The 72,089-nt window shown below is 44.3% G+C and overlaps 2 protein-coding genes and 1 non-coding gene across 3 annotated transcripts; all 3 read right to left on the bottom strand.

Annotated features, from left to right (window-relative positions):
* Positions 1-15,138: 15,138 nt before the first annotated feature.
* LOC125507297 (receptor-like protein EIX1) lies at positions 15,139-18,804 on the bottom strand. The gene has a single exon (XM_048671922.1). The coding sequence runs from the start codon at positions 18,735-18,737 to the stop codon at positions 15,786-15,788; it is 2,952 nt and encodes a 983-aa protein (XP_048527879.1). The 5' UTR covers positions 18,738-18,804; the 3' UTR covers positions 15,139-15,785.
* A 22,742-nt stretch (positions 18,805-41,546) lies between these two features.
* On the bottom strand, positions 41,547-41,617 carry TRNAG-GCC. Its single transcript has one exon. It is a non-coding gene; the product is annotated as a tRNA-Gly (tRNA).
* Positions 41,618-47,980: 6,363 nt separating this feature from the next.
* Positions 47,981-50,663, bottom strand: LOC125507289 (cation/calcium exchanger 1-like). The gene has a single exon (XM_048671917.1). It carries the CDS (start codon positions 50,073-50,075, stop codon positions 48,375-48,377), a length of 1,701 nt encoding a protein of 566 aa, XP_048527874.1. The 5' UTR covers positions 50,076-50,663; the 3' UTR covers positions 47,981-48,374.
* Positions 50,664-72,089: the final 21,426 nt, after the last annotated feature.

Raw genomic sequence — 72,089 nt, 5'->3', positions numbered from 1 at the left:
TTGTGTTGAAGTTTGAGATTCCCGTAGCATGCACGTATGGTGAACCGTTATGTAACGAAGTCGTAGCATGAGGTGTTTATTGATTGTCCTTCTTATGAGTGGCGGTCGGGGATGAGCGATGGTCTTTTCCTACCAATCTATCCCCATAGGAGCATGCGCGTAGTACTTTGTTTCGATAACTAATAGACTTTTGCAATAAGTATATGAGTTCTTTATGACTAATGTTGAGTCCATGGATTATACGCACGCTCACCCTTCCACCTTTGCTAGCCTCTCTAATACCGCGCACCTTTCGCCGGTATCATACACCTACCATATACCTTCCTCAAAACAGCCACCATACCTACCTATTATGGCATTTCCATAGTCATTCCGAGATATATTGCCATGCAACTTTCCACCATCCAGTTTATCATGACACATTCATCATTGTCATATTGCTTAGCATGATCATGTAGTTGACATAGTATTTGTGGCAAAGCCACCGTTCATAATTATTTCATACATGTCACTCTTGATTCATTGCACATCCCGGTACACCGCCGGAGGCATTCATATAGAGTCATACTTTGTTCTAGTATCGAGTTGTAATCATTGAGTTGTAAATAAATAGAAGTGTGATGATCATCATTAATAGAGCATTGTCCCAAAAAAAGGGAGAAAGGCCATAAAAAAAGAAAGGCCAAATAAAAAAAATAAAAAGGGGCAATGCTACTATCCTTTTTCCACACTTGTGCTTCAAAGTAGCACCATGATCTTCATGATAGAGAGTCTCCTATGTTGTCACTTTCACATACTAGTGGGAATCTTTCATTATAGAACTTGGCTTGTATATTCCAATGATGGGCTTCCTCAAAATGCCCAAGGTCTTCGTGAGCAAGCAAGTTGGATGCACACCCACTAGTTTCTTTTGTTGAGCTTTCATACATTTATAGCTCTAGTGCATCCGTTGCATGGCAATCCCTACTCACTCACATTGATATCTATTGATGGGCATCTCCATAGCCCGTTGATACGCCTAGTTGATGTGAGACCATATTGTCCCTTTTTGTCTTCTCCACAACCACCATTCTATTCCACCTATAGTGCTATGTCCATGGCTCACGCTCATGTATTGCGTGAAGATTGAAAAAGTTTGAGAAGATCAAAAGTATGAAACAATTGCTTGGCTTGTCATCGGGGTTGTGCATGATTTAAATATTTTGTGTGGTGAAGATGGAGCATAGCCAGACTATATGCTTTTGTAGGGATAGCTTTCTTTGGCCATGTTATTTTGAGAAGACATGATTGCTTTGTTAGTATGCTTGAAGTATTATTATTTTTATGTCAATATTAAAATTTTGTCTTGAATCTTATGGATCTGAATATTCATGCCACAATTAAGAAGAATTACATTGAAATTATGCCAACTAGCATTCCACATCAAAAATTATCTTTTTATCATTTACCTACTCGAGGATGAGCAGGAATTAAGCTTGGGGATGCTTGATACGTCTCCAGCGTATTTATAATTTTTGATTGCTGCATGCTATATTATCTACTGTTTTGGGAAATATTGGGCTTTATTATCCACTTTTATATTATTTTTGGGACTAACCTATTAACCGGAGGCCCAGCCCAGATTTGCTGTTTTATGCCTATTTCAGTGTTTTGAAGAAAAGGAATATCAGACGGAATCGAAACGGAACGAAATCAACTGGAGAAGTTAGTTTTGGAAGGAAACACATCTGATGGACTTGGACCCCACGTCAAGGAAGGAACGAGGTGCTCACGAGGATGGGCGCGCCCCCTGTCTCGTGGGGCCCTCGTGGCTCCCCTGACGTACCTCCTGCACCCATATATACCTACGTGACCTAAAACTTCCAGAACGGAAGATAGATTGGGATTTCCACCGCCAGAAGCCTCCGTAGCCACCGAAAGTCAATCGGGACCCTGTTCTGGCACCCTGCTGGAGGGGGGAACCCTCACCGGTGGCCATCTTCATCATCCCGGTGCTCTCCATGACGAGGAGGGAGTAGTTCTCCCTCGGGGCTGAGGGTATGTACCAGTAGCTATGTGTTTGATCTCTCTCTCTCTCATGTTCTTGATTTGACACGATCTTGATGTATCGCGAGCTTTGCTATTATAGTTGGATCTTATGTTTCTCCTCCCCCTCTTCTCTCTTGTAATGGATTGAGTTTTTCCCTTTGAAGTAATCTTATCGGATTGAGTCTTTAAAGACTTGAGAACACTTGATGTATGTCTTGCCGTGGATATTTGTGGTGACAATGGGATACCACGTGCCACTTGATGTATGTCTTGGTGATCAACTTGTGGGTTTTGTGACATTGGGAACCTATGCATAGGGGTTGGCACACGTTTTCGTCGTGATTCTCCGGTAGAAACTTTGGGGCACTCTTTGAGGTCCTTTGTGTTGGTTGAATAGATGAATCTGAGATTGTGTGATGCATATCGTATAATCATACCCACGGATACTTGAGGTGACATTGGAGTATCTAGGTGACATTAGGGTTTTGATTGATTTGTGTCTTAAGGTGTTATTCTAGTACGAACTCTAGGGCTGTTTGTGACACTTATAGGAATAGCCCAACAGATTGATTGGAAAGAATAACTTTGAGGTGGTTTCGTACCCTACCATAATCTCTTCGTTTGTTCTCCGCTATTAGTGACTTTGGAGTGACTCTTTGTTGCATGTTTAGGGATAGTTTTATGATCCAATTATGTTAGTATTGTTGAGGGAACTTACACTAGTGAAAGTATGAACCCTAGGCCTTGTTTCCTATCATTGCAATACCGTTTACGCTCACCTTTATCATTCGTTACCTTGCTGTTTTTATTATTTCAGATTACAAATACCTTTATCTACTATCCATATACCACTTGTTTCACCATCTCTTCGCCGAACTAGTGCACCTATACAATTTACCATTGTATTGGGTGTGTTGGGGACCAAGAGACTCTTTGTTATTTGGTTGCAGGGTTGCTTGAGAGAGACCATCTTCATCCTACGCCTCCTACGGATTGATAAACCTTAGGTCATCCACTTGAGGGAAATTTGCTACTGTCCTACAAACCTCTGCACTTGGAGGCCCAACAACGTCTACAAGAAGCAGGTTGTGTAGTAGACATCAAATATCTATCTTCCCTTTTTGGCGTGTACTTACAAACGCAATGCACTCCACAAAAATTGACATGTTTATAGGAGACATTTTCATCATAACTAGTGCAATCATCATTAGATCATGGATATTCAAAGAATTCGTACTAACAACATTGCAATCATGCTCATCATTCACATATTTTATGCCAAGCATTCTATGTAATTCTTTTTCTAGTATTTGAGCACAATTTTCCTTTCCATCATACTCACGAAATATATTAAAAAGATGAAGCATATGAGGCAAACTCAATTCCATTTTTTTGTAGTTTTCTTTTATAAACTAAACTAGTGCTAAAACAAGAAACAAAAAGATTCGATTGCAAGATCTAAAGATATAACTTCAAGCGCTAACCTCCCCGGCAACGGCGCCAGAAAAGAGCTTGATGTCTACTACACAACCTTCTTCTTGTAGACGTTGTTGGGCCTCCAAGTGCAGAGGTTTGTAGGACAGTAGAAAATTTCCCTCAAGTGGATGACCTAAGGTTTATCAATCCGTAGGAGGCGTAGGATGAAGATGGTCTCTCTCAAGCAACCCTGCAACCAAATAACAAAGAGTCTCTTGTGTCCCCAACACACCCATACAATGGTAAATTGTATAGGTGCACTAGTTCGGCGAAGAGATGGTGAAACAAGTGGTATATGGATAGTAGATAAAGGTATTTGTAATCTGAAATAATAAAAACAGCAAGGTAACGAATGATAAAAGTGAGCATAAACGGTATTGCAATGCTAGGAAACAAGGCCTAGGGTTCATACTTTCACTACTGTAAGTCCTCTCAACAATAATAACATAATTGGATCACATAACTATCCCTCAACATGCAACAAAGAGTCACTCCAAAGTCACTAATAGCGGAGAATGAACGAAGAGATTATGGTAGGGTACGAAACCACCTCAAAGTTATTCTTTCCAATCAATTCGTTGGGCTATTCCTATAGGTGTCACAAACAGCCCTAGAGTTCATACTAGAATAACACCTTAAGACACAAATCAACCAAAACCCTAATGTCACCTAGATACTCCAATGTCACCTCAAGTATCCGTGGGCATGATTATACGATATGCATCACACAATCTCAGATTCATCTATTCAACCAACACATAGAACCTCAAAGAGTGCCCCAAAGTTCCTACCAGAGAATCATGAAGAAAACATGTGCCAACCCCAATGCATAGGTTCCCAATGTCACGAAACCCACAAGTTGATCACCAAAACATACATCAAGTGAATCACGTGATATCCCATTGTCACCACAGATACGCACGACAAGACATACATCAAGTGTTCTCAAATCTTTAAAGACTCAATCTGATAAGATAACTTCAAAGGGGAAACTCAATCCATTACAAGAGAGTAGAGGGGGGAGAAACATCATAAGATCCAACTATAATAGCAAAGCTCGCGATACATCAAGATCGTACCACCTCAAGAACACGAGAGAGAGAGAGAGAGAGATCAAACACATAGCTACTGGTACATACCCTCAGCCCTGAGGGAGAACTACTCCCTCCTCGTCATGGAGAGCACCGGGATGATGAAGATGGCCAGCGGAGAGGGATTCCCCCTCCGGCAGGGTGCCAGAATGGGTCTAGATTAGCTTTCGGTGGCTACGGAGGCTTCTGGCGGCGGAACTCACGATCTATTGTGCTCCCGGATGTTTTTAGGGTATATGGAGATATATAGGCAGAAGAGGTACGTCAGGGGGGCCACGAGGGTGGAGGGCGCGCCCAGGGGGGTGGGCGCGCCCCCCTGCCTCGTGGCCTCCTCGTTGATCCCCTGACGTGCACTCCAAGTCTTCTGGGCTTCTTCTGATCCAAAAGTAAGTTCCGTGAAGTTTCAGGTCAATTGGGCTGCGTTTGATTTTCCTTTTCTGCGATATTCTAAAAAAGGAAAAAACAGAAACTGGCACTGGGTTCTGGGTTAATAGGTTAGTCCCAAAAATCATATAAAATTGCATATAAATGCATATAAAACATCCAAGGTTGATAATATAATAGCATGGAACAATCAAAAATTATAGATACGTTGGAGACGTATCAAGGTACGAGGGACTTGCATGCAGCCTCCTACTGGATTGATACCTTGGTTCTCAAAAACTGAGGGAAATACTTACGCTACTTTGCTGCATCATCCTTTCCTCCTCGGGGAAATCCAATGCAGTGCTCAAGAGGTAGCAAGAAGAATTTCTAGCGCTGTTGCCGGGGAGGTTCGCGCAAGTCAAGATTTGACTCCCTACAACGAGCCATTTCTGGCGCCGTTGCCGGGGAGTCTACGCAAAAGCCAACATAACAAGTACCCATCACAACCCTTATCTCCCGCATTACATTATTTGCCATTTTATTCGCCCTCTCTCTCTCTCTATCCTCCCTCTCTTTCTCTATTTGCCTCTTCTTGCCCGCTTGCTTTTTGTTTGCTTGTGTGTTGGATTGCTTGCTTGTCGTTATGGCTAGTCCCGTATCTTCTCCGTTGTCTCCCGAAAATGAAGTTCTAAATTTTAAGCAAAGGGAGGGAGAAAATCTAAAAGACGCTTGGTATAGAATTTGCAATGCTCAAAATAGATCTACCAGGAAGCAATCTACTTCCGTTCTTCTTCGCAATTTTTATGTAGGCGTCACTCCTTGGCACAGATATATCCTTGATACTATTACCGGAGGGAACTTCTTGGATAGACATACTTTTGATTCTTACAATGCTATGATAGATTTGTTTGGCTCACCACCTCTTTTGGTTAATGGAACTATGTTCACTTTGGAGCATGTAATGCAAAGACTTGAAATTATTGAAAATAAGGTTGCTACTGTAGAGTTAATTGAAAATTTGGATAAAAAGATCCACAACCAAATCACTCAATATGGATCTAAAGTAGGAGTCACTTTGAAAAATATTAAAGAAAAGGAACCTATAGTTAATGAGAAAATAAATCAGAATTCTACTAGAATTGATAAACTTGAGGGTATTATTACCAACTTGGGAACCGCTTTTTATTCCGTAAAGAATACTCCAAGTCCTCCTACTAAAATTTCCAAGGTTATGTATGTTCCTAAAAATAAGGGTGAATCCTCTAGTAAGGAAACTGCGGATCTCAAATCTATAAGTATTCATCCCAATCTTTTTGCTATCATTAAGGAACCATTTGTTACAAATGAATTTTTTGATCTTGTGGCTAAAAGTTTGATAATCAATAAAGAGAAAGAAATTCCTAAGGACGGTAGATGCCTCATTGAAGAATTACCTACCAAAGATGGCAATACCTAGATCTATCCTCGCTTTTTATGCCTAGCTAGGGGCGTTAAACGATAGCGCTTGTTGGGAGGCAGCCCAATTTTATTTTTATTCCTTGCTTTTTTCTCCTGTTTAGTAATAAATAATTTACCTAGCCTCTGTTTTGTTTGTGTTTTGTTTGTGTTTAATTAGTGTTTGTGCCAAGTAGAACCGTTGGGAAGACTTGGGGAAAGTCTTGATATCTTGCTGTAAAAAACAGAAACTTTAGCGCTCACGAGAACTGCTGCCATTTTTATTTGGAAAGAGATATTTAGTTAATTATTTTTGCAGATAATTAATAGATAAATTCCTCACGTCCAGCAATTTATTTTAGAATTTTTGGGGTTCCAGATCTTGCTCTAGCTACAGATTACTACAGACTGTTCTGTTTTTGACAGATTCTGTTTTTCGTGTGTTGTTTGCTTATTTTGATGAATCTATGGCTAGTAAAATAGTTTATAAAACATAGAGAAGTTGGAATACATTAGGTTTAACACCAATATAAATAAAAAATGAGTTCATTACAGTACCTTGAAGTGGTCTTTTGTTTTCTTTCGCTAACGGAGCTCACAAGATTTTCTACTTTAAGTTTTGTGTTGTGAAGTTTTCAAGTTTTGGGTAAAGATTTGATGGATTATGGAAGAAGGAGTGGCAAGAGCCTAAGCTTGGGGATGCCCATGGCACCCCAAGATAATCTAAGGACACCTAAAAGCCAAAGCTTGGGGATGCCCCGGAAGGCATCCCCTCTTTCGTCTACTTCTATCAGTAACTTTACTTGGAGCTATATTTTTATTCACCACATGATATGTGTTTTTCTTGGAGCGTCTTGTATGATTTGAGTATTTGATATTTAGTTTACCACAATCATCCTTACTGTACACACCTTTTGAGAGAGCCATACATGATTTGGAATTTGTTAGAATACTCTATGTGCTTCGCTTATATCTTTTGAGTTATATAGTTTTGCTCTAGTACTTCATTTATATCTTTTAGAGAACGGTGGTGGATTTGTTTTATAGAAACTATTGATCTCTCATGCTTCACTTAGATTATTTTGAGAGTCTTAAATAGCATGGTAATTTGCTTAAATAATCCTAATATGCTAGGTATTCAAGATTAGTAAAAAATCTTCCTATGAGTGTTTTGAATACTAAGAGAAGTTTGATGCTTGATGATTGTTTTGAGATATGGAGGTAATAATATCAAAGTCGTGCTAGTTGAGTAGTTGTGAATTTGAGAAATGCTTGTGTTGAAGTTTGCAAGTCCCGCAGCATGCACGTATGGTAAACGTTATGTAACAAATTTGAAACATGAGGTGTTCTTTGATTGTCCTCCTTATGAGTGGCGGTCGGGGACGAGCGATGGTCTTTTCCTACCAATCTATCCCCCTAGGAGCATGCGCGTAGTGCTTGGTTTTTGATGACTTGTAGATTTTTGCAATAAGTATGTGAGTTCTTTATGACTAATGTTGAGTCCATGGATTATACGCACTCTCACCCTTCCATCATTGCTAGCCTCTTCGGTACCGTGTATTGCCCTTTCTCACATTGAGAGTTGGTGCAAACTTCGCCGGTGCATCCAAACCCCGTGATATGATACGCCCTTTCACAGATAAACCTCCTTATATCTTCCTCAAAACAGCCACCATACCTACCTATTATGGCATTTCCATAGCCATTCCGAGATATATTGCCATGCAACTTTCCACCATTCTGTTTATCATGACACATTCATCATTGTCATATTGCTTAGCATGATCATGTAGTTGACATAGTATTTGTGGCAAAGCCACCGTTCATAATTCTTTCATACATGTCACTCTTGGTTCATTGCATATCCCGGTACACCACCGAAGGCATTCATATAGAGTTATCTTTTGTTCTAGCATTGAGTTGTAATCATTGAGTTGTTAATAAATAGAAGTGTGATGATCATCATTTTCTAGAGCATTGTCCCAAGTGAGGAAAAAAAGGCCATAAAAAAAGAGAAGGCCCCCCAAAAAAATGAGAGAAAAAGGTAGAAGGGACAATGCTACTATCCTTTGCCACACTTGTACTTCAAAGTAGCACCATAATCTTCATGATAGAGAGTCTTTTGTTTTGTCACTTTCATATACTAGTGGGAATTTTCATTATAGAACTTGGCTTGTATATTCCAACAATGGGCCTCCTCAAGTGCCCTAGGTCTTCGTGAGCAAGCAAGTTGGATGCACACCCAGTTAGTTTATTTTGTTGAGATTTCATACATTTATAGCTCTAGTGCATCCGTTGCATGGCAATCCCTACTCCTTGCATTAACATCAATCGATGGGCATCTCCATAGCCCATTGATTAGCCTCGTTGATGTGAGACTTTCTCCTTTTTTGTCTTCTCCACATAACCCCCATCATCATATTCTATTCCACCCATAGTGCTATGTCCATGGCTCGCGCTCATATATTGCGTGAAAGTTTATAGGTTTGAGATTACTAAAGTATGAAACAATTGCTTGGCTTGTCATCGGGGTTGTGCATGATGAGAGCATTCTTGGGTGACGAAAATGGAGCATGACTAAACTATATGATTTTGTAGGGATGAACTTTCTTTGGCCATGTTATTTTGAGAAGACATAATTGATTAGTTAATATGCTTTGGGTTCAATCTTGCGGTGTCCTTTCCCAGTGACAGTAGGGGCAGCAAGGCACGTATTGTATTGTTGCCATCGAGGATACCAAGATGTTTTTTTATCATATTGCATGAATTTATCCCTCTACATCATGTCATCTTGCTTAAGGCGTTACTCTGTTTTCATGAACTTAATACTCTAGATGCATGCTGGATAGCGGTCGATGAGTGGAGTAATAGTAGTAGATGCAGGCAGGAGTCGGTCTACTTGTCTCGGACGTGATGCCTATATACATGATCATACCTAGATATTCTCAAAACTATGCTCAATTATGTCAATTGCTCAACAGTAATTCGTTCACCCACCGTAAAATACTTATGCTCTTGAGAGAAGCCACTAGTGAAACCTATGGCCCCCGGGTCTATCTTCATCATGTTAATCTTCCAATACTTAGTTATTTCCTTTGCTTTTTACTTTGCTTCTATTTTACTTTGCATCTTTATCATAAAAATACCAAAAATATTATCTTATCATATCTATCAGATCTCACTCTCGTAAGTGACCGAGAAGGGATTGACAACCCCTTATCGCGTTGGTTGCGAGGAGTTATTTGTTTTGTGCAGGTACGAGGGACTTGCGTGCAGCCTCCTACTGGATTGATACCTTGGTTCTCAAAAACAGAGGGAAATACTTACGCTACTTTGCTGCATCATCCTTTCCTCTTCGGAGAAATCCAACGCAGTGCTCAAGAGGTAGCAGATACCCATATTGGCTCCCACATGTTCCACGATGATCTCATCAGATGAACCACGATGTCAGGGATTCAATCAATCCCATATACAATTCCCTTTGTCCATCGGTATGTTACTTGCCCGAGATTCGATCGTCGGTATCCCCATACCTCGTTCAATCTCGTTACTGACAAGTCTCTTTACTCGTTCCGTAACACATGATCCCGTGGCTAACTCCTTAGTCACATTGAGCTCATTATGATGATGCATTACCGAGTGGGCCCAGAGATACCTCTCCGTCATACAGAGTGACAAATCCTAGTCTCGGTTCGTGCCAACCCAACAGACATTTTCGGAGATACATGTAGTGCACCTTTATAGCCACCCAGTTACATTGTGACGTTTGATACATCCAAAGCATTCCTATGGTATCCGGGAGTTGCACAATCTCATGGTCTAAGGAAATGATACTTGACATTAGAAAAGCTCTAGCAAATGAACTACACGATCTTGTGCTATGCTTAGGATTGGGTCTTGTCCATCACATCATTTTCCTAATGATGTGATCCCGTTATCAACGACATCCAATGTCCATGGTAAGGAAACCATAACCATCTATTGATCAACGAGCTAGTCAACTAGAGGCTTACTAGGGACATGTTGTGGTCTATGTATTCACACATGTATTATGGTTTCCGATTAACACAATTATAGCATGAACAATAGACAATTACCATGAACAAGGAAATATAATAATAACCATTTTATTATTGCCTCTAGGGCATATTTCCAACAGTCTCCCACTTGCACTAGAGTCAATAATCTAGTTCACCATCGCCATGTGATTAACACTCATAGTTCACATCACCATGTGACTAACAACCAAAGAGTTTACTAGAGTCAATAATTTAGTTCACATCGCCATGTGATTAATGAAGGAAATATGCCTTAGAGGCAATAATAAAGTTGTTATTTATATTTCCTTATATCATGATAAATGTTTATTATTCACGCTAGAATTGTATTAACCGGAAACTTAGTACATGTGTGAATACATAGACAAACAGTGTCCCTAGTATGCCTCTACTTGACTAGCTCGTTAATCAAAGAGTGTCCCTAGTCATTGTTGTCATTTGATGAACGAGATCACATCATTAGAGAATGATGTGATGGACAAGACCCATCCGTTATCTTAGCATTATGATCGTTTAGTTTTATTGCTATTGCTTTCTTCATGACTTATACATATTCCTCTGACTATGAGATTATGCAATTCCCGAATACCAGAGGAACACCTTGTGTGCTATCAAACGTCACAACATAACTGGGTGATTATAAACATGCTCTACATGTGTCTCCAATGATGTTTGGTGAGTTGGCATAGATCAAGATTAGGATTTATCATTCCGAGTATCGGAGAGGTATCTCTGGGCCCTCTCGGTAATGCACATCACTATAAGCCTTGCAAGCAATGTGACTAATGAGTTAGTTAAGGGATGATGCATTATGGAACGAGTAAAGAGACTTGCTGGTAACGAGATTGAACTAGGTATGATGATACTGACGATCGAATCTCGGGCAAGTAACATACCGACGACAAAGGGAATAACGTATGTTGTTATGCGGTTTGACCGATAAAGATCTTCGTAGAATATGTAGGAGCCAATATGAGCATCCAGGTTCCGCTATTGGTTGTTGACCGGAGATGTGTCTTAGTCATGTCTACATAGTTCTCGAACCCGTAGGGTCCGCACGCTTAACGTTCGATGATGATTTGTATTATGAGTTATGTGATTTGATGACCTAAGTTTGTTCGGAGTCCCGGATGAGATCACGAACATGAAGAGGAGTCTCGAAATGGTCGAGAGGTGAAGATTGATATATTGGAAGGTTATATACGGACATCGGAATGGTTCTGATAAGGTTCAGAGATTTTTCGAAGTACCGGGAGGCTACCGGAACCCCCCGGGAAAGTTATTGGGCCTAATGGGCCATAGTGGAGGAGAGGAGACAGGCCCCAATCCGAATTGGACAAGGGGAGAGGGTGAGAACCCCCTGTTTCCTTCTCCCTCTCTCTCCCTTCCCCTTTCCCTCTCTCCATTGGAAGGAAAGTGGGGGCCGAATCCTACTAGGAACGGAGTCCTAGTAGGACTCCCCCATGGCGTGCCCCCCTTGGCCGGCCACCTCCTCCCCCCTTTATATACGGAGGCAGGGGGCACCCCAAAGGCACAACCGACAATCTCTTGGCCGTGTGCAGTGCCCCCCTCCACATTTTAACACCTCGGTCATATCGTCATAGTGCTTAGGCGAAGCCCTGCGCCGGTAACTTCATCATCACCGTTGTCACGCCGTTGTGCCGACGGAACTCTCCCTCGTCCTCAAGAGCTCGAGGGACGTCATCGTGCTTAACGTGTGCTGAACACGGAGGTGTCGTACGTTCGGTACTTGGATCGTTTGGATCGTGAAGACGTTCGACTACATCAACCGCGTTACTAAACGCTTCCGTTTTCGGTCTACGAGGGTACGTGGACACACTCTCCCCTCTCATTGCTATGCATATCCTAGTTAGATCTTGCGTGATCGTAGGAAATTTTTTGAATTACTACGTTCCCCAACAGAAGGTTCCAACATCCAAACAGGATGATCACTCCTAGAAGATAGAGTGAATTTTTTAACAATGTCAGTTAGATGGAGCCATCTATTCATACTAGATGCATCAGCACACCTTCTAAAAGTAAGATATAAATTAACCCCATCCCAAAATTGTACAAGAATAGCATCTTGTTGTTGGCAAATTCCAAACAGATCCCAAAATAAGGTCTTAAGAGAGCAGTCCCCAATCCCAACATCATGTCAGAAGGCCACATTTTGTCCATGCATGTCCAGAACTCCATCCGTAGAAATTCTTTGCAGGAGAAAAAACCCATGAAATACTCTTTCAGAGAGGAGAACCTCCCCTAGGTTAAGCCCAAAAAATGTCAACTTTGAGCTCTTATCCTTTTACTTTGGTGATGGATGAGGTCACAAGGGATATACAAGGAGATATCCCATGGATGGTGTGGTGCTAGTCGCGGATAGCCGGACGGGGGTTAATAGGAAGTTAGAGCTATGGAGACAAACCTTAATCGAAAGGTTTTAGACTTAGTATAACTAAAACCGAGTACATGAGGTGCGATTTCAGTAGTACTAGACATGAGGAGGAGGTTAGCCTTGATGGATAGATGGTGCCTCAGAAGGACACCTTTCGATATTTGGGGTCAATGCTACAGAAGGATGGGGATATCGATGAAGATGTGAACCATCGGATCAAAGTCGGATGGATTAAGTGGCGCCAAGTTTCAGGTGTTTTCTATGACGAGAGTGCCACAAAAGTTAAAAGGTAGGTTCTATAGGATGGTGATTCGGCCCACAATGTTGTATGATGATGAGTGTTGGTCGACTAAAAGGCGACATGTTCAGCAGTTAGGTGTGGCGGAGATGCGCATGTTGAGATGGATCGGTGACAACAAAAGGAAGGACCGCATCCGGAATGATGATATACGAGATAGAGTTGAGGTAGCACCGATTGAAGAGAAGTTTGTCCAAGAGATGGTTTTGGCTTATTCAGTACAGGCCCTCAGAAGCTCCAATGCATAACGGATGGCTAAAGTGTGCTGATAATGTCAAGAGAGGTCATGGTAGACCAAACTTGACATGACAGGCAGTGGCGTAGGCAGGGCTGGCCTACGCCTCAGGCCAGCCCTTGTATCTACATTACCTACAAAGGCTACAGTGCCAAAAATACCTACAGTATACAAAGGATCATAGAGCCACGCCCCAGGCCATGGCCATAGTAGCCTGGGGCCTAGCTACGCCACTGATGACAGGAATACATCAAAAGGGATCTGAAGGACTAGATTATCATCAAAGAACCATGAGTTGGTTGCGAGATTTTTATGGGTTTCAGCTTTAGCCTGCACAAACTGTTTGGAAAGGCTTTGTTATTGTTGTTCATCTTCTCATATACGCATGATTCTATCGGTCCAGCAAGCCCAGCCAATAAGACCAACAGATAAGGTGTAGGCTGGCTCGCTGGACCAGTTCGCGCTGGTGGTGTTTTCCCGTCGAACGTTTTCGTTCGTGTGGGGGGATCACCAATAGCGAACGAACCGTTCGCTACATGACAGTCTAAGATCTGATGTTCGGTCAAATATTAGGGTCCAACTTTTATGAGACACGCATCAAGTTGATGAAACCAGTTCTATTCCGTGAGCAGGCTCTCTTTTCTCTATCTCTAATTCTCTATGTATGGCGAAGTGAACTTTTCATCAGATAAATCAAAGCGGATGAACACATTTGGATGTGGCAAATTAACCATCCAGTAAATAGCACCCCGCACATGAGCCGGAGTGAGCATTTAAAAAAATATAAACATCTTCTAAAATGTGATGAACATTTTTTTTAAACACGTGAACATCTTTAGAATGCCACATACAGTTTTTTGAATGCCATCAACGTTTTGTTGAATTGCACAAATATGTTTTCATGTTGTATAAATATATTTTTTAAATGCCACAAACATTTTTTTGAAACACTTGAGCGTTTGTAAAAAGTCACATACATTTTTTTAATGCGACCAACATTTATTTTTAATTATGCAAACACTCTTTTAGCTGTCTATAAGTATTATTTCAACTCGTGATGAATTTTTGTTAAAATTCAAGACAAATAATTTTCTATTTTAGAATTGTATGTATAAGAAATAAAACAAAAATTATGTACCCTAGAGAGCCAGCGCTCCTCCCGCGCTTGACTGGCCCATTTAGGCCATGTTCGTTTAATCCCCTCACCACAGGGATTGAAGGGGATTGGGGAGGTTTGAGGGAGATTTTGACTTGCAAGGGATTTAATCCCTTTCAAACCCCTCCAATCCATGCCTAACCGAACAAGGCCTTAGGGGGCACCTGAGGCCAGGCTACAAGCGGGTGTATAGTTAGATCATGTAGTTCTAAAAAAAAAAGCTGGATCATGTACCCCTCATAAAAAAAAGTTGGATCATGTTTGACCCCCTAAAAAAAGTTAGATCATGTTTGAAATGCCTTTTTTCGAAAACATCATCTGGGCAATACCCTAAACATAAAGTTTGCTCAACTCAGATAGCATAGTGAGCAGCTTCACAACTTGGGCTTTGGAGTACGTAAACGTTATGCAAGCAAGCCGCATAAAAACGGAACATAATCCAAGCCAAGAGTTCACAAGAGCTCAAACCCAATAGTATATACCTAGTGCCTGGCTCTCCCGTTTATATAGATGCTCAGATTTGTAGCAGTTCGCTGAAGATAAGTTTGCAATCAATAAATTTCAGATATTCTTAGAGAAGAAGGTGGTCAGGATCAAAATGTTGTAAAAGGATCAATGACCTGATCACAAACACAAAGGTATCATCGCTTCAAAATCTGCAGCCTCTGAGATTGCATGTACATCAAAATAGCAGACAATAGAAACATTCAGCAAACTGCAATACCCACACGATCGAAAGCTGACACGGTCGACGGGTTCTTGTGCTACGACCCCGACACCATCTGCCTCATGCTAAGGAGAGAGCAACGGCGTCTCATCATCGGCGTCCACGCTGACAACGAAAGGATCTGGATGATATAGGTGGACACGAGGAAGAAGGCGCTGCGATCCTTCGCCCGATATGCCAGCCAGGGCAACAAGGACGGCACGCCCATGACTGGTCACTTTAACCTGATTGGCTTCTTGCCTAGTGAGGTCTCCAAGTACCTGCCTACCTGCTGAACCAGCACGTATTACATCAAGCAACATTATTTAAGCGACTAGATTCTGTATTAGTCCATACCCACACGTCTTACAATACAAGTACTTTGCCCCCTCAAACCACCCGAAGTGTTTATCATGAAAAGAACTTATCATGGATATATTTATGCTAATACATACTACATGCAATAATTATCATACTTGCTTCTTCTATGATGTCACCGCCGGATCATCACATGGCATTCTCCATGGACGGCACGCGACATGTCAGAGCCCCACCACAAGTCCCAGCACAAGGCCGAAATAAAAGGTTAGTGGAACAAGCTCTTGCTTGCTGCTTCCGACGTCACCATGAATGATGGAAGAATTATTTCCTGAACAACTTCTGCTGAGAGGAGGCCCACAAAGCCCGCTGTTGCCGATGTATATGTTGTCCGAGATGAGGGTGTCAAGTTGCGGGCCAGAAGGTATCCTTCCGGACAAATTGTTGTAGGACAGGTTAAGGGCGGACAAATACGTCAGGCTTGACAAGCTCCATGGGATTTCACCAGAGAGCTTGTTCTCAGAGACGTCGAGCGATTCCAGTGACCGCATGGCCCCGATCATGTTTGGGATTTGTCCGCTCAATTTGTTCGATGACAGGTTCAAATTCATGAGCTCGGCAAGGGAAGTGATGTCTGTAGGGATTTCACCGGTCAAGGAGTTGTCTGATAGATCGATGCTCACAACATAAACAATTGCTCCACCATATAAAAGTTGATGTCCTTTTGTTACTACTGGCAATATTTCTCCCAGGTGACCAGCTCCCATCTCGCCAATGCGCGCGGATGCATTATATGTGTCATATATACCCATGAATTCCTTTTGTATCCTTCTCATAAATGTCAGGTTTGATAGATGCCAAGGTATTGCACCAGAGAAATTATTGGCTGATAGATCCAAGTATTGAAGATTCCTGAGCCTTGTTACTTCGACCGGAATATTATCACAAAATGCATTGTGGCACAGTAGTACAAATCTTAATTTCCCCAGATCTCCTATCCATGTAGGCAATCTTCCAGACAACTTATTCCATGCAAGGTCCAAAAACACCATAGCAGTGTTGTTCTGCAAAAATGTTGGGAATTTTCCTGATAAACTGTTGTTACTGAGCAGAAGAAACTGTAGTTTTTTTATGTCAAAACATTGAGGAATTTCACCCTCCAAAAAATTGTTTGACAAATCCAGGTACACTAACTGTTGCAGTTTGCAAATAGATTCGGGAATGTACCCACCAATTCGATTTGAATAGACAATCAAGATTTGAAGTCGGGAGGCTTCAAAATTGGATGGTATTACTCCTGAAAAGTTATTATTGGAGATGTCTAACCAAGTAATATTTGCCGGCAACGAAGGCATTGACCCGGTGAGCCGGTTTGAACCTAGGTGCAGTTTTTCCAAAGCCATGCCATCCAGATGTGCTGGCAAGGTGCCACTTATTTGGTTGTTAGAGATGTCGAGATCAGTTGCCCGTGAAAATGTATACCAGAACCAATCAGGAAATTTGTCCACTAAACCAGTGTTTGAAATGTTAAGTGAATCGATTCCCCGCAGCTGCTGAAGCCAAGCTGGAAATAAAGGCCCTATTTGGCAAGATGCAAAATCTCCAGACTGTAGCCTAAAGGGAGAAAGCCAATCTGAATCCAGTGCAATCTTCAAATTATTGGAAGACAAGTCTATTTTCTTTAAACTTTTTAAATTTGCAAAGTGTCCTTCTGTGATTGCACCACCAAGTCTGTTGTTGCTTAGTCTCAGAGAAACCAGATTCTTCAGAGAAGAAATTTCAGTTGGTACGTTCCCGTTGAGTTGATTCCAGCTGAGATCAAGGATGGCTAGACGGGTCAAATTCCAAAGCCCTGGCGGTATAGGTCCAGCAAGGTTGTTTCTGGACAGGTCAAGCATGCTCAAGCTGCTGAATTCCCCTATAAAATTTGGCAAGGTCCCGATGAAATTGTTTTCACTGAAATGCAGCTCTAGCAACTTTTCCTGTGCGCATTCCGGCAACCCCTCCATCACCGCCACTATATTTCCATTCATAACATTTTTAGAGAGGTCGAGGATTTCCAAGCAGCAAAGGTTTTTAAGAAGACTTTGAAGGTTTTCAGTCTTATTCAGATTGTTGAATGCCAAATCAAGTACCTTGAGTGACGTCATGTTTCCTAGTGCATCCGGAAATTTTCCAAATAACTGAGTCGCATGAAGGCTGAGATATTTGAGGCTCGTCACTTTCCAAAACCAACTTGATGCAATTGAGTGGCCTAGATTATTCGAGGACAAATCAAGCTTCTCAAGTTTTGTGAGGTTAAGGTAGGGAAGCGATTGACTTGCAGTATCAAGTGAGCATCCAGCAAGATTGATAACTCTTAGTGATGGAATCATATTCAAAGGACGAGGCCAGTCAGCTATCCTTGAGAGATTTATTGTGCTCATACTAAGATACTGCAGCAAGGGTAGCTTTGTTAACCATGTGATGTCCGCTGAGTACATCCCGGAATAACCCTCGCCAAGGTCAAGATGTTGCAACTTAGACAAGTTACCAAGCTGAGAAGGAACTCCACCGATAAATGGAATGCCAGAGAGGTTAAGGTATCTCAAGTTATCCATGGATCCCAAAAACTGAGGAATATGGCTATTTGGCCCTAGCAAACAGTTCATGCTAAGATCCATGTGCTCTAGATTCTTCAAGGAAAGCAGAGAGGGACTTATCTTGCCGAACAATGAATTGGCATCATCACACCCATTGTAGTTATAGGCGTCACGGCCTGGAAACGTATTGCGAAGGTGAAGCTTGATGACATGGCCTGTTCGGTTGCTGCAGCTGATGCCCCTCCACCGACAGCAATCATACCCTTCCCACGAGGCGAGGATATCAGCGCCGTCACTTGTGATCCCCTTCTGGAAGGCAAGCAAGGCGGCCCTCTCGGCAGGGATGCAGCCACCGCCATGGGCATACTGGGGTTGTAGTGCTAGTGCATGCACCACTTGTGAAAATGAAGTGATGCTTAGGATGATGAGGGTGACCAAGAGATTGGTTGTGCGATACATCTTGGATGAACAAGAACTAGATATCTGGGGAAGCATATGCACTAGAGTTATACTACCAGAGATCTTTAAGCCAACCCCATGTAGTCTATGGTCAAAGTCCCAGTCCCAGTCTTTCAGGGTTTCAAGAAGACCCATTCAATGAAGTCTGCTCATACAATTCTGTGGCCACACTGTGATGGGAGTTACCAGCCACAAGACTAGTTGACTGTCAAAGTCACTCAATTATGCTCAAAGATTCCTGGAAGAAAAGTCCTGCTAGCGACACACATCAGAAGAACCAGGTTGACAATAAATCTACAGAGAGAAAGGAGGAACAGGGGGTTTACTATGCCCCTTGTATGAACTTTCAGGCATAACCCCCCTTTCTCATCACCGATCCTTAGTAAAAAAATTATAGTTGTATGAGATGTGAGCATAAAAATCTACTCCCTCCGTATCAAAATATAAGACGTTTTTGTAGTTCAAATTGAACTGCAAAAACATCTTATATTTTGGTACAGAGGTAGTATAAAGGATTACACCCATTTTCCATCTACCGGTGAATACCCTATGCATACGAGCATGTGGACTGCCATATCAAAACAAATTATGTTAAAGCAATGATTAGTGAAGTCTAGACATGATTGGAAGTAATATATATTTGCCTACAGTCATGTTTGTTTGTGATATAAGCACGGCCGAGTCCATTTTCTACTCATACACACTAGATCTGTATGTTACTAGTAGTATTTAGCTATGTACCTGAGCCATACTACCAGAGATGTTTGGCCATACTACTAGCCCCGCGGAGTCTACCGTCAAAGTCCCAGTCCATCAGGGGTTCAAGGAGACCCACTCAAACAAGTCTGATTCATACAAATTTGTGGCCAGACTGTGATGGGAGTTAGGCAGCCACTAGACTAGTTGCCTGCCTGCCTGCAACCACACGGTACAGTCGAAGCCACTTGGTTCTGCTGTATATGCACGGTGCACTCTGTACCAGAGCAGGCGTAAACATTCCAGCCGGCTGGTTAGTATTCAACCAAATTCCTTTTTGACAATGTGCTGAAACTCTGGAGATTTCAGTTTCAAACAACATATGACAGCAAAATTTGTAAATAGCTAAAGACCGTGGCAGGATGAGCCAGGTTGAGTTTACAAAAATGAAAGTAGGCACCAAAGTAAAAAAAAAAACAAAAGAAATAGGTGATTTATCTTCTGGAACAGAAGCTTCATAAGAGTATTTTCTAATTATGGAAATAAGCTGCAGTTTGGTTATACTCATACTACCTATACCCTGCAAAGTGTTGCCGAATTAAAACTGAAGCAATATTCCTACAAATGCTTCATACCTTTATGCGGTATGCTATTGCAAAGCAGGCCCATTCAATTCAATCAAGTCTGCGTCATACAATTTTGTGGCCAGACTGGGAGAGTGGGAGTCACCACCGGCCACTGGACTAGTTGCCTGCCTGCAATGCAATCACACGCTACTGTCAAAGTCACTCAATTATACAATATTGGATATGCATGGTGCACTCTCCACATTCCAGACGGCTGGTTAGTGGTTAGTACTTCACCAGATTCTCTGTCTATTCGCATCGTCAATCCTTCCACTTTCCCAAACAAATCTGCTCCGCAGCCCCGACCTCGGCTCTGTCAGTGACTCGGTGTTCAGGTCGGACGAAAACCGGAGATACTTTGCCCGCGGGTCGGTGAGGGAGAGTGGCGGCCGTCCGCGTGGATGTGGGTGTCGGCCGTCGGTAGGAGAGGGGCGGCCAAGTGCCTCGGGGCCGCATCTGAAAACGGGAGCGGGCGACGCGTCTGGTGGAGGAGGGGCAGGGACGGAGCCAGGATTTTGACATAGGGGGGTTGAGAGTTCGCTTTCAGTGCGTAAACTTATAATAAGATCATGGACAGACACAGTAGCCTATTTATTTTAATGAGACAATAGCCTATTTTGATGAACCATATGTCCATCCTAATAATCAAGCAAAGAAAATTGGCGCGAGATATGAGTAAATTCAATTTCAATCAAAAGTTTTCATAAAGCAAATTCTGAAAGCAATTCGGATGTAACTAAATCATTCAACTACAGGAACGGATAACCAATGCAAAACCATGTCTCACGGTTAATATTTTTTTTTTTTGTAGTTTATACAGATCAAATCTTGTACTCCTACTTCGTTTCTACTTCTAAAGGCACAAGTTAATCTAATCTCAAAACATCAGCCATCGACTAAGTAATTGAGAAGAAGAGAAAGTAATCTAACCATGTTTCCATGCCTAGTTGCCCGGCTCTGCGGCCGGCCGGCCGATCGGCCTGTGCATGGTCTTAATTTCCCCTTCAGCAATTCTGGACTAAAGATTGGAAGCTCCATGTCGATGGATCATGAACTACTCTAGACGGTTCCCCAATAGCAGCAGAGGAGGTTGCGGGCGACCGGGGATCAGGCGTCGATCCCGTAGCTACCACCAACGTAGCCACAATCTGACCTAGGCGTGCGTGCGTTCAGACCTGGCCCCATTGCCTTCTACAATGGGCTTCCCCTTCTACAATAGCCTACTTTTTTGTCTGACGTATATGGGCTGGGCCTTCACGTTGCATTATAGAAAGAGGGACAGGGCCACAGGGGGGGCGAAACGAGACAGACACTACGTGCAGTTAACCAAAATCAAGGAAAATCTAGTCGCTATTAACAGAAAACGCTATCGTCAGGGGGGGTCTCGCCCCCCCTCGTCCCCCCTTGAATCCGTCCCTGAGGAGGGGAGGCCGGCGACGAAGAGGCAGGCCGACCAGCGGGGAGGAGGCCGACGATGAAAATAAGGAGCACCGGGGTCGGTGGCGAGGTGAGGGGGAGAGGCGGCCGTGGCAGCGAGGTCGCCGAACTGTCAGTTTGGGGGACGATTTGAGGAAGGCGGTGAATTTTGCCGCTGTTAGTGCTCTGTTCGTTGGTGTTGTCGGGCGGTATTTTCTCTTACCGCTGTTGCACATAAAAAGTGTGCACATAAAAACTTCTTCCAAGTTTTACCAAACGAACACGAGATCCGTCGTACATCCGAGACAAACCTCCACATGTCATTCGATGATGTTAGAAACACCATCGAGTCTTCCAAGTGGCATGGGGCTCACCCCTCCTAGTTAGTGGACCTCCCTCCATCTCCATGAGGCAGCCCTCTCTGCTGGCGCTGAGCACCAACTTCGTCCGTCCTCCCTGTACGTCGATCTAGGCCACCACCACCATCCATGCCATCAAATCAAACACCGTGCGCCGTGGTTGTTGTCTTCCTTCCTCCTCGCCTCCAGCCGCAAGAGATCCGTCCCCGCCGCCGATCATATCCGGACGGAATATATAGCTCCCCGTCACCGTCACATTCTCTCCTCTCGCGATAACCGTTAATACTTATAATATATTTCCCGGCCTTTGGACGGCGCCTCGGACCCTCCCGCATCGCCCCGACACATGGCCGACTTCGACGTCACCCGAAAGAAGCCCACCGTCTATCTCAGCAGCCGCCTTTATCTCGCCGACCTTCAATTAATGCTCGCCTCCGCGAGGCCAGTGAGATCAATGACCGGCCGGGATGGAGGGTGGTTGTGGTGAAGAGTTGGTGTGTCTTCGAGGGGAAAGGGACTCGGGGGACAAAATTACTGTTCTGACCCATTGTGCAAAGAAAATCCTGATTTGACCTCGTTCCAAAAAAATTTCGTTTCTGACCTTTTTCGGTGACACCAAGGTCCATGGCGTCTGGGTTACGAAGCAAACGCCAGGTACCCTGGCGTCTGGCCCCTGGCCCGCACTGCCCGCGTGCCCGTTGACCTGCTGACGTGGCAAAGGGGCCAGACGCCAGGGACCGTGGCGTCTGGCCCCGGTAAGTGGATAACGCCGCGGGGCCAGCCCACCCATCCCAATCTCATCTTCTCTGGCGTCTGGTTCGACGAACAGGGGGCAGTTCGTCGCCCCTTCTCTCCCTCCCACCACCACCCCCCTTGATCTACTCCATCAACCCCTCAAACTCACAGATCTGACCCCCCCAAGCTTCTTTGAGGTATTCTCCCCCATTCCCTCCAATTTGTTTTTGTTTTCCCCTCTTTGGTTGGATGCATTATTCAACACTAGGTGATGTTAGATGAGTAGATGGTTTCTTTTTTTAGGAAATTTTTTGTAGTTGATAGATGATTAGGTAGGCAGTAGATGATGTGTAGTTGAACATGTAGGTAAAATCAATTCCGTTTTGTGTATATGTTGTCCATAGGATTATTTTTTTGAATTAAGAGGGGTGGTGAATATATGATTTGTGTATGTAAAATAGACTTTGGCATACTATATTTGGTTTGATAGATGATGTGTGTATGTGTAGATAATCCTATTGTTGGCATACTATATTTGCAAAAGATATGGTGAAATTTGGTACTCTAGATGATATGTATTTGCATATGTGACACCATATTATTTGACAAATTTATTTGATTGAGATGATGTTGGTATGTTTGAGAATAATTATGTGTGCATATGAAGAAGATAAAAATGTGAAGTGGTATGACAATATAGTTGAATATATAGATGGCAAAAAAATTTATGCAAAAGAGATGATGAAATTTGATTATTGTGTGTGACATGATTTGTTCAATAGAATGGCGGATGATGATTATGAAATTTATTTGATGGTGAAATTTGGTACTCTAGATGATATGTGTGCATATGTAGAAGAAAGAAATGATGTGGTTATGTTTGAGAAGAATGGTGTTTTCATATGGCATAAACTTGGAGAAGGAAATTGTTTGATATTGTTCATGTATTCATAGATGTTTGTGATTTGTTTTGTAGGATGGCGGATGGTGATGGTCCTTGGTATGACGGATTAATCGATGAGTGGGATAAGGAGCATCGTGCTCGTGCCATTGAGAATGGACAGGTAAGAAGCAAGACTGGGTCAATTTTCGTTGTTTCTCATTTGTGTTCTTGTATTGATTATTAAAACATCACTTTATTTGCAGCAAGTAGTTGCTATGCGCATGAGGGGTCATTCCGCTGATGACTTTGATTACGACCCGCGGTATGAGGCTTACATTCGAAGATTGGGTCTTCTCCCATTCGTGTTGCAGTTTAAGCGACGCGCTCCGCCGGTGAACCACGCGGCGCTGACCGCACTTGTGGATCGTTGGAGGCCGGAGACTCACTCGTTCCACCTTCCATGTGGGGAGATGACGATGACCCTACAGGACATGGCTATGATAAGCGGCCTTCCTATCAACGGACAAGCTGTTACTGGTCGTGTGAGCGTGGGTAATTGGCGAGAACGGACTGCCGATTTAATTGGCGTTCAGCCCGAGGGCCCTCAGGAAGGCAAGGCCGATACCGCGAAAGTGAGGCATTCTTGGCTAAAAATGGTCAGAGGAAACACCAATCCGTGCCCTCAGGATGCCAATGACGTGGTTGTGCAGCAGTACGCGCGGGCCTATCTTTGGTATGTACTAACCAAGGTAGTCTTCTTAGATGCAACCGGGAACTCAGCCCTCTGGATGTTCTTGGAGCTACTCAATAACTGGGATACCCAGTATAGCTGGGGTTCGGCCGCACTAGCATATTTGTATCGTCAGGTAAGAGATATTTGCAACCATTTATCTTGCATTTGTCATGCGCCTCCATATCTAACATGTTTGTTTGATTGCAGCTTGACTTGGCGTGTCGGAGGAAGGGAGATACATCCTCATTGTCTGGGTTTGTTTGGAGCCTATCCGTGTGGATGTGGGAGCGGATCCCGGTTGGACGACCCGAATTCAAGAACCCCCTCATGGCAAACCCACGGGGTAATCATGACGGGTTGCATGATGATGATCCATATCGGCGCCCTACGCTTGCTTACTATTAGGAACAAGTGACAGTCTACACAGGAAGCTCGCATGTGCGATACAAGTGCTATATGAACGAGCTGGACACCTTGACTGCTGAGCAGGTTTTGAGAAGTTCGATGAGATAAAATTTAGTCAAGAATGAAACTTGTAGCTAACAATGTATCTCTTTGTTTTGCAGGTATATTGGTTGCCTTATGTGGAAGATCGTGACTTTGATCTTAATGAGATGTGCACGCGTGATAGCCATCTTTGGCGGGCGAGGTGCCCAATGATATGCTTCTTCGCAGTCGAGTGGCACTTTGTAGACCGTGTGGCAAGACAATTTGGAAGAAGACAAGATATTCCAATTGAGGAGAGCAAGGAGGAAATGCTATCTCTGCATCGGTGAGCAAGCATGCCTTGAGTATGTAGTAGAGTATTGAATAAGTCAATGTTTGCTAATGCTTTGTTCCGTGCATCATTTGTAGGTTCAATCGAAGGAACAATCAGGATATATCGGATTGGGCAAACAAACACCGTGCATGGATAGAATTTTGGAATCAAAGAGACACACTAGTGCAATCAGAGAATAGACCTCACAATCAGTCAGCATATCAGAAGTATCAAGTGTGGTATGCGGATCGTTATCGGTTAAAGCTAAAGCCTGGTTGGACTCACGAGGAGTGGTCGGAGTTGGTGTCTGAAGACCCGGAGACTGCAGAAGGTTATCATACCTTCAACACGGCTGTGAGAGACACCAGAGGGGCTCACGTTGACTATGCACCGATGCATGATGAAATGGTAGTCTGTTTGACCTATTCTAACAAACTTGCATGCATCATGTTGTCTTCTTTCAAATACATAAGTTTGGTTTGTTCATGAATTGCAGGGCAGATCGTTGCTTCTGTGCGTCAACGATGCCAATGTTGCACTGAGTCATCCACCTGGTGGTGTATTATCTGAGAGGACTCTTAGGAGCACGATGGAGGTGTGATCAATATATTATAAAAGTTTCTTTTCGCGGATTATTTATTTGTATCTCATATCATAGCATATTTTGTGTTGTTGCAGAAGTTCAAGAAGCGGTTCCATAAGATGTCAGCAATGCTTTCTTGCCATGGTGCTCAGTCCAGTGACGTGTATGCACCTGGTACCCGCGCCAGAGCTAATAGACGGCGTTATATCCAGAACGATGAGGACATGGAGGAGGAGGTCCATGAAGAGGAGCCATCACATCAAGAGGAGCCAACACAAGATGAGGAGCATGAGTATGATGCAACACATCAAGAGGATCATGAGTATTATGTTGATGCTCCACAACCATCACAGGTTACACAACGGACACAAGGCAATGCTCGCTCTAGGAAAGGCAAAGCCATAGCTAAGACACCAGGCAAGAAAGGTAGAAAGAAGACATGGAATACACAATTCCATAGTCCGGAGTATTCTCATCAGCTTATCCCAACAGGAATGCAAAGATATAAGGCCAACATTGAGGCGGAGGAGGAGGCATACAACAAGGAGGAGGAGGAGGCTAGCGAAGAGGAGGAGCCTACACTTGCAACCATTGTGAAGAGAGGAAGGAGGAAGTGAGCTTCTTGTTTGGAAGTGCATGAACTAGGTGGCGTTTGTATGCATGAACTTGGTGTCGTGCTAAAAACTTCTTAGGTTGTCTTGAATTTGGTGTCTTATGTATGCACTTGGTACCATATGTATGCACTTGGTGTCTTATGTATGCTTGAATTTGTCGTGATGAAAAATCTATGAACTTGTCGTTTGTATGCTTACATTTGTCATGGTGAAAGTTGTGTGAAATGTGCTATCTTCTGTGTTGTATGAACCTATCATATGAATATATATGTGCTATCTTCTTGTGTCAAACAGCAAGTTCAAAATAATCTACAAGGTCTCAGACGCCAGGGTCCTTGGCGTCTGGTTTCAAGTCAGGGGACCAGACACCACAGTCTCTGGCGTCTGGGGTCGACTGGAAGCAAAAGCAGAGTCCTGGACAGCAGAAACAGGGCACCCAGACGCCAGGGTCCTTGGCGTCTAGACCTGGTGTAGTACTTTTTTCATTTTGTTCATATTTTGTTCTAGCACCCAAACACCTATAGTATGGAATGACATAGATATTTTGTTCTAGCAAACACCTATAGTATCGAATGACAAACATTAGTGTTCACATAATAGCAAATGACAAGCATAGTTATCACATAATCTCAAATTACACAAATAGTCTCGAATGAGAAGTTCATCACATAATCTCAAATTACACAAATAGTCTCGAATGACATAAGTAGTTCATGACCACGATGGTCCACGATAGTTGAAACGACATGAAAATCACATATAACTCGGTTTCCTGTAGCAATGCAAGTCAATAACCCTTTTCCATTTCCATTCTTGCAGCATTTCTTGAATCTTGTCATCATCAGTTATGTCAACATCATCAGTTATGTCAACCAGTTTTCTTTCTCCGGGGCCATCTGACTGCTTCCTGCTGACGTAGTACACAAAATCCTCTTCCTTCAACCCTTGCTTCAACATGAATTTAGTCTTCAACCAATCAAAAGTGAGGTCCACTTCACTAACTTGCACAACACATGGAGAAAAGCCTTGGACATGAACAACAGGGCTAAGCACCCACTGAGTACCATTAGCCATATACAACACACAAATCTCTTAGTACCTAACCTATGATACATTAAACCACGAGGAAAACAAACAAACTAGGGTTTACACAAAACTATGATACTGGAGATCCTGAAACCAACCAATAAGTGGGGGTGTAGTTGATTTACCTTCTAGTTTCGAAATCCTGAAGATCCAACGGTGAAAACGGACCGATTCGTGAGAGATTTGAGGGGGGTTATGGTACTGGATGAGAGTGAGTGGACGAGAGGGCTAGAGGTGAGAGTGAGAGTGAGTGGAGATGAAAGGAATGACAGGGGTAGAGGTGGGGTGGAGATGAATGGATGAGAGGGGTAGAGGTGGGCCCAAAGAATCTTATCCACATGATATTTGCTCTCTAGATAGGATAAGGACCCAGACGCCAGGGTCTTTGGCGTCTGGCTATGCACACTTGCAAAATGCTCTCTGGATCGGGCATCAGACAGATCAGACAGGTGTCTGTTTACCTGCGCGAGCAAAACGATCCAGACGCCAGGGACCCTGGCGTCTGGGTGTGCACTTATGCAAACATGAAAAAAGCTCTCTGGATAGGGACCCAGACGCCAGGGTCCCTGGCGTCTGGATCGTTTTGCTCGCGCAGGTAAACAGACACCTGTCTGATCTGTCTGATGCCCGATCCAGAGAGCATTTTGCAAGTGTGCACACCCAGACGCCAAGGTCCCTGGCGTCTGGGTCCCTATCCAGAGAGCTTTTTTCCTGTTTGCATAAGTGCACAGCCAGACGCCAGGGACCCTGGCGTCTGGTTGTGCACATTTGCAAACTGGGAAAATGCTCTCTGGATAGGGACCTAGACGCCAGGAACCCTGGCGTCTGGGTGTGCACATTTGCAAACTAGGCAAAGTGCTCTCTTTTAAACTTGTTGCACACATTTTTAAACATTGGAAATCAAACAAAAATATGAACAAAGCATAGTTTGCACATAAGTAGTTCATGACCACACAAGGTCTCGGATATCAAGTTCACACACGATGTCTCGAATGACATAAGTAGTTCATGACCACACAAGGTCTCGAATAACAAGTTCATACATTAAACAAAGTCTCGACAGTTCATCATCGACGCCGGTGCCTTTCCATTTGTCTACTGAGTAGTACGGGGCCACTTTCCCTTCTTGTCACGTGCCTCGTCCTCCTCTCGTGCATCGCGAGCCCTTGCAAGTTTTCTTGCCCTCTCTTCTTGACGAGCCTCCTTCTCTTTGCGTGCCCTCTCTTGTTCACGCTTCTTGCGCTCACGAGCCTCCTTCTGACGACGCTCCCGCTCCAATCCCCGTGCATAGGACTCCTCGAATAGGCGCTGCCTCCGTAACCAATCTCGACGTTGGTCCTCTTGGACATCTTTTGGTACCTCGTGATCTACCCAAGTGAAGTACTTGCAAAGTGGAGGAGGGGACTACATATAAACCATGATTTTGTTAGACATATGAGTGACAACTTGTTGATGTTTTTTGTATGTACACCTAACATACCGGTGGTATGTCATATGCGTTAGTTGGCCTTCGACGATCATGTGCATAGTTGGGACACACGAAAAACCTTCTACCTTCTGTCCATGACTTGTTGCGGTCAGTGGACACCTTCAGCTTGCAAACATCACCACACCAACATGGTGGTGTGGGCACATCCTTCTCCTTCTCCTTGTCCAAACTGGCCTCCATCCACGTCTTCGGCATGTCCTCTTGGTCCGCGCACGCCGGCCTCGTCCTGGAACCGGATGAAGCCATGCCTACAAAAAGAACAATTGTTAGCACAAGACATAAAGAGAGTAAATGCGTAAATACAGTAAATGAATAAATGCTAGGAATTGTATGAACAAATAATATACCATTATTATTAGATCAACCATCTGGATTAAGCAAATAACCGAAGGCCGATCCATTATCAACCATTCCTCTACAACCACCACCACCTCTAGCACTTGTGCTTCCTCTCCGACCACCACCACCTCTAGCACTTGTGCCTGCTCGACCACCACCTCTAGCACTTGTGCTAGCTCGACCACCACCTCTAGCACTTGTGCTAGCTCGACCACCACCTCTAGCACTTGTACTCCCTCTACGAACACTAGCACCTCTAGCACTTGTGCTCCCTCTACGACCACCACTACCACCTCTGACACTTGTGCTTCCTCGACCACCACCACCGTCACCTCTTCCACCTCGTTCACCATCGGTGCCGCCTCCACGACTTGTTTTTCTTTTTTTGGTTTTCTTATTCTTGCATGTCCGCACATTGTGTCCCCCTTCACCGCACACCCCACAGTTGATAATGTCAGGAGCCTCCATGAAATGACCGCTACCAAATTGTTTCATGCCAGTGTATCCAGCCAGGTCATCCATATCACCCCTGAACCTCTTAGTTCTCCTTCTACCCTTCGTCTCCACCTTCAGAAGAGGGTCTGGCCTAATATGAGGGCCATGGTACTCAGGCCACTGTGATTGGTCCAAGAAAGGGTGAAATCTTGGCGCCCATGTCAACCTAGTAGCTTCCACATGGAACTCTTGCATCCTCACGGTTTTTCCATCATTAACATGTATGTTTCTCGCCTTCGCCGCCGTTATCAAATGCGAGCATGGCCAATGATACTTACTAGGCCTCTCGCACTGGCACCACCGAGTCTTCAGTTTCACCTCAAATGCAGCACCACCATATTGTCTACCGTCTCGTGTTGTGCCACCTGGCTCATCAATTTGATAGATCATTTCAAGTCTATCGAATATGATAACTTGTTGCCGTGAAGACTTGCTTGCTTGTAACTGCAACCATTCATCAACCTTTTCCGGATAATCCTTTTTTTCACCTATCCATTTTGCAGTCTCTTCAGAATGCCTCTGAAAGTACTCATTAAGCTTGAAGAAGGTGTACTCCACTATTGCAGTCACCGGCAATGCACGAGCACCCTTCAACACATTGTTGAAACATTCTACGAGATTGCTCGTCATGTCGCCATATCGCCAACCACCATCGTCATGAGCGCGTGCCCACTTGTGCTTCTCGCTTAAATTCCTAGTTAAGAACTCTTTTCCCCCTTCGTTCACCGCTGCAAAGAGTTTGTTGTACCGAGCATCGAAACCTTGCGTGGTGAAGGCCACACATACATGGGTAAGGTCTTTGCTGAGCTCCTTGCTCTTACATGCCCGGTAAAAGTTGGCCACGAAATGCCTCATGCACCATCTGTGGTGAAGCTTTGGAAATCCTGGAATAACAATGTCCATTGCCTTGAGTATGCCATGATGCCGGTCCGATATGATGCATACCTCCCTAGCCCCAATCACGTTGTGCCTAACATGACCCATGAACCACTCCCAGTTGTCTTGGTGCTCGGAAGGCACCAAAGCAAATGCACACGGCAACACGTTGTCGTTTGATGAGTGCGCCATTGCTACCATTAGTGTGCCCTTATATCTACCGGTCAAGAACGTGCCATCTATAGACAAGACCGGACGACAATGCTGAAACGCCTCCACACATTGTCCATAACTCCAGAAGGCACGGTGGAACACTCCCTCGTGATCCTCGACCACATGAAACATGCCCGGGTTCCTATGTGCAATCGCGGCCAACAACCTTGGGAGCTGGTTGTATGCTTCTTCATAACCACCATACAACATCCTAATAGCATTTGCCTTTGCCTTCCATGCCTTCCCATACTTGACTTCATAACCAAATTGTTTTTTCACCGTCCGCATGAGAAACCTCACTTTCACAGTGGGATCAAAGGCTATGTCTTTCATCCATTTGTATCCGAGATACTCAGATGTGAGTTGACGGTGTGTCTTTCTAAGTCGTTTCGATGGCGGTTTGCATCTATGAGTGGTATCACAACTTTTCAACACCCATTCTTCAGTTTCTTTAAGCTTTCTTGCACGAACCTTCCATGTGCATTCCTTTTGCTCACACACCACGGTGTAACGCAACTTCATGTCCGAGTGCTCAACATAAATTGGCCTATGGTTTCGAATGGCATAGTCAGCCAACCAAAACTTCAGCATAGGCAAGCTCAGAAACTTCAATCCTTTCTTCAAATAAGCATTCTCGTCCTCATTCTCCACCCTTGGTTCTCCTGGATCCGGGCATGGTGTTGGCTCAATCGCCGTCATTCTCATTCCACCGTCAACAACAGCTTTATGGGCAAGGCTGAGATCTTTAAACAAGTGAGTTCTTTTTTGTAAGCCCGTCAGCTCAAAGTGGATTTGGTTCTCCTCCTTTGTGAATCCATCCTCGTCCAACTGTTCAACTGGACCCTCGTCATCCGAGTCATACGCATATTGACGCCTAAAAGGCAAGTCACGATCCATGTCCTTTTGCGCTATGTACGCATTCAAGTCACCAACATCATTACCATGAAACCCTTCCTCTTGCTCTTCGTCGTCATCATAAACATCTTCATCCTCTTGAATTACTTCGTCACTAGCAATCACCTCAACTTCATTTGCTTGGCTAGTTGGTGGTTGGCTAGAAGCATTGGGGGCATACAACTCAACCTCATTTGCTTTGATAGATGGTACACGGGGACGTGGTGGGGGATAAACATTGGGGGCATCAACCACAACCCTATGCTCAACAAGTGGCACCATTGTTCTCTCGCTCATGTCATCCATTGGGGAAGAGACATGCCGGTTCAAATCAATGGTAAACCGAGGAGATTCAACCTTGGTGGCAAACAATTCAAGTGACTTGTCTTCCGATTGGGATACCTTTTCCTTGTATACATCCCAATGCAAATCCGAGGTGATAGGCATACTTTTCAAGCGAGATTTGGCTCCAACTCCAACATCATACCTTCCTATTAACTTAACATCAACATTGGTGTCCATCCACTCTAAGACTTGTCTCACTTTTGCAACAACATCCTCATAGCTAGGGCTTGTATCAAAAACCAATGATTCCTCACCCGTGTCGGCATTGTTACTCAAGAATGCCTCCTTGTCCATGTAATGAACATTAACAAGTCTCTCCATCTAAAAATAACATGAATGGATTTAAGACTTCAATGAGAATTGGTGTGTTTATCCAAATACATCTAATTCTATCCAAATCATATCAAGACTAAATTATTGGTGATGTCCACAAAAGTATCACTAATTAACACACACTAAGCAAAGTTAACCCTAATCACTAACTAACCCTAACCCCCAATCTTTCTACTCAACAAGCATATATTCCTACTACACACCATGCATAGCACTATATTATCAAAGTTAACCAAGCCATTCACACTAACATAAGGGAGAAAACATGAACTAGGGTTCCACCAACATGTATAAAATGCAACCAAAATAACAAGGTTTGACAAAAAATAATTGGATGATTTGGGGGAGATTAACAAGAGCAACAAAGTGATGGAAAGATCCACCTAAGGGATGTACCTTTTGGAGAGGATTTGAGGGGGAGCTTGAGGGATAGGAGAGAGTGTGAGAGCTCCAAGTGTTCTTCAAGCTCGGGTTGTGGATTGGGGAAAGTGTGTGGGGTGGGTCCCACACACTTTCCCCAAGGGTTATTCTGTTACCAGGGCCAGACGCCAGGGTAGCAGGTCAACGGGCACGCGGGCAGTGCGGGCCAGGGGCCAGACGCCAGGGTCCCTGGCGTCTGCTTCGTAACCCAGACGCCAGGGATCTTGGCGTCACCGAAAAAGGTCAGAAACAAAATTTATTTTGAAACGAGATCAAATCGAGATTTAGTTAGCTCTATAGGTCAGAACAGTAATTTTGTCTGGACTCGGGTGGGTGGTGAAAAATGGTGGGGATATATCGTGTCCACACCGGCAGCGGCGACAAGACCCTTGACGTCGGCCTTTGTGTCGTCCAAGGCCTTGAGCACGTGGAGGGGTCATGGTTGAGGCAGGCCTTGGATAATTGGAGCTAGCTCGTACGTGCAGTGTGTGTGCGCGTGCGGAAGTGAGTGAAGTAGACATGATGCTCTACTAACCGGTATTGCAACAAGTAGTAAATCGCACTTCAATTCCGATCGATGCAAAGGCAATCCCCTGAAACTTATATAGTTGCTCACGTAATGTATATTTCCATCAGGCATTCGAGTACGTCGTTTGCCGGATACTCGACAAGGGCTTTGCCGAGTGCAATATGGGGGGTGCTCAGCAACATGGATGTACCCAACGAGCCTTTTCTTCAAATACACGTCTCAGCTACAAAACGAGAAAATATGTATATGAAGAACAATTTGGGGAGACACTTCTGAAATTCGGTGTTGGATCAGAGTACAACATGGAGGACATCGTCAGTGTGGGAGTAGAGCTGAGGCAGATTTATTCGTCTGAACACCGCTCCCACCATCCAAATGACACACCACGACCTACAAAACCAAACCCTAACTATAGAGCTGCGGAATGCCCCCCCTCCTGCCATCGGAGCAACAGTTGGAGGGAGAGGGGGCCAGCCCTGGTCCGTATTGATCAGAGGTAGAGGATCGCTTCCCTAGCCGCCTTCACGTGGCGGCGGCTAGGTTAGGGAAAAACACCTTATCTTATACATGCATGCATTGACGGACGCACAACTACTTCTTGTTTCGAATATTCATTCACATACCCCTGAAAAAACAAATATTCACTAGTGCAGAACCAGACAATAGCACCGGTTCGTAAGCCCCTTTAGTGCCGGTTTGGTAACCGGCGCTAAAATGTAGGCACTAAAGGGCAACCACGTGGCACGAGCCAGCTTCGGGGGCAGGGAGCCCTTTAGTACCGGTTGGTGTCATCAACCGGTATTAAAATGTTGGGGTGGGGGGGGGGGTTGGGGTTTATGATTTCTTTTTCATTTAATTTTGTGTTTTCCATTTAATTATTTTCCGTTTGCTGGTATTTTACGATACTACATATTGTACACGTTATGCATATATATAAATAGAATTTCTAGTAAAACCGATCATAATACACACACATATATACATATATATATATACAATTTCTCCTAATTGATGCCTTCGGAGCCAATGGCATTAGCCTAGCTAATTGGTGCCTTCGGAGCACGATAACAATTGGAAGTGGTTCATGGGGGCGGCAGCGGGTAATAGTATTCTCCTTTGGGATCTATGACCTGGTCGAGCAAAAATCCCGCTATTTTCTCTTGAATTGCTTCTATGCGGTCCTGTGCTAGGAGCTTGTCCCGCACCTCTTTGAACTGTTAAGAAGGAGATCAATATGCATGTGTATTAGTTGTGTGACTAGATATCGATAATGGTGTAAAAATTGTGAATAGTGTTCTGACAATCGATATCGTACCCACTCTTGTCTTTGAGATTTGCTCCTTTCGGACGCCATCATGCGAATGTTCTCGCAAACGTAGTATGCACACAGATTATTCCCCGGCGCCTGCTTCAGGGCCTTTACGAGAATGGAATTTGATCGGATAATAATTAATCAAGCATGATAATTAAAGAGATGGCAGCTAGCTAGTACTACTTAATTACTTACCTTGGGTCGATACCATTTCAGATTTTGTTTCCATGTGCCTGGAGTGGCCCTGATGAACTTTGCCCAAGCCCTGCCCCGTCGACAAAGAAAATGAATAAATGGGTTATTAAATAGTTGTTATCAGGAAATGACGAACTAATTAAATAGGCCGAGATATAGTTAATAATGATTGAAATTACCTGTTGACTATCCCCTTCACGATGGTGTAGTCACTTGCTTTCTTAAGTAGCGAGTCTAGTACTTCAACTGTTCCTTCATCAACTTTAATGATTAACAAGATTCGGTGAAATCTGCATGCACACATGTTTGCATGTCTTAATTAAGCGGGCATATGTAAGCAAAAACATGTAGCTATAGCTAGTAGGGAAAAATAGAATTTGTAGTACAAGACAGTGTGACTCACTGGAAGTTGTAAGGAAGTAGTATATCTTCATTGTATTTGAGTTCCTTGAAGAACTGTAGCATGCTTTCCTCTACACATTTTTCGTGATATGGATCTATTTTCCATGTGTATTCATTAATGGTATTTGGGTCAACGAACCCAATGCCATAGCGTCCATCTTTTTTTATTTCATAAATCTTCATCCTGCATAATACCACAGAAAAGAATATAGTGAGGATAATTACAGATAATGATTGATCAAAATGATCACTACAGCTAGCTTGAGACTTAAATTACAGAAAGAAATCACTTACAGACAATAGCAACTGACGATAGATTTGTCGAGTGCGTCTTTATTGTATAGCTGAAATAGTTCTGAATACTCAACGGTCACAACTTTCTTATGGTAGTAATGCTCCTCATTGACATTCACCATGAGGGACTCTCGATTGGAAATCTTGGTAATGTCCATGTACCATTGATGCAATTCATACATTCTCGTTGGGAGCTTATTGACCTCCTCTGGCTCGACCAAAGGTTGGCCCCGGGCATATTTCCGTTTTATTTCCTCCTCTCTAGTCGGAAACATGGGCTCGATATCGAGGAGTTGTCCAACAGTGATCCCGATCGATTCAGCCTGCGCAATATGCTCCTCGGTTATTACCACATCGCCCACCCCGGGAACATTAACGGTTTGCCCACAATAATATTGGACGCGTCTACTGTCATGTGTTGTTGGTACAGCAAGCGGGGGGATTGATTGCGCCGCCTGTTCTCCCAGCTGGGGAACGGTTTTACCGCTCCTTTTGCCAGCTGATTTGCTCGAGTTCGAGCTCGCCTCTTTCTGTAGACGTGCTCGATTTAACTTCCTGAGGTGGTGCTCATAGTCTGTGTAAACATGCTTGAGAGCTGGTGGTCTAGCCATACGAATGAAGTGCTCAATCTTTTCTACAGGCACTTTCTCCCTTGGCGGCGGTGGCGGTTTCGGTGCAAAATGGGCTTCCACCTCGGCCTTCGATATGGCTACGTTTTCCTCCTCGGACTTGTCGTAAGGTCTCTGCTGAAGAGGCGCGAGGCTTGGACCATATTGAAATCGCTTGCCTCCGCCTGTACCTGCAGTACTACCTCGACTTGTACCGCTACGCACCATAGCTGAGGCGGCTCTCTTCCGTGATTGCTGAGGCGGCAAAGACGGCTGACGTGGCTGAGTTGGAGGAGGAGGAGTGGCCTGAAACTGTGCCGGACTTGGAGGAGGAGTGGCCTGAAGCTGTGCCGGACTTGGAGGAGGAGTGGCCTGACGCTTTGCCGGACTTGGAGGAGGAGTGGCCTGAAGCTGTGCCGGACTTGGAGGAGGAGTGGCCTGACGCGTTGCTGGACTTGGAGGAGCGGGAGTCTGCTGACTCGGTGGCGGACTGCGACGAGGAGTCGGATGACGCGGTGTCGGTGGCCTTCGAAAGATGATGCAATCCTTTCTCCATAGGATGATACGATGGTTGGCCTCTCCTAGTGTGTGCTCATCGTCACCTCCAGGAATGTCAAGCTCTAACCCCGAATATTGGTCCACCACCTCATCAACCAAGACACGAGCATAGCCCACTGGAATCGGGTTGCAATGGAAGGTTGCCTCGGTGGGATTTGTAAAAGCAAGGGCGTCTGCCACCTTCATGGATATGTTCTTCATTTTGAAGTGTAGCTCGCAGTTAGTGTTCTCCATGATGTCATCCACTGGGTAGCTATCCAGCAATGCGTCGCCCGGGGCGGAACCCGCGCTGCTTCTCTGCATGGATGGGACGGTGCTATCCATTGGTGGATCATCCGCTAGCTGCTGAGACCCCCTTTGCTGGCTAAGTGAGTCGATCTGCTCCTGCTGCCGCTGGAATTTGATTGCCAAGTCCGCGTGCGCTGATTCTAGGCCTTGAAGGCGTTCATAGTCTAGCTTCCTCTGCTCCTCCTCCATCTTCCTCTTCTTCTCCTCCGCAATCTTATTTCTCGCACGGGTTCTGTAGTCGGCGTTCCAGTCCGAAAACCCCTCATACCACGGAATAGCGCCCATGCCTCGTGTTCTTCACGGTCAGCCGGACGTCGTCGCGGACGGGTCGACGGCGAGGATGCAGGCCGGGCATCGTCGAGAACAAATACTAGCTATATGCCCGCAAAAAGTAACATTTTTTTAATGATTGGATTTTGATAACTAAAATTTCTAACATTTCTATATAACTAACATTTCTATAACATTTCTAACAATGCTATATAACTAACATTTCTATAACATTTCTAATATTTCTATAACTAAAAAACAGAAAAAAAATATAACATTTCTATATATATAACTAACATTTGTATAACATTTCTAATATTTCTATAACTAAAAAAAAGAAAAATTTCTAACTTTTTTATAACTATTTCTATAACTAAAAAACAGAAAAAATTCCTAACAATTCTATCTTTTCTATAACATTTCTAACAATGCTATATAACTAACTATTTCTATAACTAAAAAAAAGAAAAATTTCTAACTTTTTTATAACTATTTCTATAACTAAAAAATAGAAAAAATTCCTAACAATTCTAACTTTTCTATAACATTTCTAACAATGCTATATAACTAACTATTTCTATAACTAAAAAAAGAAAAATGTATGTGTGTGTGCTCACCGGCGAGGCGAGAGGCGATGGGGGGCGGCGACGGGGACGGCGACGGGCGCGGCGACGACGGGGATGGCGACGACGGGGACTGGGACGGGGCAGCGACGACGGGGACGGGCCGGGGCGGCGACGACGGGGACGGGGCGGCGATGACGGGGACGGGGACGACGCGGGACGGGCCGGGACGACACGGCAGTGACGACGGGGACGGGGACGACGGGGCGGCGACGACGGCCGGGGACGGGGCGGCGACGAGGGATATGGAGACGGCCGGGGGCGGCGGGCGACGGGGCAGAGGAGAAGAAGCAGATGAGAAACTGAAAATTTTGAAGTGTTTAGTTATATAGGATGGACCTTTAGTACCTGTTGGAGCCACCAACCGGTACTAAAGGCCTGTTTTGGCCAGGCCAGGCGGCGGGAACCGCACACCCTTTAGTATCGGGTGGTGGCTCCAACCGGTACTAAAGGGGGGCCTTTAGTACCGGTTGGAGCCACCACCCGGTACTAAAGGGGGTGCGCTGGCAAGGTGCTGTGCGACAAGTTTAGTCCCACCTCGCTAGCCGAGGGGCGTCCATACTGGTTTATAAACCCCCGTGCGGTAGCTCTCTCGAGCTCCTCTCCAAAGCAGGCCTACTGGGCCTACATGTTTTGTGTTGCCCTGTGGGTCTACTGGGCCTTTACGGGCCTGCATCCTGGCCCAACAACAGGTTGGGTTTCTAGTCGTATGCAGGCCGCTCTGGCCCAGTAGGCGGGCTTTTTTATTTTTTTTGGTTTATTTATTTTTGAGTTGTTTTTTGTGTATTTAGAGTTTCTTTGTGAATATTTTTGCTTTAGGTACAAAAAATTACAAACTTTCTGTTAGTGCCCGTAGTTTTCAAATTTGAATAGTTTAAATTTTGAATTATTTGAAATTAGTGTGAATCACTAGTTTGTGAATAACTTAACTTTAAAAATCAGTAAAGGCATGAAAGAATTTGTTTGCACATAAAATTTCTTCGCGTTTCAAATGACAAAACACATAACTACCCTAACTATTACAGAGATTCCCTCCTGGGTGTGAAATACAGAAGAAAGTGATGATAGTGAAGCCAATCACATCCCAGATCTTTGGGTGTGAAACTTTTTCTTCGCGTGTGTCCCTTTACGCCGTAACCATGGAAAATCTTCATCATTTAGCGGGATGCTCGGGTCAATATTCACTGTGAATGGAGCAATTTCATCAAACTTTTCATAATCTTCTGACATGTCTGTCTTGTCATCCACTCCCACGATGTTTCTCTTCCCAGAAAGAACTATGTGCCGCTTTGGCTCATCGTACGATGCATTCGCTTCCTTATCTTTTCTTTTTTCTTGGCTTGGTAGACATGTCCTTCACATAAAAAACCTGTGCCACATCATTGGCTAGGATGAATGGTTCGTCTGCATACGCAAGATTGTTGAGATCCACTATTGTCATTCCGTACTGCGGGTCTTCCGTTACCCCTTACCCCGCCTCGTGTCATATTGACTCATTTGCACCGAAACAAAGGGACCTTCAAACCACGTCGATAGTCAAGTTCCCATATGTCCTGTATATAACCATAATACGTTTCCTTTCCTGTCTTGGTTTCTGCATCAAAGCGGACACCACTGTTTTAGTTGGTGCTCTTCTTATCTTGGGCGATCGTGTAAAATGTATTACCATTTATCTCGTACCCTTTGAAAGTCATTATATTCGAAGATGGTAACTGGGACAACAAGTACATGTCATCTTCAATAGAGGTGTCATGCATGGTACGTGTCTGCAACCAGCTGACGAAACTCCTGGTTTGTTCACGTGTAATCCAGTCATCAGACCGCTCCGGGTGTTTGTAGCGTAGCAAATTCTTGTGTTCATCCATATACAGAGCCACCAAGGCAAAATTCTGTAGAACTGTGTAGTGTGCTTCAGTGAGAGAATGTCCGTCCATACATATTATTTGTTCCCCAACTAGCGTGCCTTTTCCATCCAGTCTGCCCTTATGCCGCGATTCAGGAACACCAATCGGCTTAAGGTCAGGAATAAAGTCAATACAAAACTCAATGACCTCCTCATTTTCATGGCCCTTGGAGATGCTTCCTTCTGGCCTAGCACGGTTATGAACATATTTCTTTAAGACTCCCATGAACCTCTCAAAGGGAAACATATTGTAGAAATACAGGACCCAAAACGTTAATCTCTTCGCATAGGTGAACTAGGACGTGCGTCATGATGTTGAAGAAGGATGGTGGGAACACCAACTCGAAACTGACAAGACATTGCACCAAATCATTCTCTAACCTTGGTATGATTTCTGGATCGATTACCTTCTGAGAGATTGCATTGAGAAATGCACATAGCTTCACAATGGCTAATCGAACGTTTTCCGGTAGAAGCCCCCTCAATGCAACCGGAAGCAGTTGCGTCATAATTTTTAAATGGCATCAGAAAAAGCTTCAACCATGAAAAAAGCTACAACTGGCGTAGAAGAAAAAGCTTCAGACATGGAAAAAATGCTTCAATCGGCGTCGAGAAAAGCTTCAACCGATGTGAAAAAAAGTTCCGATTGGAATAGGAAAAAGCTTCAACCATGGCAGAAAAGCTTCATCCGGTGTGGAAAAAAGCTTCCGCCATGAAACTTTCAAAACACGAGCGTTGGTGAGAGCTATGGGGCGACGACGAAAGCTGCAATGAGCGTTGACGAGAGCTACAAGCAGGTATGAAAAAAGCTTCAACGGTAGCAGCTATGGCGTGGTCAGTTGCAGCTCCGGGTCCAGCGAGGCAGGCAGAGCTCCATGGGCCCACGGCACAACCAGCTGGTCCGGTTGCCATTAATACAAGCCGTCGTGTCCTAATTGTCCGATCCCTGAAAGAGGTCATGCCCAACTGCAAGGGCCTCTTTGATTCACAGGATTGTCAAATTGAAGGAATAGGAAAAATGCAGGAATAAGGTGACATGTCCCATAGTATTCTATAGGATTTGAAAGAATGTTTGATAGCATAGGAAAAACAAAGAAATTCTACAAAGACCTTTGAGTGGATGGAAATGTTTCTCCAAAATGTAGTATAAATGGATCATTTGAAAAAATTCCTAAGGATGCCAATTCTACGAATTAAACGAGCATCACAGGAAAAATTCCTAAGAGTTTAAATCTTTCAAAAATCCTATGCAATTCCTTTGAATCAAAGAAGCCCCAAGTTTGGAACGCGTTGTGCCTGAGCACCAGCATCAACATCATCCATCCATCCATCTGACTTGTACAGCTCATGACATGGAAAATGCATCAAAATTAACGGTCAAAAAGTATGTGGGGTCATCATAAGGAGGAAGTAGAATGATCAGATAAGTTCAGACCATCATGATCAAGGTCTATACTAGACCATTCATTCAGCTTCCCAAGAGAAAAGGGGGGCTGCCGAGCTGCCACGTGGCCAACTCCACACGAACTTAATCTGCAAAGACGAAAACAAATTTGATCACAGTAACCAATGATAACCTCCGTGGGTCCTAGTCACAAAGACATAACAACTGGATGTTGAACCCCAAGTTTGGAACGCGTTGTGCCTGAGCACCAGCATCAACATCATCCATCCATCCATCTGACTTGTACAGCTCATGACATGGAAAATGCATCAAAATTAACGGTCAAAAAGTATGTGGGGTCATCATAAGGAGGAAGTAGAATGATCAGATAAGTTCAGACCATCATGATCAAGGTCTATACTAGACCATTCATTCAGCTTCCCAAGAGAAAAGGGGGGCTGCCGAGCTGCCACGTGGCCAACTCCACACGAACTTAATCTGCAAAGACGAAAACAAATTTGATCACAGTAACCAATGATAACCTCCGTGGGTCCTAGTCACAAAGACATAACAACTGGATGTTGAACCCCAGTCTTCGAGTTGCAAGCCGTGGCTATAAAAAACACAGAAAAAATATATAATCTTTTTACTCGGTAGAAAGCAGATGGCAAAAATGGAAAGCGTGCACCAGCCGGGAATCGAACCCGGGTCTGTACCATGGCAGGGTACTATTCTACCACTAGACCACTGGTGCGCCACATCTGGATATTCCATATTACTATATTAGTTCCCATTTGGAAATAAGTACATAGCTGTCGGTTGTTCGTCATTATAGAAGAGCATATATATCACACTTGCTTGATGTGATCCCTTATATGTCCGCGAACGCGTCGGTGGATAGAGGTCAGTGAACCCTATTTCGCCCGGGCAACCACACCCTCGTTTTTAAAACCGGATTTCCATGCAAACACATGCACGTGGATCATTGACCGATACAAATACACAACAATGAATTATAGCACACAACAATACAAAAAACATATAGTCCTGATTGGAAGGGAAAAATACATAGATCAGACATAAATATTATCCATAAGAGCATCTACAACCGGCATTCTCAAATCCTCCTCAAACGGTCATGGACGCGCCCAGCCAGTGATCGGACAGAAGAGAGAAGGAAAAAAAGTGACCCAGTCGGACCCATCATATCATCCTTATACATCTGGGCTATCCGCGAACCCTCATATTAAGGACAAATGTAGGGAGGATATGAGGGCTCGTGGACGCGTCCGGTCAGTCCACCACGTAGGACGAGGCCCACCTCAAACCACATTTTCTCTTTCTTTATTTATTCTTTTCTTTTCCTCTCTTCATCTCCATCAATCACGTGCAAGTGACCGGACATATGAGGAAGAAAATGAGGAGTGTGGCTGCATGGACGGACAAATAGAGGTTCAAAACGGGCACGCCCGATTACTGACCAGGCATGTCCGCAAACGTTTAGGGGGTCATATTTGGTAAGTCTGGTTTGTATATGCTGTAAGGGCATAGTTGAATCATAAAACTTAATGATTTTTGATGTGGAAACACATATGCTCCACAAGATCATTGAGTAGTTGCGCGCGCGCCTGTTGATCTTTAAGTTGTCGACGCATCTCTAGTAAGTTGACAACATGCACTGCATCTTGTTCTCGGAGGAGGACTTGTACTCCGGACTTCACAAAATCATGTGTACTAGCACGATCACCCTCATCCACTACAATCTTGTTGTGCAAGATTACACAACAAGTCATCACTAGATCTCATATATTTCAGCTCCACGAACAATACCAATGAGCTTCGAGCACTCCAAATGCCCACTCCACATCTTACTTAGCACCTTCTTACACGTGTGCAAAGAGACACCTTTTGTTACTATTGGGGTTAGAGATAGTCTTCCCAAACGTCGTTCACTGAGGATAAATATCATCAACAAGGTAGTACTCCATGGTGTCCTCATAGCCCTTGACTGTGTAGTTGCACGGTTGGGCATCCCCATCACAAATTATCTTGAACAATGAAGATCATTGATGCACGTTGATTCCCTTGTGAGACTATGGCATGCCATATAAAGTATGTAAAATTCATAAGTCTTTTGATGCCACTTCTTCAAGTATGATGGTGACCTCTTTGTGTAACCTTGGTATTTCCCGCGCAAACCTATCGTGCAGTTCTTTTATTGCAATGCATGCAGTCAACTGAACCCAGCATATCTGGAAAACTTCTTGATGCTCCAATTGCCAATAACTTTCCATGTCCTTGGCATTTGGTTCTCTCAAGTACTCAGGTTCAAACACCTTCACCACGGTATACGCAACTTCACTATTGCCTCAGAGCATGTACGCTTTCCCATCCGAGTGACCTCATCAGCGACATCCCTGGTTTGTATCACATACAAACATCGTCAGAGCAGTCATGCATTTCTGCATAGAAGAGAACGACAGGTGTCCACAACATTTCTTCCTTGGCACGAAGTAGGGATCATATGCCTTCACACCCTCCACTACGCACAGGAACAAATGCTTGATCATCCATAAGTGATGCAAAAAAAAAGCACACTGAATACATATTTGTTGTAGAGATCTTGTTGTCCCTTTATCCTATCACGGGCCACAACTATCCTGCCTGGCATCGAACCCTTGGAGTTGAGAACATGCTCCTCTTGCTTCTCCATGTCTTCAAGGATGCTCATCATCACCATCAGGTCTTCATCTTCGTGGTCATCAATGTATGAATATGACGAATTGATGAACTCCTTGATAATGAACTCATCAAGCTATGGGTAAGCAAACTCATCCTCCAATAAATCCATCGTTTAGCTACAAATGCACAAAAATAACCTAAAAACTCTTAACATTTCATCAAAAACTAGACATGCAAGGTATATGTTAGGTGGAGTAGGACGCACCAGGGTGGCGGTCGCATTTGGTGCAAGAAGGACGTCTGGACGAATGATGGACGGTTTTGCGGGTTAGGGCCGGATGGGGGATGGCGACAAAGCTATGGCGGGGGAGTAGAACGGGCAAAGGGCAGAGCGGATGAGGACATAACAGAGAGGAAGATGGTAGGTTGGGAAAGGATGGAGGTCGATTTAGGGGATTTGATGTGGGTCCGGCATGGTGAACATGTCCAGGCGGCCCCAAATCTGCGTGTATATGGGCTAGGTTTGAAGGATACCAGATAACTCGGGCATACGGAATGGGTATGGGGGACCAGGTCGGATGGCAGACATATGGGGGGTTAGGGCGTCCGATTGAAGATGATATAACAAGTAGCGACCACACGTGTACTGAGAAAATTTCTATGATTACGGTATTTTCTAAATTATAACTATTGGTTCTAAGAATTTAAGATAAATAAAAATGAAAGACACACATAAACACATATGTATGTACAAATTGTACATGTACATTCCGAAGAGGTTCACAACCTTTTTGGAAAACAATGATATAATGTATGGTATGTAATCTAAAGACGTTTTTTGACGTCATGTTACTGTAACTTATCATGGATTAATTGTTAGTCGTCAATGACTTGATATTTTCTCAAGTCTTGACCAACGACGTCGGCATGTTGTGAAGAGGTTTTGTGGAGGTGTTGCAGTTGGGTCTACCAAGTTCTCAGTCAACTAAGTCCTAAGCGGGTGGTAATTCATCCTAGATGGCTGGGTTGGAAATGATCATATACGAGAAGCACTTTGTGCGCTTTGCTGCACCGCTTGCATAGATGGAATGCGGCATCCTTGTATGTATACGCCAGGACAACCTATCACACTCAACGCACATACATACATCAATTTTGGCTTGCTAAGTTAAACATCAACGACATGTAAAAACGGTTTGGCAACCCCCTATTATGATAGTATTGATGGCAATAAAACTTCATCATATTATCATGGAGAAACTACAGCTGATCATTACAAAACATAAGCACAACAAAATACTACACGACAACCCAAAATCAGAGATAAAAAACAAGGGTTTCTCTCCCATGCCATGGCAAAACAACGAAGAAAACACCATGGACCACCAATCCACGCAGACAAGCAAAGGTTGCCCATAAGCAGACGACCGTCATAAGAGCAAGCATCGGCGGTTCACGATAAAACAAACACACGGCAACCAATTAAAAAAACATCAAACATCAGTCTAGATCAAAATCATGAAGCCCGTGAACAACAAGCCACTATAATGTACTAACACACTCTAAAACAACAATTGACAAGAGCCATACAATCAAATGCAAGAGGAAGGCAAAATGAAAAAATCTAGATACTCAAAGGAAAATGAGAAAAAGCGACACCCCCGGAAAAACAACGAACAAAGAAAGGAAAAAAAACACTAGTGCCAGCCAATGAGGTCTCATCCACCTAACACCCAACCGAAAAAGACAGGTCCCAGCAAGCGAGGTTGCAACCGCCGAACGTCTAGCCGCCGAATGACCGGCTTGGAAAGACGTTGCTCCTAGAAGCGTGCTCGCAGCCGTCGAACACCCAACCGGGAAGAACGCCAAACTTCCCTCAAGCCTCCTACTCCTAGCAACCAAGATCTTGTGGAGCCGCTTCTGCGCCCAACCACCTCTGATTTTTTTCCTCTTCACCTCCACGCGGTCTTCTTTTTTTAGGTTAAGCAAAATGCTTTATTACGCAACAACTTGGGAAGAATCGCCCATAAAAGAAGCAGCTACATCAGCTGGAAGGTCATCATCGAGTACAATAACCTCACCCGCAGCGAGTGACAAGCCGATCTTAGCTAGATTGTGGGCAGCCGTATTGGCTTCTCTCTTACAATGAGCAAATACACAGGAAGCAAACCATAGCCGCGCTTGTACTTTGACATCCTCAATCACATGGGTTTGCCTGGAGAAGTCCGGAGCTCGCCGATTTAAAGCTTGTTGCACCAGGAGCGCGTCCGTTTCCACAGTAAGCCGCAGCACCCCTAGTTCGGCCGCTACGTCCAGCGCTTGCTCGATGGCTTGCAGCTCCGTGTCAAATGCCGAGGCTACGTGATCAACCCGTCCCGCTCGTGCAGCTACCACGTGCTCCATAGAGTCACGAACGATCACGCCCCATGCCCCATGCTGGCTTCCCGGGTTATAGGCACCATCGACATTAAGCTTCAGCTCATCCGGCGGCGGCAGGGACCAGGCCTGAGGGATCCCGCTGAGCTTGGGAATTTTGCATAAACACCCCAAGTATTTCGCAGCCGTGCATGCAGCCCTACACACGAACTGGTCGTGATCCATGGGCTTCTCCCCTTCACGCACCTTGTTCCTCTGGTTCCACCATTGCCACCACATTACGATGACCTACATCCTCTCATTTTCCGGGGCCTGCCATAAAGTGTCCATGGTCTCACCCACAGACTCGCAGTTTGAGAGTTGCAGCCTAATATGTTCGAGTTCAAGCTTCAACCACACCGGTTTGACCTCACTACAGTCAACGAAGAGGTGTTTCCCTGACTCATGTCTCGCATTGCACATGAAGCACCTGTGGTCTTCGATATTCATTCCTCTTTTTGCCAGGATGTCCTTTGTGGCGATCATGTTATGAGCCATCCGCCATACAAAATGTCTGATTTTCCCCGGGCACGGAAGCTTTCAGATCCTTTTCCATCTCACATCACCGCCGCCATCTAGGTCGCCAACAGCTTGTGGCTCGCCTGTCTGACCCTCGCCGGAGTGCTCGGAGAACACTCGTTGTAGTTTCTAGGCTTGCTTAACAGAGAACAGTCCTTTGCTGTCAAAATGCCATGCTCGGAAATCCTCGGCTCCATCCCGAAGTGGTAGCTGAAGGATTAAGGCGGCATCCTCCTCCCAAAACATGTCTCTTATGAGCTCCTCGTCCCACTTCCCAGTGGTCGGATCGATGACTTCGAACACGTTAGTTAACAAACTGCTCCCTCTAGGAGTCACAACTTTCGTGGGCCAAGCCCTAGGGATCCATGGATCATCCCATATATGGATATTTTGTCCATCACCAACCCGCCAAATCACACCTTTTTTGATGAGGCCAATTCCATGTGTAATACTCCTCCAAGCATATGACATATTGGCGCTCAGATCCGCTTCCAACACATCACAGTTCGGGTAATACTTGGCCTTCATCATCTGTGCACAGAGGCTATCCGGTTGCTGGATGAGTCGCCACACCTGCCTTGCTAACATAGCAATGTTGAAGTCATGTATATCTCTGAACCCAAGTCCTCCTTTGCCTTTGGATTTAGTGAGCTTCTGCCAGCCCACCCAGTGCACTTTGTTTTCATTTTCCTGTTGGTTGCACCAATACCGACCTATCATTGCACTCAACTCATCACAAAAGGTCTTCGTTAGGTAAAACACTGACATGGCAAAGGTGGGGACTGCCTGTGCGACTCCCTTAACTAAGATTTCCTTTCCCTGACGAGACAGAGTGCGCTCGTTCCAGCCCTGCATATGATTCCATATAGCATCCCTCAAGTAAGCAAACGCCTTCCTCTTCGATCGCCCAATATACACAGGGAGCCCTAGGTAATTTTCATTATACGCTTCATTGGTGATGCCGAGAGTATCCTTTACACTCTGTTTGGATTGCGTCATACTGTTCTTACTGAGCATGATAGCAGATTTTTCCTGATTAATGCACTGTCCTGAACACCTTTCATATACCGCAAGGATTCACCTCAATTCCCTGGCTTCATCCTCCCTCGCTCTCATCAACAGAACCGAGTCATCGGCAAAAAAAGTTGAGAGATTGAGGGAGCCCCTGCACAGACTTGAATGCCGTTCATTGTTCCCCTTTGTTGCGCATCCTTGAGCATCGCTGACAGCCCTTCTGCACATATAACAAAAAGGTATGGCGAAATTGGGTCGCCCTAGAGACGCAACATGACAAGAACACATGGCCCATTGACGGCCCTTGGGGCGAGGCGTGCGATACGTGGTCAACACCGACAGACCAGTGAAGAAAGAAGGAAAACAACCTCCAGAGTGCTATGGGCTCTTGAAATCGCTGCCCTGAATCGACTCGTATCACTCCACCATACCAACCACCTACCAACAAGCCCATCCATCCGCAGATAACTCCACAAAACACAAGAGGTTGATCAAGTGGACCAAGTTTCAAATTAGAGACCTCAATTGATTGAGAGAGCTTCCACCCTAGGGAGTTTATAGTGAATTAAAGCATTTACTCATAGTATGTACCTGTACTTTACATGGCAATTAACAATTATAGACAAGTACTTCATCCCCTTTTTCCTATATCATACTTAATTTACAACAGATAACAAAGAATGACTTTGTTTTGTGGCTTTACATATCCACATGCATGCATTGCCCTCTCACAACTGAAGTGTCACGAGCGTGTGTGAGAAGCAGCCAAGCCAAGCCAGCTCCATCACTTCCGCACCAACCTACGTACTACTACTCTTTTAGCCTCAGGATCTTGTTCGATCTTGCCGCTGCACCATCAAATCAAATCCGACAGTCCTCAATCACTGTCTCGGTAGGAGAGAATCTAGGCTGAGGACGCCGACGGCGTCGGCGACCCGGACGGCGATGAAGCAGAGGTACACGGCGAGCAGCCCGGCACCGAGCGTGACGTCCAGCCTCATCCCCCTCGCCGGCAGCACCACCAACGCCCACGCCAGCCCGCCCACCAGGAACGCCACCGTCACGTACGTCGCCGCATCCACCGGGATCCTGTACGGCTCCGGGTACCGCGCCCCCGCCGCCAGTGCCATCGACAGCCCCAGCCCCACCACCGTGTTGAACGCCGGCCCGGCGTAGCACCCCGCCACGGCCGTCTGGGCGCCCGCCGCGCCGTCCTGCGTCGCCATCGCCACGTCCGCGACCATGTCGCCGAGGGAGTTGCCCCACGCGAGCACGGTGACCCCCAGCACGCTCGCGGGGACGCCGACGATGATGCCGGTGGACACGAGGAGGGCCACGAGCTCCCGGGCCAGGAGGTAGGACCAGAGGATGGACATGAGGAACCCGCCGCTGAGCCACACGAGGCGGGCGTACCGGCCGTGTGGTGGTGCCGCGGCGTCCGTGGTCGCGGCCGCGGCGATGGCGAGGAGCGTGCCGGTGAGGGTGCCGGCGAGGAGCGCGGTCGGGCTGGTCGGGGAGGTGACTACGGCGAGGAGGAGAGGGCCGAGGAGCGCTGACGTGATGGCATACGGCCTGGACCAGCGGTGCCCGGCGATGTCCGGGATGGTGAGGCGGCGCGGGAGGTAGAGCGGCGCGTGGACTGCGGCCAAGAGGCCGCTGGCGAAGGTCCTTGGTGGCTGCTTGGAGGATACGGTGACCGGGAGGAGGAGCGGGGCGGCGAGGTCATCGGAAGGCTTCATTGTCTTTGTGCTGTCGTCGTCGGCGGCGGCGGAGCAGCAGTGCGACGTCGAGACGAGGAGGACGTAGGCGGCGTAGAGGGAGAGGAAGCACGCGGCCGCCCACACCGTGACCGTGCCGGCGACCAGCACGGCGAGGAGGTAGCAGAGCGCGACGAGAAGAAAGCACACGTCGCGCACGAACCCGCTCCGCTCAATGACGGCGCCACCGCGGCGAGCGGCGACGATGGCGACCACGCCGGCGACGACGGTGGACACGAACAGCGCGCCGCCGAGCGCGCCGCTGAGCCCCACGTCCCCCGCCTCCCCGCCGTCGGACGCGAACGCCACGACGCTGGAGAGCACGTCGGGCGCGCCGTTGCCGAGCGAGAGCAGCGTGACCCCGGCCACGGCGGGCGGCAGGCGGAGCGCGGCAGAGAGGCCCTCCAGCGAGGCGCAGAAGTACTCGGAGGCGGTGTCGCCGAGGAGGTAGAAGAGAAGGAGCAGCCAGAACGCGATCGCCGCGCCGCCCAGCCACGGCGACCACCACCAGAGCCCCTCCTCGTCCTCCCCGCACGCGCAGTAGAAGAGCGCGAGGTAGTCGACGTACCCGGTCGGCGCGCACGGCGGGTGGGACGACGACCGGAGGTACCGGCACCGCGCGGCGCGGCCCTCCAGCGCCTGCAGCTCCGCCTCGCAGCTCCCCGGCTCCCGCCCTCCGGCGCCCGAGCCGAAGAAGAAGGTCCCGCCGTGCTGCGTGCGCAGGGAAAGGCATATGACGACGAGCAGGAGCAGCAGGAAGGAGGCGCTCGCGGTCACGGCGGCGGCATTGCGCCTGCTCTTGTACATCCTCTGCAAGAAAGCCATGGTGTTGATGTCCGGAGCTCAGCTCAGCTACTGTAATCGAATACGGCGGTGGAGCTCAGCTGAGGTACAGTAATGCTGTGGCGCCATGCATGGCCGCGGTGGAGCTCGCATGTCTTGTAGCATTGGTCGGTCGGCCCGTGATCAAATCAAATTTGTTTTTGTGGCTGCAGATGAGTACGTTTGTGACTTTGTGTGGACTTTTGGTAGGAAGGGACACATGGCAGCTGAGCAGATCCCTTTTGGAAGCTGCATCATTCTTCTTCCTGGTGACGCGGCAGCCATGTCATGGCTACCAATGTTCCATCTTGCATGCCACATGAGCTTAGAACAATGATGACGATGAGCTTGGGCAGAAAGATAGAAGACGCAAGCTTACAAACTGCAAGCCGAAACCTCATCATCATCAGTTGGTGCTTAATCAGCTGACAAACAAAAATGCTAGACATACGAATGTCAGATCACAAGTGATTAATCAGCCTGCTGCTTTGATTAGGGCACAACGACGGCATGTCAGCATGTGTGTTTGGTCGATGTGGACCATTTCTTTCCTAATAACACAAGAAAAATGTCGACCATTCTTTTGAGGAATTAATTGCACAATTATTTCAGATAAGATACGTAGTACAATTATTCTTGCATCTGCCCAACCTGGTCCATTCATGATTTCTATTGATATTCATAAATTAGCAGCAGCAGCAACAAAACAATTTTCAAGTGTTCCATTCCGACAGAGATCTCAACCAACTTCCGGTGTTCAATGTTCAGTCATCAGTCACGGTAGGAATATTATCTTCTACCCCCTTCGTTTCTAAATACTCGGATATATATATATATATATATATATATATATATATATATATATAGAGAGAGAGAGAGAGAGAGAGAGAGATTCACTCATTTTGCTCTCTATGTAGTCCGCATTAGAATCTTCAAAAAAACTTATAGTACTTCGTCTGTTCCAAAATAAGTGTCTCCGCTTTAATACAACTCTGTACTAAAGTTAAAGTTAGTATAAAGTTTGGACACTTATTTTGAGACGGAGGTGGTATTTAGGAACCAAGGAAGTATAGAGGAGGTGGCATGGGTACGTACTCTCAGCGAATCAGCAGCAGATTGCACCAAGAGGATACCGCAAAATCATCTGCATAAAAAGTGATGATCCAATCCAAGCCAGCCTGCAACGATCATCCATGCTGATCTGAATCTGCGTGCACACAGAATTAATCAAGCTGACTCCACCAACTACCGATTTTTTAGAATAATTGTGAGGGAATCCTCTCATCTCCTTGTTGCTGATCTTGTCTGAGTAATTGTTGTACCGATGGTTGGAATGTTCCGTCGGCCATGCCATGACCCATGAGCTTAGTCATGTAGAACAATCATGATTGATGATGCTACTTAGGCAGATATCATCGACACGCATTGCAGACGGTACAATTGCAAATTGCAGACAGCTGACAACTCTGGCGAGTACGAAGCAATTAGCTCCATCGATTCAAGTCAGATCAACGGGTGATTAGCCTGCTGCGCACTGTTTTGGTTACCGGTCGAAATTTCAAGATTTCCCATGGTTACCACGTATTTCCGTGCCCTTCGGTAAATCGCCATACCGAGCAAAAAACATCATTTTTTTGAAAATTTTGAATTTAAACACTCGATTTACTGTGAAGTACGTAGGATCTAATTAATGCCATGAAAGTTGGTTCTGGCGTGTTAGTAGCAACTTAGTTCATGTTTTGAGAGGTCTTTGGTTCGGATATTCGTTCATTCACTTATTTGAATTCAAAATTCAACTACAAAATTCGCTCGAAATATCCTCGGTCTGCGCAAAAAAGTTTGCCTAATTTGGTTGATATTTATTTCCTGATGTCTTGATAGTTTACTCATGTCAACCCTGATGCTTTACGTCTAGAAAGCATATGTTGATCGCTGATAATTCAGAAGTACGCATCGTCGATCCATGTCAGACCAACAGGTGATTAGCCGGCTGGCTGCAGCTTAGATTAGGGCCGTTGCGGCTGTGTTTGATCGAATCGATGTGGACCATTTTCGTGGGAGATTTATTGGCACGTGTGGCGGGCAAAATTATTTCAGACAAGGCGTACAGTACAGTTATTTCTGCACCTACCCAAGCTGGTCCATCGATGAACTTGATATACTCATAATTCAGCATAAATAATATTGTAAGTGATTCTTTTTTTTTTTTGCGAATAGAACATTTGTAAGTGATCAAAAGGATATGAAGAGAATCAGTGCGTTCAGTCTTCAGTCCGACAGACATCGTAACGAGCTGGCCGTGTTCAAGGTTTTTTTTTTTTTGCGGGTAAAAAAAAATTTATCTTCTATAGACGAGGTGGCAGAGCATGCCACGAAGTCAGGATCTTCATCTGCAAAAAAAGTTGATGATCCCGATGAGTCTCCATGCTCAATATTGACTCCAGCAATTGAGAGTGATCGTGAGCAGTGAAATCCACTCATCTCCACCATGATCTTCTGACTCTGAATAATTGTTGTACTTGTGTGACAGTGCAAGTGTAACCTTTGGTACGCTACGCAGAACTGCAAGTTACTCTTGTCAACCCTGGTGCTTTACGTCCAAGTTGATGCAATTCTTGTACTCCCTCCGTTATAAATATTTGTTTTTTACAGATTTCAACAAATGACTACATACGAAGCAATATGAGTGAATTTACATTCTAAAATATATCTATATACATCCGTATGTGATAGTCCATTTAAAATCTTTAAAAAGACGAATATTTAGAAACAGAGAGAGTATCAAATATAAAAATGATGCAATGCTTTACATATAAGATTAGGAAGGGCCACGTGGCAGCTCAGGATGCCCCCTTTCCCTGGGAGGCACCTGGATCATCTAGAACCTCTTGATGCTGGCCTGATCCTAACTGATCATTAGTTCTTCTTCCTCCTCTTAATGGCACATCAAGCCTTTTCTATTGTTAATAACTCTGATGGATGCTTCATGTCACGAGCTCGATCAGCCAAAGATGGAATGATGATGACGATGATGCGTAGGCAGAAAGTATCGCACGGACGACACAATCGCATGCATTGCAATTGGCCATGACCTCTTCCAATGACCAGAAAATTTGGGCATGATGGATTGCATTAGTGATAACCCATGCAGCTGTTGCTGTTGTGGGCCCCACGGCAAAATTATTTGACACGTGTAGCAGCCACAATTATTAGCATTTCAGACAAAGAATGGTACTTAGCTAAGTATGCTAGTACGAGTAGCCTAATACTGGTGATGCGTTTATCAGCAGTGACCTACCACCAACTAAGCTGGCCTAATCCAATCATGCAAGGAATAATATCATCTATCTACGAGGTGGAAGAGATACTAGGATCATCGGAGATTAGAAGCATAATTGGTTTGGTGCCAAAATTTGGCATGCCGATGTCTGATATTGTGCCAAATATTGGCTACTAATTAACTGGTTAGTAAGTTGTCTTGCCTATCTACATTTGGCTAGCCAAATATTGGTAGGAAACCAATCATGCTCTAGGATGCCGCAGAAATCAGCATCTTCGGCTGTAAAAAATATTGATGAGGCGGCTCGCGCGACCCCACCTCGCGCCGCCTACCCGGGCGGCGGCCGGGGCGGCTCGCCCCCTCCCCCCCTTCAGTCCTCTCTCCCCCGCTCCGCCGAAAGGGGCCCCCGGATCTGGCCGGGTGGTTTCGGCGGCGGCGGGACTTCCTTTCCCCCGCGTGTGGCGCCCTTCCCGGGGCAGGGTTTGGCGGCGGGTGCAGCTCGGCAGGTGGCGGTCTGGCTTCCTGGCAGTGGGGGTCATCGGCTGGCGCAGTGGTGATGCTGCTTCTTGGCGGCAGGGCGGCTTGGTGGTGTTGGGTTGCCGGCGGCGCGACCCCGACACAGATCTGGGCCCTTAGGACCCCATCTTGGTCCTAGGTGGCCGGCGCCGGTGTGGCTTCGCTGCCTCCGGGGCGGTGAAGTGGAGGAGCGGCTTGGACAGGGAGCCACGACACTGATGGCACGCCTTCTGCAGCGCGACCGCGGGAGCTTTACGGGCATTTGAGGGCCTGGTGGGGCCTGTGGGTCCACAAGCCTGGTTTGCTCCTGCTATTGCGTCCGGTCGGATCTCGTCAGTGACGGTGGAGGTTGGGCCCTCCCGCGTGCTGACGGTGCTACTGCTCCCTGTCTCGGCTCCTCCTCTTCGCTGTGCGGGTCCCACTTCGCGTTGTCGTGGTGAGACAGCGTGGGAGACTCAAGATTGTGTTGGCGCAGTGTGATGGACGGTATGGTGGCATGCTCCGAAGCGTCCGGGGTGATGGTTGGGATCGGGAAAAATCCCTGTCGGCCTGGCCGACTCCAACGCGGTGGCGCCTGAGGGTGCCGCCGGACCTTCCTGGAGGGCGTTGGGTGCCACCTTTCCTTTCTCCTCGTCGCGTGCCGGAGCAACCCTTGTAGCAGCGTCGTCATTGTCGTGTTCCTTCTTGGAGGTGTTGCGTGGTACCGATGCTTCGGAGCCGGAGCTTGGTGGAAGATCTCCGGTGGGGCGCAGCGGTCACGAGGCTTCTTCGTTTTTGTTGATCCGCCATTGTCGGCATTTATTTCTTTTGTATTTTCTCTTTCATTTTTTTTGGCGTGCCTGTGCTGTTTCCGTCCCAGCACCTATCATTGATTGTATCAGTGACGATTGCTTTATAATACAAAGCGGGAGAAAACCCTATTTCGGAAAAAATGTTGACGATCACATTCCAACATTTCAAGATTTACAGTCAGAGTTCAGCTGAAGATACTGATCACTTGATCAGAGGCAATGTTGAGACGTGCATGCAGATTGCAGAGTCCAAGGGATCCTCTCATCTCGACCGCATACAGAGCAACCGCAAGCGGGAAACACATCATCTTGATTTGTTGGGTAACCTAGCTGGCGATTCAGAAGCAAAGCTTCAACAGGTTATTGGCCTGCTGCTTCTATTAAGACAGTGGCGGCACTGTGCAAGCGACAACCCCGTTGCAGCCGTGCTTGATCAATGTGGATCATTCTCGCACGAAATCAATTGGCATGTGCGGCACGCACAATTATTTCTGACAAGCTACGTGCGGTATAAATATTTCTGCATCTACCCAAGCTGGCCCATTATTGAAATTCATAGCTTAGCCCAAAAAAAACAAGTGTTCAAAATTTGCGAAAAGAATCAGTAGGTTCAGTTCCGACAGAGATCTTCCCGTGTTCATGGTTCAGCCCTGCAACTGCAAGGAATAACACCACAAAATCATCTGCAGAAAAAAGGTGATGATTCCAAGCCAGCCTGCGATGATTCTCCATGCTGATCCGATCTGCACGCACACAGAATTTGACTCCAACTACCGATTTGCAGAATAATTTTGCATGTCCTTGCTGATCTTGACTGCATAATTGCTGTACGTTTACAACTGCAGCCTTGATATACTTATATGAAGTACTTGTTGCTCAAACACTAAATATATCCCTTTGAGCAACAAGTAATATGCATCGAAGGGAGTACCAATAGTTCATGACCTCTTTCGGTGACCCAACCACAGAATTGACAAGTGCATGCAGCAGACACGATCATTATCTTAGACAAATAGTACTGTTGGCTAAGTATGCTAGTGCGAGTAGCCTAGTACTGGCGATGCGTGTATCTGCACCTACCAACTAAGCTGGCTGAATCCAATAATTCAAGAGATAATACCATCCATCTATCTGAAGACAACGTAGCAGAGAGATACTCTGAAGGAATCAGCAGGAGATTGCACCACGAGGATGGCAAAAACGTGATGATGATCCCAGATCGACCACCATGTCAGGATTCTCCGCGTTTGATTGGGGACATGATTAAGCAAGTTGACGACTCCAACGATTGAGGTCAGAGAAAATGAGAAGCACGCGGGCAGAGGCTCTGAATGTTCACTTTAGTTACATGTATGTTGCTTGAAAATTAATTTTGGGTCAATCGACTTTTGAACTGTTGATTTCTGCTTCACGATTCATGTACTTTTTTTTCCTGGGTTGGTCTATGCGTTGTCTTGGGCTTTTTTTACTGACCCCATAATTGAGCCGATCAATTCGTTAGCGGGCCGAAGCCCACTTCTGTGACATAACCTTCTTCTTTCTTCTTTGTTTCTGTTTTTAACCGTTTTTGTTTTTGTTTCTTTCCTTTTCATTATTAGTTGGTTTTTATTTATTTTTAGGGATGTTGGGTGAGTGTAAATATATACATAAATATACTATATAATATGTGCAAAAATTTCACTATTCTATGATTATTTTTGCATCTTACAAAAATTACAATTTTGGTGAAAGTTGTGTGCAAGTTTTTAAATTTTATTTTTTTCTTCAAGAAATACTAATGCCATTAATTCATTCTTTTTTAGAGAAATTTATTATTTTGATATTTTTTTAGTTTTTATTTCGTTCTACTTTAAGGGTAATATCAATGCCACTAATTTATTCATTCTTAGACACATTTTTTTGCAAAAAAATCCACTTTTATGTTCTTATTATTGTATATTTTGAAAAAGGTATTTTTTATGTATATTTTGTGCAATTTTTTCAACGTTTGTTTTAGATTTTTTATTTTTATTTTTTAAAATGGTAATACCAATGCCACTAATTAATTTTACCTTAGGAAATTTAATTATTTTGATTTTTTTATTTTGTTCATTTTATTTCTACTTAAACATAATACCAATGTCAGTATGTCACTAATTCATTAATTCTTAGCAAACATCTTTTTGCAAAATTCCACTATTAGATGCTTATTCTTGCATATTATTAAAAAAACACAACTTATGTGTAAATTATGTGCAAATTTATCATTATTTTCTTTTATTTTTTTTCACTTCCTTTCTTCTTAAAGGAAAATATCAATGGCACTAATTCATTCCTTCGTTGAAAACATAATTTTTTATTTTGTGTGTGTAAGTATAAATGCAACTACTAAATAATATGTGTGGAAATCATAGTAGAATGCGAAAATTTCACTAGTATGTACTTGTTCTTTGCATATTTCAAAAAGTGCAGTTTCAATGCAAAGTTGTGCGCAACTTTTCAAAACTTTTCTTTTTCATTCTCTTTCTTCTTAAAGGGTTTCATTCTTTCTTAGAAAACTTCATTATTTTATTATTTTATTTGCTTTTTTTGAAAGATAATAACAATGCCACGAATTCATTCTTTCATGGATTTTTTTTCATTTTTCTTTCCTTTTGTAAGGGTAATACTGATGTTGTAATGGATTGTGACATCAGCATTACCCTTACAAAAGAAAAGAAAACAAAAGAAAAATAAATTGTATGGGGTGACATGACGTCAGCCTTCACAAAGACGTCGTCGCACTGGTGCGCCAAGGAGACGGCCTTTGCTGCCTCCTCCTTTACCCCTGCATAATTCCTGTCGTTGATCTCATCGTAGGCTCCGGCAAACCCGAACTTCATGTTGTCATACATCCTTTGGCATCACTCAAGCACCGCCGCCCTCTTGAGATATGTACCTAATTTTGCTACTAGGCCCTCGATATCATGGATGGCGCCCTAGGCATTGCTGATGACCATGTTGTCCGCCACCTTGGCCAGGCCCCATGTGTCCGTGTATGGGCTTGGGTGGTGCTTTCTCAACTTCAACACACATAAATCGTATTTGACATGTGTGTTCTTGTAAGTCACCTCCTTGCAAGTTGTTTCCAAGGTCGTGTCGGCACCGGGCAATGCTAGAACAACGGCGGCTATGACTACAAGAGCCGTTTGTGGCCTCATGGATCTTGTTGGTTGTATTTTGACAGAAAGAGATGTTAAACCTGGGTGATTTCGCTTGAGTTGTAAAATACATTGAAGGGAGAAGGTAGAATATGGGACTATTTAGATACATTAAAACTGTGCAACTTTCCAGCCCTCTCAGGCCATTAGCGTCCGTGGTCGTCCGATCTTCAATTTCAAGCATTTTCGGCCGTCAGCTTTGATGTGAATCGCACCTAATCAGCCTTCGTTCGCTATTAACGAGCGCGAACCGTCTGGGCCGCTGCTCCGGTCGCTTTTTTGGTTGTCTCGGGTTAAATTGGGCCTCATGGGCCTGTAGCAACCTCCCCTAAGCCATCGATCGTTTCATTTCGCTAGGTCGCACGTCTCCCCCACCCCCCTCGCGTGGCGGCTCTTCCCCGATCTAACCTCTGTCGCGTTCATCCCCATTCTTGTACGCCGGTGGGATCCTGCTTCCCACCGCGCAAGGGCGCCGGTACGGCAGCCTCCCACAACCTGGCTTAGATTTCGGACGGCACCACAACTTCAGCTGGGGGCCTCAAGCATCGGTGGCGACGCCAGAGGGCGGTGACGACGGCAGCGAATCATCGCTTGTCGGTTGGACTCCACTTGCCGGTGATTGAGGAAATAAATCACCATGCCACTCTTCAGCGGCTACTACTTGCAGGTCCGTTACCACTCCGTGCTCTTCCATTCCTTTGCCGGCATTATTGATGCTATTCTTTCACCTCCCAAAATGATGCAAGTTATCTAGGTTGACTGACTCGAGCTCCTCTGTGCTTCCAAGCTGGGATTAGCAGTTCCAGTATAATTTTTGCCTTTGGATTGTAAATAAACTCCTTTTGGACGAGCATCCTTTTCCATTGACTAATAATAGCCAATCCAGATTTGTTTGATCTGTTTGCATTTTTCGGTATACTTTACATATAGAGGTTCTCGGTGGTGTACGTATAGGACCAATAATAGTTGTAGAAATTCTGTAGCCGTCTGGTATTGCAAGATAATGGATTCAGGAGAGCCGATTATAACTGGGATAATGAAATTAGGCAGAAGGCATTGCTAATCTTGACATGAAGAAACACATTATTCTGATATGTCCATGATATTTTAGTGCTCACTTTATTTTACCGATGTTCCAATTTGAGTTTATCACATCCATGCTTTGAAAGTTTAGGTTATAACTCTAGACCAAATTTGAGTTTACCACACCCACGCTCTGAAAGTTCAGGTTGCCATGACATGACCTGTGCTTTGCAGGATAAATCAGAGAACATCTTTGATGGTCCTTTGATAGAATATAATGAGAACAACATAATACGTAAGGCATGTACTACATGGATCTTGATTCGGAATTCAGCAAAACAACTCTATTGAGTACCTGCAATAAAATAGTATATTGTTGTTCATGATCCTACAGTTTCTGAAGTCAAAAGTAGCAGTGTTTACATCTAATTGTATCCTGCAAAGCTAATAAAGTCCTTCATAATCTCGTGTGCGTGTGGTCTCTATTAGTCACTATGTATTCGCTGAGATTCTTTCATTTTGTTGAAATTGTATGTGCATCTGCTTTTGTCCGTGCCATGTTAGGCGGCGCTGGATCATCTATGTTGAGGATGGCTTCACCGACTTGTGCATCGTCCGAGGTCTGTTTCCCTTTCCTAGGGTTTAACAAAATCGCATGAGTTATCGGTCAAGAGGAGGCCCACATGCAGCAAAGTATGTCAACGCAAAATCAATGCAGGGTTTGTTCAGGACATTACAGTTCGAAGGACATGCAAATGTTTGATTCTCCCTGTGCAGTGTCAATCAACTGTTGATTGCAGGAGCAAGGTGTACGAAAAATTTGATTGCAGTTTAGTGTTTTATTGCATGAACATAACAATTTACTGTTTTATTGCAGGTACTCAATAGAGTTCTTTTGCTGCATTCAGAATAAAGATCTATGTAGTACATGCCTTACATATTGTATGTTGCTGTCATTATACTCTATCAAAGGAGCATCTAAGCTGTTCTCTGATTTATGAATTTTCTCTACAGGGGTAATGGCTACTTCCCCTTTCTTACTCTGCCATCTTCCCAGCAGCCATGGTTCTCATACCACTGCTCATTGCGAGGTTCCCAGTCTGCCTTCCCTCCCCACTCTCACAGGAACGCTGACCGGCAGCGCACATGCCTTTTCCCGACAGTGCCATGGCACCTCTCTATAGGTGAGCGACACTGCCATTTCCTTCCGAGTGTGACATATTTTCTTTTTAAGTTATTACATGCTGAGTTACAGGTTGGTTTAGTCTATTGTATCATGCCTCTAATTCTGCTCCATGCTCAAGTCAACATGACACTTCTTCCCCCCAATTTTTTCTTGATTTATTCTATGTTAGTTCGGTTTGTCATATCAGGTCGAATGAGTTGTCCACATTTCTGTGTACAAAGGGTTAGTATACATCTACATAATCAGATGCTGGAGGAAATGTAGGATAATATATCTAACCATATTATATGCTTTACTTACAATGGTATCTGCTCAGTGTAGCCATTTACTCATGAACTGTAACGTTTCTTTTTACAGAAAATAGACAAGATGGGGACAACAAGTTTTCTTTCTCCCAATTCTGGCACCCCCATCACTTCCTTAATTTTTCATTACAATTTTAGTGTCAGTATTTTTCCTTAAGAAAGTTTGCTAACCATGGCTTCATTGCTAATCAGTTTATGGTTCACTTACTTCCCCAAAACATAATGTTTAGTTGCAGTTGAGCAAAGACAACTTGATCGTGTTAATGCATAAGTTAAATCAACAATCTTGACAAACCTAGAATCTAAGGTATATATGCATTGCGATATGTTTTACTGTCCTGTTAAATTCCAAGGACCCTCTTTATCTTGAGGCTCGATCATTGTATATTGGTATTTTGTTGCTCTGTCACTAGAAGATGATGCCTACTTGTTTTCTAATTTGTATGATAAAACTGTAACATGTCCTAAAAAAGCAGGTTTGGAAGAATGGTAATTTTCTAAAGCCAACTGTACAATAGTAATAAAAATTATCTAAATTATGGACAACAAATGCCAGAATGGAATAATAAGTAAATGTTCATTAACACTGTTAGCACATTTGTTGGAATATAGTGGTTGCTATATGATCTAGAAGCATGTACTGCATTGTAACAATACAATGCATGTGCTACTGTTTGACATGTGATCTTACATTGGTATTATTATCCCTGATTTTCTTTTAGCGACTGCTATATGATCTTTGAAGTATCTAATCCAACATTAATGGAGCATCAAGTGGCTGGGTTGAGAAGAAAAGTGTGTATTTGTTGGACCTACAAGGCATAGAAATCTAACTGGCAACAAAATTATTTATATTTACGAATGCAGTAATATGCAATTCTGATACTTACTGCTATCATACATAGTGTGCCGTGTTTTTTAGAATTATTTATGTGTCATGTTGGAAACAATGGTGCTGGTGCCTTTACGTGTTACTACTGCTTTATTGTTTATGTATAATGCCTTCACATATTTGTGCCAAGCTAACATGCAATATATATTACAAATAGATGAGCGCAACAACGCGCGCCATCGATGATCTAGTTATAGAAAGGGGTAACATGAGGGTGAGCACGCCTATTTACACGTTACCTCTGTATGGGACTATTTATAGACAGGAGTATCATATTATATATTTTTCATGTTAATTATTAGGATATTAATTGCACGTTATTTTTTTTATCAATTTCATGGTTTTTCATATGTGAGGGCATTTTATGGACTAGGCTTTAGAAAAGCCTGATCCCAAAACCCTTAGTCCTATCCCCCCCCCCAAATAAAAGGTGCATTTCCTATTATTTTCATCATTTTTGGGATATATGAATATATTTTTTTTGAGAAAACTTCCGATCTATTCATCTTCAATCATGACAGTACAACGAACACCAGAAATAATAAAAATTACATCCAAATCCGTAGACCACCTAGGGACGACTAATACCACTGAAGCGGGCCGAAGGTGAGCCGCCGTCATCATCCCTCCCTCGCTGGAGCTAAGCAAAACCTGTTGTAATAGACAGTCGGGAAGTTGTTGTCCTAAGGCCACATAGGACCAGCGCAGCAGAACAACAATCGCCGCCGATGAAGAGTAGCGTAGATCGGATGGATCCAATCTGGACAAACACAAACGTAGACGAACTACGACCGGATTCGAGCAAATCCACCAAGGACAGATCCATCGGAGACGCACCTCCACACGCCCACCGACGATGCTAGACACACCACCGGGATGGGGGCTAGGCGCGGAGAACCTTATTTCATTTTTAGAGAACCGTCGTCGTCTCGTCTTCCTAAGCACGACACAAACCCTAACAAGATTCGAAGCAGCATATAAAAATAGAGCCCTCCCTCCGGCAAGGGCCGGGATCCACCGCGACACCATGACCTGTTGGGGAACGCAGTATTTCAAAAAATTTCCTACGATCACGCAAGATCTATCTAGGATATGCATAGCAACGAGAGGGGAGAGTGTGTCTATGTACCCTCATAGACCGAAAGCGGAAGCGTTGAGTAACACGGTTGATGTAGTCGAACGTCTTCGCGATCGAACCGATCAAGTACCGAGCGCACGTCACCTCCGCGATCTGCACACGTTCAGCTCGGTGACGTCCCTCGAACTCTAGATACAGCTGAGATCGAGGGAGAGTTTCGTCAGCACGGCGGCGTGTTGACGGTGATGATGAAGTTACCGACGCAGGCCTTCGCCTAAGCACTACGACAATATGACCGAGGTGGAAATCTGTGGAGGGGGGCACCGCACACGGCTAAGAAATCAACTTGTGTGTCTATGGGGTGGCCCCCTCCCCCGTATATAAAGGAGGGGAGGAGGAGGAGGAGGGCCGGCCACAAGGGACGCGCCCAAAGAGGGATTCCTACTCCTAGTAGGAGTAGGTTTCCCCCTTTCCTAGTCCAAGTAGGAGAAGAAGGAAGGAGAGGAGAGGGAGAAGGAAAGAGGTAGGCGCCGACCCCTCCCTAGTCCAATTCGGACCAGCCCATGGGGGGGCCTTCCCTTGTGGCCCTTCTCTCCTTTCCACTAAGGCCCATGAAGGCCCAATACTTCCCCCAACAAATTCCCGTAACTCTCCGGTACTCCGAAAAATACCCGAACCACTCAGAGCCTTTCCGATGTCCGAATATAGCCTCCCAATATATTGATCATTACGTCTCGACCATTTCGAGACTCCTCATCATGTCCGTGACCTAATCTGGGACTCCGAACAAACTTCGGTCATCAAATCACATAACTCATAATACAAATCGTCATCGAATGTTAAGCGTGCGGACCCTAAGGGTTCGAGAACTATGTAGACATGACCGAGACACATCTCCGGCCAATAACCAATAGCGGAACCTGGATGCTCATATTGGCTCCTACATATTCTATGAAGATCTTTATCGGTCAAACCGCACAACAATATACGTTGTTCCCTTTGTCATCGGTATGTTACTTGCCTGAGATTCGATCGTTGTATCATCATACCTAGTTCAATATCATTACCGGTAAGTCTTTTTACTCATTCCGTAATGCATCATCCCGCAACTAACTCATTAGTCATATTGCTTGCAAGGCTTATAGTGATGTGCATTACCGAGAGGGCCCAGAGATACCTCTCTGACAATCGGAGTGACAAATCCTAATCTCGATCTATGCCAACTCAACAAACACCATCGGAGACACCTGTAGAGCATCTTTATAATCACCCAGTTACGTTGTGACGTTTGATAGCACACTAAGTGTTCCTCCGGTATTTGAGAGTTGCATAATCTCATAGTCATAAGAACATGTATAAGTCATGAAGAAAGCAATAGCAATAAACTAAACGATCATAGTGCTAAGCTAACGGATGGGTCTTGTCCATCACATCATTCTCTAATGATGTGATCCCGTTCATCAAATGACAACACATGTCTATGGCTAGGAAACTTGACCATCTTTGATTAACGAGCTAGTCAAGTAGAAGCATACTAGGGGCACTCTGTTTGTCTATGTATTCACACATGTACTAAGTTTCCGGTTAATACAATTCTAGCATGAATAATAAACATTTATCATGACATAAGGAAATATAAATGACAACAGTATTATTGCATCTAGGGCATATTTCCTTCAGTCTCCCACTTGCACTAGAGTCAATAATTGATACGTCCATTTTGCATCATGCTTTTATATCGATATTTATTGCATTGTGGGCTGTTATTTCACATTATGTCACAATACTTATGGCTATTCTCTCTTATTTTATAAGGTTTACATAAGGAGGGAGAATGCCGGCAGCTGGAATTCTGGGCTGGAAAAGGAGCAAATATTAGAGACCTATTCTGCACAACTCCAAAAGTCCTGAAACTCCACGGAATACCTTATAATAAATAATGAAAAATCCTCGCCAAAGATGAAGACCAGGGGGCCCACACCCTGTCCACGAGGGTGGGGGCGTGCCCCCCCTAGGGCGCGCCCCTACCTCGTGGGCCCCCTGGTGGCTCTCCGATGACCATCTTCTGCTATATGAAGTCTTTCGTCGAAAAAAAAACCAGAACCAACCTTTCGGGACGAAACTCCGCTGCCACGAGGCGGAACCTTGGCGGAACCAATCTAGGGCTTCGGCAGAGCTGTTCTGCCGAGGAAACTTCCCTCCCGGAGGGGGGAATCATCGCCATCGTCATCACTAACGCTCCACTCATCGGGAGAGGGCAATCTCCATCAACATCTTCATCAGCACCATCTCATCTCAAAACCCTAGTTCATCTCTTGTATCCAATTCTTGTCTCCAAGTCCGGGATTGGTGCTAGTAGGTTGCTAGCAGTGTTAATTACTCCTCGTAGTTGATGCTAGTTGGTTTAATTGGTGGAAGATCATATGTTCAGATCCTTTATGCATATTATTACCCCTCTGATAATGAACATGAATATGCTTTGTGAGTAGTTACGTTCGTTCCTGAGGACAAGGGAGAAGTCTTGCTATTAGTAGTCATGTGAATTTGGTATTCGTTCGATGTTTTGATGAGATGTATGTTGTCTAGCCTCTAGTGGTGTTATGTGAACGTCGACTACATAACACTTCATTATTTGGGCCTAGAGGAAGGCATTGGGAAGTAATAAGTAGATGATGGGTTGCTAGAGTGACAGAAGCTTAAACCCTAGTTTATGCGTTGCTTCGTAAGGGGATGATTTGGATCCATATGTTTCATGCTATGGTTAGGTTTACCTTAATACTTCTGTTGTAGTTGCGGATGCTTGCAATAGGGGTTAATCATAAGTGGGATGCTTGTTCAAGTAAGAACAACACCCAAGCACCGATCCACCCACATGTCAAATTATCAAAGTACCGAACGCAAATCATATGAACATGATGAAAACTAGCTTGGCGATATTCCCATGTGTCCTCGGGAGCGCTTTTCCTTATATAAGAGTTTGTCCAGGCTTGTCCTTTGATACAAAAAGGATTGGGCCACCTTGCTGCACTTTATTTACTTTTGTTACTTGTTGCTCGTTACAAATTATCTTATCACAAACTATCTGTTACCACATATTTCAGTACTTGCAGAGAATACCTTGCTGAAAACCGCTTATCATTTCCTTCTGCTCCTCGTTGGGTTCGACACTCTTACTTATCGAAAGGACTAGGATAGATCCCCTATACTTGTGGGTCATCAAGACTCTTTTCTGGCGCCATTGTCGGGGAGTGAAGCGCCTTTGGTAGGTGGAATTTGGTAAGGTAAAATTTATATAGTGTGCTGAAATTTACTGTCACTTGTTACTATGGAAAGTAATCCTCCGAGGGGCTTGATCGGGGTATCTTCACCCCGACCAGTAGAGCAAAGAGTTTATCCTCAACCTACTGAACCTATTGAAAATGAAATTCCTTATGAGTATCCTTCGGGTATGATAGAAAAACTGCTAGCTAATCCTTTTACAGGAGATGGAACAAAGCATCCTGATGAACACCTAATATATGTGGATGAAGTTTGTGGATTATTTAAGCTTGCAGGTATACCTGATGATGTTGCTAAGAAGAAGGTCTTCCCTTTATCTTTGAAGGGAGACGCATTGACATGGTATAGGCTATGTGATGATACGAGATCATGGAAGTATAGAAGATTGAAATTGGAATTTCATCAAAAATATTACCCTATGCATCTTGTTCATCGTGACCGCAATTATATATATAATTTTTGGCCTCGCGAAGGAGAAAGCATCGCTCAAGCTTGGAGGAGGCTTAAATCAATTTTATATTCATGCCCCAATCATGAGCTCCCAAGAGAAACAATTCTTCAAAAAATTTATGCTCGGCTTTCTGAAAATAATCGCACCATGCTCGATACTTCTTGTGCTGGCTCTTTTATGATGAAGACTATTGGATTTAGATGGGATTTATTGGATAGAATTAAACGCAACTCTGAATATTGGGATCTCGACGAAGGTAAGGAGTCAGGTATGACACCTAAGTTTGATTGTGTTAAATCTTTTATGGATACCGATATTTTCCGTAAGTTTAGCACTAAATATGGACTTGATTCTGAGATAGTATGAATCTTTTGCTAATTATGTTGATCTCCCTAAGGAGAAGTGGTTTAAATAGCATCCTCCCATAGAAGTAAAAGTAGATGCACCTATTAAAGTTGAAGAAAAGGCTATCACTTATAATGATCCTATTGTTCCTACTTGTTATGTTGAGAAACCACCTTTCCCTGTTAGGATAAAGGATCATGCTAAAGCTTCAACTGTGGTTCGTAAAAGCAATATTAAACCATATACACCTCCTGAGCAAGTTAAAGTTGAACCTAATATTGCTATTGTTAAATATCTCTTGTCTGATAATATAGATGGGCATGTTATTTACTTCTGTAATGAAACTGCTAGAATTGCTAAACCCTGTGATACAGATAAACCTAGACCTGTGGTAGGCATGTGATGACCCACAAGTATAGGGGATCTATCGTAGTCCTTTCGATAAGTAAGAGTGTCGAACCCAACGAGGAGCAGAAGGAAATGATAAATGGTTTTCAACAAGGTATTCTCTGCAAGTACTGAAATAAGTGGTAACAGATAGTTTTGTGATGAGATAATTTGTAACGAGCAACAAGTAACAAAAGTAAATAAAGTGCAGCAAGGTGGCCCAATCCTTTTTGTAGCAAAGGACAAGCCTGGACAAACTCTTACATAAGGAAAAGCGCTCCCGAGGACACATGGGAATATCGTCAAGCTAGTTTTCATCACGCTCATATGATTCGCGTTCGGTACTTTGATAATTGGATATGTGGGTGGAACGGTGCTTGTGTGCTGTTCTTACTTGGACAAGCATCCCACTTATGATTAACCTCTATTGCAAGCATCCGCAACTGCAACAAAAGTATTAAGGTAAACCTAACCATAGCATGAAACATATGGATCCAAATCAGCCCCTTACGAAGCAACGCATAAACTAGGGTTTAAGCTTTTGTCACTCTAGCAACCCATCATCTACTTATTACTTCCCAATGCCTTCCTCTAGGCCCAAATAATGGTGAAGTGTTATGTAGTCGACGTTCACATAACACCACTAGAGGCTAGACAACATACAGCTCATCAAAATATCGAACGAATACCAAATTCACATGACTACTAATAGCAAGACTTCTCCCTTGTCCTCAGGAACAAACGTAACTACTCACAAAGCATATTCATGTTCATAATCATAGGGGTAATAATATGCACAAAGGATCTGAACATATGATCTTCCACCAATTAAACCAACTAGCATCAACTACAAGGAGTAATTAACACTACTAGCAACCTACTAGCACCAATCCCGGACTTGGAGACAAGAATTGGATACAAGAGATGAACTAGGGTTTTGAGATGAGATGGTGATGATGAAGATGTTGATGGAGATTGCCCTCTCCCGATGAGAGGAGCGCTGGTGATGACGATGGCGATGATTTCCCCCTCCGGGAGGGAAGTTTCCCCGGCAGAACAGCTCTGCCGGAGCTCTAGATTGGATCTGCCAAGGTTCCGCCTCGTGGCGGCGGAGTTTCGTCCCGAAAGGTTGCTTCTTATTTTTTTCTCGGCTAAAGACTTCATATAGGAGAAGATGGTCATCAGAGAGCCACCAGGGGTCCCACGAGGTAGGGGGTGCGCCCTAGGGGGGGGGGGCGCCCCCCACCCTCGTGAGAAGGGTGTGGGGCCCCTGGTCTTCATCTTCGGCGATGATTTTTCATTATTTATTATAAGGTGTTCCGTGGAGTTTCAGGACTTTTGGAGTTGTGCAGAATAGGTCTCTAATATTTGCTCATTTTCCAGCCCAGAATTCCAGCTGCCGGCATTCTCCCTCCTTATGTAAACCTTGTAAAACAAGAGAGAATAGCCATAAGTACTGTGACATAATGTGAAATAACAACCCATAATGCAATAAATATTGATATAAAAGCATGATGCAAAATGGACGTATCAACTCCCCCAAGCTTAGACCTCGCCTGTCCTCAAGCGAAAAGGCGAAATCGAAAAATATGTCCACATGTTTAGCGATGAAGGTGTCGATAAAAATAAAATACGGACATGAGGGCATCATGATCATTCTTATAACAACAACTTATATATTTTTTGTCATATGATCTCTAATGCTAGAGTAATAATTCAATCACAATATCAAGTATGAATCATAAACTTCATTGAAAACTAACAAACTACAATCTCAGTCATTGAAGCAATTGCAATTTATCATAATATAGGAAAGAGTCAATGTATAAGAGCTTTTCAGCAAGTCCACATACTCAGCTATCATATAATCTTTCACAATTGCTGACACTCACGCAATACTTATGGGTGTGGAGTTTTAATCAGACACAGAGAAAGATAGGGGCTTATAGTCTTGCCTCCCAGCGTTTTACCTCAAGGGTAATGTCAACAGCAATAGTTCATGAAAACTCACATCCAATTAGCCATATATACCAGGATCTTTCCAACATACTGTTCTTTCCAAAGGATAAAGTGTAAAAAGGAAGGGTGAAAATCACCATGACACTTGCATAAGGTAGAAGATAATGATAAAATATAGGCCCTTCGCAGAGGGAATCAGAGGTTTCCATGCGCTTTTATGGTTGGATGCACCAAATCTTAATGCGAAATAACGTCACTTTATATTGCCCCTTGTGATATGAACCTTTATTATGCAGTCCCTCGCTTTTATTACTTCCACATCACAAGATCGTATAAAGCTTATTTCTCCCACACCAATCAATCATACATATTTAGAGAGCAATTTTTATTGCTTTGCACCGATGACAACTTACTTGAAGGATCTTATTCAATCCATAGGTAGATATGGTGGACTCTCATGGCAAAACTGGTTTAAGGTTATTTGGAAGCACAAGTAGTATTTCTACTTGGTGCAATTAATTTGGCTAGCATGAGGGGAAAGGCAAGCTCAACATGTTGGAAGATCCAAGACAATATAATTTATCTCAGATGTAAGAAAACATAACCCATTACGTTGTCTTCCTTGTCCAATGTCAACTCTTTAGCATGTCATATTTTAATGAGTGCTCACAATCATAAAAGATGTCCAAGATAGTATATCTATATGTGAAGACCTGTCTTTCTTTATTACTTCCTATAAATTGCAATGATGACCAAAACTATGCTTGTCAACTCTCAACAACTTTTATTCATCATACTTTATGTGAGCTCATTACTCTCCATGAGATCCATATGATCTCTTCGTTTCTTTTTATTTCTTTCTCTTTTCTTTTATTCACTTAGGATCATGGCAAAATAATCAAGCCCTTGACTCAACACTAATCTTTATTATATAGCTCACGGACTCGATTACATAGAAGGATAATAAAGCAAAACTCACAACTAGATCATGCCATAAACTTTATTCTACTAGATCAAAATACTACTAATAAGATCGAACTAAGGAAAACGATAAAGATAAAAGTGATGGTGATATGATACCGGGGCACTCCCCCAAGCTTGGCAGTTGCCAAGTGGAGTGCCCATACCCAGATACTCAATTCTTCTTTGTTGGAGGAGACGGTGGTGATTTTGTTGATGGTGTAGGCTTCTTCCTTAATTTGTGTTTGAGGACAGAATTTTGGTCCCTTAGGTCCTCGATCTCCTGCTCCAAGCTCAGTATCTTTTTGCATAGTTCCTGCTTGTTCTCCTGCAAGAGGCGAAAAGGGATAAACTCGATCTTAGGTTTCTTTACACTATCCTGGAGGCTTGACTTTTTGAACTCCACACGCATGTCCCCAGGTTGAGGTAGTGGGACTTCATCTTCATCTGAGCTCGTCTCCTCCTTTCTCTTGGGTTCATAGTCTTCTTCTTCTTCTTCCGTAGTCCAACCACAAGGCTCCACATCCCCATAAACCTTAGGATCTGCAAGGTAATCAGCCACATAGCTTTCTCCTTCCGGATCCTGGGACGACATGTTGCTCTGTCTGCAGCAGGACAGCTCAAAACAAAGACAAGGGATTTTTGCGTGATATGGGAGTCAAAACCTTCGGGAGAATATATAATAAATTTTTATCGACCAAAATACGTATCGTGCAAGAAAACGGAGTCCGGAAGGCACACGAGGAGCTCACGAGGTAGGGGGCGCGCCCAGGGGGTAGGGCGCGCCCTCCACCCTCGTGAGGCCCTCGTGTCCTTCCCGGACCGCTACTTAATTTTCTATTTTTCTGAATATTCCAAAACGGAGAAATATTGCCTTAAAAATTGTTTTGGAGTCGGTTTACTTACCGTACCACATACCTATTCCTTTTCGGAGTCTGAAACGTTCTAGAAAGTGTCCCTTATGTATTCCTCCGGGGTTACGGTTTCAATAATATTGGTTTCAACATTTATGGGATTACCTGAGATATAATGTTTGATTCTTTGACCGTTTACCGCCTTCGGATTTGTGCCTTCGAAGTTGTTGATTTTTATGGCACCGGAACAATAGACTTCCTCGACAACATAGGGGCCTTCCCATTTAGAGAGAAGTTTCCCTGCAAAAAATCTTAACAAAGAGTTGTATAGCAATACATAATCACCTACATTAAGCTCACGCTTTTGTATCCTTTTGTCATGCCATCTTTTAACCTTTTCTTTAAACAACTTGGCATTTTCATAAGCTTGGGTTCTCCATTCATCAAGTGAGATAATATCAAATAACCTCTTTTCACCGGCAAGTTTGAAATCATAGTTGAGCTCTTTAATAGCCCAATATGCCTTATGTTCTAGTTCGAGAGGTAAGTGACATGCTTTTCCATATACCATTTTATACGGAGACATACCCATAGGATTTTTATATGCAGTTCTATAGGCCCATAATGCATCATCAAGTTTCTTGGACCAATTCTTTCTAGACCTATTGACAGTCTTTTGCAAAATTAATTTGAGTTCTCTATTACTCAATTCTACTTGACCACTAGACTGTGGGTGATATGGAGATGCAATTCTATGATTGACGCCATATTTAGCAAGCATTTTACGGAAAGCACCATGAATAAAATGTGAACCACCATCAGTCATTAAATATCTAGGGACTCCAAACCTTGGAAAAATAACTTCTTTAAGCATTTTAATAGAAGTGTTATGATCAGCACTACTAGTTGGAATAGCTTCTACCCACTTAGTAACGTAATCAATAGCAACTAAAATATGTGTATATCCATTAGAGGCAGGAAAAGGTCCCATATAATCAAAGCCCCAAACATCAAACGGTTCAATAACAAGTGAATAATTCATAGGCATTTCTTGACGTCTACTAATATTACCAATTCTTTGACATTCATCACAAGATAGGACAAACTTACGGGCATCCTTGAAGAGAGTAGGCTAATAAAAACCGGATTGCAATACCTTATGTGCAGTTCTATCTCCCGCGTGGTGTCCTCCGTAAGTTTTGGAGTGGCACTTGCGTAGGATCTGTTCCTGTTCATGCTCAGGTACACAACATCTAATAACACCATCTACTCCTTCCTTATAAAGATGTGGGTCATCCCAAAAGTAATGTCTCAAATCATAGAAGAACTTTTTCTTTTGTTGGTATGTGAAGCTAGGTGGTATAAATTTAGCAACTATGTAATTAGCATAATCAGCATACCAAGGGGTACTACAAGAAGTACTTATGGCATTTAATTGTTCATCAGGGAAGCTATCATCAATAGGTAGTGGGTCATCAAGAACATTCTCTAACCTAGATAAGTTGTCTGCAACGGGGTTCTCAGCTCCTTTT

The sequence above is a fragment of the Triticum urartu genome, chromosome 5 (assembly GCF_003073215.2).
Source record: "Triticum urartu cultivar G1812 chromosome 5, Tu2.1, whole genome shotgun sequence".
In the NCBI taxonomy this organism is placed as follows: Eukaryota; Viridiplantae; Streptophyta; class Magnoliopsida; order Poales; family Poaceae; genus Triticum; species Triticum urartu.
The sequence above is the reverse complement of the archived record's forward strand: the minus strand, read 5'-3'. Positions and strand labels throughout refer to the sequence as shown.

Bases quoted from the DNA above. Each gene is read 5' to 3' on its own strand.
- LOC125507297 (XM_048671922.1), bottom strand. From the start codon at position 18,737: ATGGGTCTTCTTGAAACCCTGAAAGACTGGGACTGGGACTTTGACCAT.
- LOC125507289 (XM_048671917.1), bottom strand. From the start codon at position 50,075: ATGGCTTTCTTGCAGAGGATGTACAAGAGCAGGCGCAATGCCGCCGCC.